The 53,917-nt window shown below is 42.3% G+C and overlaps 1 protein-coding gene across 1 annotated transcript; it reads left to right on the top strand.

Annotated features, from left to right (window-relative positions):
* Positions 1 to 2,241: 2,241 nt before the first annotated feature.
* Positions 2,242 to 48,739, top strand: niban2b (niban apoptosis regulator 2b). Its single transcript, XM_080739479.1, has 14 exons — positions 2,242 to 2,466; positions 15,266 to 15,396; positions 18,536 to 18,664; positions 20,282 to 20,387; positions 21,503 to 21,670; positions 31,836 to 31,951; positions 36,047 to 36,151; positions 36,747 to 36,909; positions 38,702 to 38,889; positions 39,354 to 39,509; positions 44,674 to 44,787; positions 45,516 to 45,623; positions 45,915 to 46,026; positions 46,172 to 48,739. The coding sequence occupies exons 1-14, from the start codon at positions 2,412 to 2,414 to the stop codon at positions 47,845 to 47,847; spliced, it is 3,327 nt and encodes a 1,108-aa protein (XP_080595605.1). The 5' UTR covers positions 2,242 to 2,411; the 3' UTR covers positions 47,848 to 48,739.
* Positions 48,740 to 53,917: the final 5,178 nt, after the last annotated feature.

The raw sequence follows: 53,917 nt of genomic DNA, 5'->3' as shown, positions 1-53,917 counted from the left end.
CAGATAAAGACTACAGTGGATGAAACCATTAAGACTGGTTGAAACAAATTAACTATACTAGGCTACAACTCAAGTAAGTTGGCTAGTAGTAGGCCTACACCTAGGTCTACTTTCAACAATTTCGATGTAGCCTACTTTAGAGTAAGCTATTTCTATTCTATGTTACTCTTCTTCAGCTTTAGATAGCTATACTTCCCAGATAAACATTTAACACAATGGATAATATAAACAACTTTTAATTTAAAGTAGGCCTACAACACAGAAGATCAATCAAGTGGTTTCAACCTTTGTGGCCTTATATCTTACAAAATGCTAGGCAGTTGTTCTTTGAGAAAAGAAACCAAGTGAGCACTTTGAGATTATTCAAATATTATGGGCAGTATAAATCTAAATAATAATTTAGCAAGACATTTAGGGGCGACCTCGCCCTAAATGTCTTGGCCGTCTGGCCAGTGATGTATATCGGACCAGTTATGGAGACCCCTGGTACCCATATATGGAGATCCATGGCCTACTGTATAGGCCTATGCTGTTAGACCCCAAACATGCTTACTCAGTTATTCGTTATGTGAAAATCCTATGAGTCTATCACATCTGACATCATAGGCCTAGATACAGTCCCTTTTATGCCCATACATGGAGATCCCTTTCTGAACCAACCACACATATATGGGCTGTCTTCCTCCATATGGGCATTCCCATATTATGAAGTCCTGTTATGGGCTTAATATTGATGACATCTCCATAAGGGATTCTGTTAGAGTGGTTCCCATGACATCACTGTGATGTCAACTGTGATGTCACAGTGATGTGTCAGGGGAACCACAGTGTCAGGCATTATAGACAGACAGACAGACAGACAGACAGACAGACAGACAGACAGACAGACAGACAGACAGACAGACAGACAGACAGACAGAGATACGGTCAAGATGTTCACAGACCGTTCACATACTAAACTGCGACCTATGGTCGCAATCATTGTTTTCAATAAATATTAAAATGATCCAGTAGTCTATATCAGATCCAGTATATCACCTACAATCCAAGATTAGAGAAAATATATTGTTTATCAGATTCTTTCCTCATGCCATTAAAGCTATATGACCTCACAACACAACCCTCCACATGTAGGCCTATCTGGTGATTATTTGAGGGGCCGTAGGACGTAATTCATTAGAAAGTGTGACTCGGGTTGCGGTTGGTTGTTTAAGTTGGACTCAAACCCCAACTTCTGTGTAGGGTCGTTCAGTGCGTGCACTCAGCACACCCGGTGCGCATGCACTGGATTTTCGAGCGACACCGCAATGCACCGAATAACGAACGACAAGATGGCACACCAGTGCGTTGAGTGCGCATTTCCGAACGCACCCAAAGGTGCCCAAAAAATATCACATCAGGGATCTCCATATATGGGGCTATATCCTATATCCTTTTGCATGAGCTGGGATGATATTGATGACATCAGGGATCTCCATATATGGGGCTATATCCTATATCCTTCTGCTGAGCTGGGTTGGTGATGTCAGAACAGCAACAACCGGTATATTGTGAAGAGTGACAGACAAAGAAGAGTGACAGAGAAGAGTGACAGATTAGATTTTGAGTGAGCTTTCATACTAAGTAGCGACTATACGGTCGCAATAATAGCCTAATAATAATAATAATAATAGGCTACACACGCACTCCAAAGCTTTAAAGTAAACAAAACAGCATTAATTTTATTGTAAATATTTAGCCTATAGCCTACATGGCTACATATGGTCTATATTTTCCTGCACTGTTTTCTTTTCTTTTTTTTCCTGACTATTACTGCATACTGTGTATATCCGTCTGTTATTCAATGTTATATGAGATGCTTAAGTGGTTTCCTGTGTAAATAAGCCAAGTGCTTTCTAGGATCTCCTTTTAGTTGACCTCATGAAACTGTACCTTTCAGTTGTTTTGAATGAAACCCATATACGCGCACGCGCGCGCGCGCACCCCCACACACACACACACACACACACACACACACACACACACACACCCATTGACAGTGGCCTAGGCTAGCAGTAGACTACTGTATATAAATGGGTCAGACTCTCAGCCCCATAGAAACCACACCTTCTTTATAGTGACTCACGCGAACGAGGGTGTGTATTTCCCTCCTCTACAGCTCTTGCCCAACTTTTCCTCTTCCCTCAAATCTCTCCACCTCCTGGACTTCTGACTCAGTCATCTGTCGAGTTATGTTGGAAGAAGAAGGGTCGTAGCGCTGGATGAGAGCGGCCACCCACCCACACAGTCCGTTTTAGTTTGGTTTTACACGAGAGAGAAAACGTACTTTCTTTTCACCTCCTTGCGAGTTTTGACACTTATTGGGACGATTGGAATACACCGGGGAATATAGGCTACAACTTTTTGTCGCCATGGGGGATGTGATATCGAGCCACCTGGACGAGGGCAAGAGGGAGATTATCACAGGTGAGGACTTTGATTTGGTTGTTTGTTTGGTGTTTGAGTGTGTGTGTGTGTGTGTGTGTGTGTGTGTGTGTGTGTGTGTGTGTGTGTGGTGCGCGCGCGCACATGTGCGTGTCGCTAACCTCAACTGTCAAGTTTCAAAACCACAGACAGACCGCCTGCAGTGGTGTAAAGTAACTAAATACATCTAGACATACTCAAGTACAATTTTCAGGTACTTTTACTTTACTGGAGTATTTCCAAATCTCAGTATTTTTACTTCTACTACTCCACAGTCTCCACTCTCCACTACATCTCAGAGGCAAATATTGTACTTTTACTCCAATATTATTTGAAAACTTGAGTTAGTAGTTACTTTGCAAAGTGTTAACCATTTCAGCCATGGCTATTTCAATGGAAACATGTGAAACAGGACATTGTGCACACTACTTTTACTTGTAACAGAGTATTTTGTATTGAAACGTACTTGAAGTAAGTAAAACATTTCAGTACTTTTTCCTCCACTGACCACCTGGTTCCATTTAAGTGACATATCACATTCACCATCTCAGTTTGTTGACAACATGAGTCAGTAGTTTATATGCCTACCAGGAATTTGCTTTAGGCATGCTGTGCGGAGTGACAGCCACGTTATTAACTCAAAATGTTATTGACAAAGTAGGCTTTAGTGCGAGTAACTACATGCAGGATCTGCAGTGCACTACACATTACAAGGGCAAAGAGACGACAGACAGATTCAGGGCCACAGACAGATTCAGGGCCAGGAGATATTATAGGGAAAGTTGACAGGTAGCTATAGTTTATGGACCATGGGCGTGTCTTTCCCACACACACACGTTCAAATAGTTCTAACGAGGTAGACTAAATAACATAAACTATTATGGTGATCTTTGGACATTGAACGTGTCATTATTATGACCATGATCAGGCTATACATATTTAGTAGCCTATTTACCTGTTTGATCTATCTGACCTTGTAGCCTACCATAAACTCTGACTGAGTCACAGGCTAAATTCCACCAGAAAGGTCTGGGGAAAGTGTGTGTGCAAGTGTGTGTGAGTGAGATGAGCTAGTGAATGCCCTCATTGCAATTCCAGTACCATTTTCCCAACCTACCATAACTAATTGAAAGAACATTCACAGCAACCACTGTTTGGCTTTGCTTCCCTGGTTGCCAAAAGTCAGGTTTTGCTAACAACACTAGACAGGCTGTCTTGACAGAGTGCACGGGGGTGGGAGTGTGAGAAGGCTTGTGAGACCAAGGACTTTGATTTGTAGCGTCATCCCTTTTCTTAATGTCTTGGCTGGTCAATTCAGAGTTGAGACACATCAGATGTGGAATTTGAGGAATGCGTGAAAAAAGCGTGCCTAGCCTGGCCTGTGTGTCTGGATGGAAACCTTCTCCAGGGCCTTGGACAACCCAGCCAGCGCCGCATAGTCTCCGCGTCTGTCTTCAAAGGAAGTGCCTGGATTTGTCATCAGACAGGACGGACACGCAAATGCACTCTCACACACATTCAATCATGTCCTATATCAGCGATATCATCAATGATGAGACAGCCATGTTATTGTTGGCTCAATGACCCAGTATCAGGGACATGCTGGGCCCCTGATTCAGCCCGGGAAAAAAAGTTGTAGAGGCCCTCATTGCGCGCTATAGAGAGATCTCTCTCTCTATAGCGCTGCTGCTACTCAAAGATTTGCCATTTCAGATCATGACAAGTGACAAGCCAGTGGGCCAATTACTGTACATGAGTTATATTTCGTCGTTGTCGGGTGGAAACCTTGTATGTCCAAAATAGTTTGTTTTGTATTTATCATTTTAAAAATGATTTAAACTAGTGAAAACAGCCGATCTACAAGCACACAACGCCTCGCACCGCGAGGCGTTGTGTGCTTGTAGATCTGCTGTTTTCACTACTTTTGTGCAACGGCCTTGTATGATGAAGCAGGGCTTTGCTTTGCGAAAAAAAAAAAAAAAAATTGAAACTTGGAGATACGAGGTTTCTGTCCGACAGTGACGATTTACTTTGTTGGCCGCCCAGACCCCAAAATGGAACGAAGGACGACGATGAATGAATGAATGAATCGGCCGTTCGGGAGTTGTCCCGCTTTTCACAATGGCCAGCACGTCCCAGCCCAGTATCACTGTGTTGCGTCACTGTCTTTGTGAGCTGGTGATGAATGGTCCTCCGACCTCCTGTCATCATACTTTCTTCGGCACTTTGTAATTGTAATCATCCACCCTGGTTTTGGTGGCAGATAACAACAACTGGATTGGATAGGGAATCCCTGAGGTTGGCCGGGTTCCAAGAAGCTGTATAACTCGTATTGTCTCCTGAGTCCTGACCGACCCCACCCTACCCCATGAGGTCATAGACTTGAGTATCTGTATTTGGGTGTGAATGTGTGTCATGTGCGATTGGGGTGGGTGGGGGCATAGATGGCCTTCCTGCCTGAAGACTTGCAAGGGTGCACGACACACGTGATTAAATGTATTATGCACATGTACACAAACCCAGTGGAACTCTCATGCATTGCAAACACATGAAGACACTTAAGTGTACACTTGCACACAGATGTATGTCTCCTATTTACACTAATGAACTAGTGCTTGACAGGTCAGTGGGTGTGTAGGTGTGGCGTGGTTGGGGGTGGCTCGACCAGTGCAGCGATACAGGAAATCTTAACGTGGATGTGTTTTTTTTTTTTTTTTTTGTATGCCTGGCTGTGGCAGAAGCAGGCTCTGTTTTAGGGGGAATTGGCTCTGGAGGGAGTGGTAGGTAGTCAACAGAGTTGGCTCTGTGTGGCCTGGCAAGGCGGGGCACTCTCACCCTACAAACACTCTGCCCTGCACAGAGATGCTCATTTCAAAAGGCACAGGCAGAGCAAACAACCATTGGTCTTTCTTGTGTGACCACACAATATGTGTATGTGCACTTGTGCAGATTGTGCACTCTTTCACTTCTTTCTCTCTCTCTCACACACACACACACACACACACACACACACACACACACACACACACAAAAACATACTGTACCTAGTACTGTGTTGTGTATGTACACATGCATTCACACCATTTTCATTTACTTGGTAAACATGTTTAGCCCTAACCAAATTTACTCTCATTTAGTCTAATAACCCCTCACTGCAGCGGCAAAGCTTACCTCTGCCTCTGCTTTTAATGGGAACATGGTCTAAATTTATGAGTCAGCCTGTGGGACCAGTCTCAGTGGAATGTTTTTGTTAAGGCGCTGTGGTGAAAAGGGGGGGGGAACAAATGTCATTCTTGTGTGGGCCTAATAAGCAGGATTCTGCTTTCCTGTCCTTGCCAAAGTTTCCCTATAACATTGTCTCATGGTCGAGCCGTGCTCAAATTGTTTAGCTTGCATGCAGTGGAGAGTGAAGTGGATTGCTGTGTGTACTCTCTGTAACGGCACTGCTGGGTGAACTAGATTTACAGTTGGGACGAAAGGCTAAGGCTGTAGCATCATTTAGGCTGAAAGCTTCCATCAGTGCTTAGTAGAGTGTGTGCGTTCCTGCCAGGGACATGCTGGGCCCCTGATTCAGCCCGGGAAAAAGAGTTGTAGAGGCCCTCATTGCGCGCTATAGAGAGAGATCTCTCTCTATAGCGCTGCTGCTACTCAAAGATTAGCCATTTCAGATCATGACAAGTAACAAGCCAGTGGGCCAATTACAGGAGTTATATTTCGTCATTGTCGGGTGGAAACCTTGTATGTCCAAAACCATTTTAAAAAGCACACAACGCCTCGCACCGCGAGGCGTTGTGTGCTTGTAGATCTGCTGTTTTCACTACTTTTGTGCAACGGCCTTGTATGATGAAGCAGTGCTTTGCTTTGCGAAAAAATGTATACATTTGAAACTTGGAGATACAAGGTTTCTGCCCAACAGTGACGATTTACTTGGTTGGCCGCCCAGCCACCAAAATGGAACGAAGGCCGACATTTTATTTTATTTTATTTCCTAATGGCCGGCCTGGACCGGCCGGGAATGAACCGGACGTTCGGGAGTTGTCTCGCTTTTCCCAATGGCCAGCACGTCCCTGGTTCCTGTGTGTGTGTGTGTGTGTGCATACACATCTGTTTGCCTGTGCCTGGCAGAGGTGGGAAGGTGCTGCCAGCGTGGGGGGAGAGTTGTATAGTAAACACACTGAGTCTGTTGTACTTGACAAATGTGAAAGAATGTGACCTGTACCCCCTCGTCTCCCCTGCTCCCTCTTTTAGCTGCAAAGCCTGCAAATGTACACAATGTAACTTGAGAGGATAGAAAGAAAAAAAAAACCTGCACACTTGTCTTTCAATGCAATTCAATTACAAAGTTTTAATGGGAATAATGTTTCGATCTGTTAGACCTTCATCAGGTTATCTTTTAGGACGGGTTATCTTTTTCTATCTCCTAATTAAAGATAACCTGGTGATGGTCTAACAGACTGAATGTCGTTAAAACATTTTTTTTCCTTCTTTATATTTTTTATCCCACGGTTTTTGCAACCCATTTTTCTCACCCGGTGACTACCTAACCTGTAGTCCTGGTTTCCGCTCTCCCCCTGCCGCACCAGGGGACATTGGGGAGCACCCGGCTGGCTAGGGGGAGGTAGTATAGAAACCAGGACTACTGCATGTTTTTGTGTGAGGGCCTGCCCAAGGAGACACGGGGAGAACATGCAAACTCACCACAGAAAGGCCCTATCGCCAACCCCACCTAGGGTGTGGGTGCTGATGACGGATGACGCGCGTTAAAACATTTTAATTGCATTTGAAGACGGGAGTTTTGTCTTTCAGCGTGGCCAAACAAGGGCCCTCGTTTGGTCTTCTCCTACACACGACACTTGTCACCTTTGTAGGTGTGCAAAATACTTGCTTTTTATTTAACTTTAGAGGAATATTGCTTTTCATTGAACAGATTTCATTGAACTAGTCCATTGAATACATTGAATAACTTTTCGTGTCCTTATTAGCTCTTAAAACTAATTGAGTTATCCATGGCTGTGCCTCACACCTTTCCACTTGAGTAACTCAATGTATCTGGGTTCAGAGAGAGTGCTGCTTTTTCAGTGTCGAGTACGTGAACACATCAATTCAGTTCAATTCAATGGAGCTTTATTGGCATGAGAAAACATATGTTTACATTGCCAAAGCAAGTGTCACAAATACAAAAAAACTGTTGAAAATGGAGAACATAATACAGTTGGAGGGGGTACAGCATTGTGTAAACAGATTTCGTGACTGATATGTCAATCCATGGTTTGTAGTCCTTAGGGTGGTTGTGTTCCAGTCTCTAGCCTTTTTTGTCTCAACAGTTCACAAATCTTGCTGTTGTGTTCGCACATTGTTGTATTTCTCCCAGTAGGTATGGGAGTTTTTCATCATCATGTTTTCAAACTCACTTGGGGTGTGTGTAATCTGTGGGAAGTATGTGTCTCTGATGTCTTGGTATAGTGGGCAGGTGGTTAGGAAGTGTAGCTCTGTTTCTACCACATTTTGTGTGCAGTGGGTGCAAGGGTCTTCCCTTGGGAGCGGGTCTGTCTGTGGCAGACCCTGTGGCCTTTCTCTATTGCAAGGCTGTATTCGCTGAGTCTGTACCTAGTCAAGTCTTTCCTAAGTTTTGGGTCATATCATATCATGTGCTACATTGTACCGTTATGTGTTAATGTGGGCACAGGCAGGCAGATGATAACAGGAAGGAGAATTTGCTGATGGGATTCCTGAGGAACTAATACCTTTCAACCCGAAAGATGAGTGAATTAAGATGACAGATATATAGAGTAACTGAAGCATCAACGGAGCCAAATATTTATGCTGGCCCTGGTACAGTTTATATTAAATCCTAAGAACAGTGTGTACTGTACTTTTATAACGGTGCGGATTCATTACAAGTAATCTCTTTTCTGTTGCTATACCAGATGGATTAAATTGCTATGCTGACTGTTTATGCTTGACTTTCCTGTGACGGCATCAATCAACCTGGAGTAGATGGTTTCTTTTCTTCGTCTTCTTTCTTTGTCTCACTTACTTTGCCCTCAAGCGGTGTCCCTTTGCTGGCGGATGAAGACTGAAAGTCTGCTGCCCGTGACATATCTAACCGGGTTACAGACAAAGAACAGCCTGGATAGGGACCGTTGTATCAACTATTGTTATGTGGATGTGGAGGCAACGTCATTGAGTGTATAGGCTAGATTTAGGGCAGGTGAGTACCATTGAAAAAATACAAATTCAGTCATTTCAGTTCAGGTTGTTGTCAGAAGTGTATAGGCTAGATTTAGGACAGGTGAGTATCATTGTAAAAATAAAATCAAACCTCGGTTCGAAGTGGAGCGGTGAATCTGAGCAGCTATACCCTGTGTGTGTTGCTAAATGCCTAAACTGTAAAATGTAAACTGTGCCTGTGAGTGAGTGGTGAGTGTGCCTGGCCTGCACAAAACAGCGCCCCTCCTTTAACTAGTGTGTTGTGTGTGGCCACTCAAGGTATTGCCAGGCTACGGACACGGCCAGCCAGCCAGCCAGCCAGCCACCCAGCCACCCAGCCACCCAGCCACGGACATACCCACGGACATACCTGTCTATTGGGAGCGCTTTCACCGCTCCAAAAATTCAGTCAAATTCAGTCATTTCAGTTCAGGTTGTTGTTGTCAGTAGTTCAGTCAGGGTTGTGTAATTGGGTGTCATGACGTTACGATAACACAGTTTGCTATTGAAATGATAATTTTCTAAGATAAAAGGGCAATGCTCCAGAATCTTTAGAGGGGTTGGCAGTGCACGCTGCAAGATGAATACCTCATGTGGGGAATAAACACAATAGACACAATAATGAAGTGCTACCCCAGCTGATTCACATAGTGTTGTGCTGCGTATGACCATGACTGTAACTGAAATGGCTTTTGTCTTCATGGATGCCAATGGCATCAGATGGTAACATGCAGAACTGTAGAACATTGGTACATAGTGCCTGAAGACCAGATAGGGCTGCCATATTTGGTTTAATTCATCCTGCAGTATAAGGAAATAAAGGAATGACAGGCATTGACAGGCATTGAATTAATGGTGGTGATGAACCAATGTTCGTTTTAACATTTTGAGCAATACTCTCTCAACACGGGCAACGAATGGCTTCGGTCCTCAGACCATGTGTTGATGATGGTCTGAGGACCGGAACATCTACTCTGTGTGTCATTTTCACCATGTCACTTTTTGCACATTTTGCATCCAAAGAGCCTGGGTTTTTCATCCTTCAGTTCAGTGTGCAAGCCCCTTCTTTTGAGCGGTGGTCACACCGTCTCCATAGCGTGGCCGTGTGTGTATCCGTCTATGTATGTGGGTCCGTATGTAGCCTAAGTACCCCTGGTGACCAGAGAGGTGCTGTTGAGTCTAGTCTGCCCTGAGCATCAACTGCAATACCAGTGGTGGCCTGAGTGACATGGATGGATGGATGGCTCTCTCTCTCACACGCAAGCAAGCACCCCCCCCCCCCCCCCCCCCCCCATATATATATATATTTTATTATTATTTATTTTTTTAATATTTTTTATTATAATTATAATTATTATTATATATTTGTTTTGCTGTTGCGCAGCCTCCACGACCACCGCTCAGTTCACACTGGTGTGATTTTTGTTTATGACCAAATGGCGTTAAAATGCATTTTATATCCATTTACCCAAATACCCATACTGTTGAGTCTTAACAAGGAGATGGAACTCTGGCTCTGTTGGTCACTTTTGCTTTGGGATGACACAGTTGACTGAGTGTTATTTAGTGTTCGTCACTTAGATGACCAACAGACCGCAGAGCTGACTGACAGTGAGGCAAAACAAAGGTCTCATTCATTACAAAACAAAATACGGCAGACAGCAGGAGATGCGTTTGCAGATGCGTAATCCTGTCCTCCTTTCATCGCAGCCTTCGTTCCATTATAGTGCACTCAAGTGAACTCAGGAACTCCACTGACCCCTCAGCTGCAGAGTTCCCTGACTAGGCAGGTTGAACAGCCAACAGACACTGAAGCGTTCACGCCAATGGCTGACTCATTATGGCGTTTCCCCAATTTATGATGTTGAATCTGATATGGAAAGTTTACGACTTGATGGTGTGAAAAGTGTTTGAAGCAATCGGGGGGGGGGGGGGGGGGGGAGGAGAGAGAAAGTCCTCTCTCATATTGTGAAGATTTGTGTTCAACCATTCAAAAGCTTGTCGTTATTGACCCTGCAGGTCTAAGTAACAAGGTACAGTACAAAGCTAGCTGCCAAACAAAGGGGATTGGCTCTTTCAACTTGCTTTTCCATAAAAATAGTACATGATGATTTGATATTTAATACAAATCTAGAACATATTGCCACATAGTGCCACTTTGTGTGTTATATATTTGTTTTTTTAACATTGACCAACATCATCAAAGCCAGCCAATTAATGTCTGGAAAATGTCTAAATGGAAAAAGCATAGTTCCACCGACATCTCCAGTCATCCTCCTCTCTCCTTTCACAGAATGGTCCAAATCCACTGAGAATTCAGCCTGATTTATACTTGTTTACGCGCCAGTGCCGAGCACCGGAAATAGCCGATCTACAAGCACACGATGCGCCCACGCGGCAACACGTTGTGTGCTTGTAGATCGGCTGTTTTCAGCACGTGACACTGGCATACAACTCAGGCTTTCCTCTGCAAGAAGCCAGCTGGCTAGCTACAGCAAGTCCTCTCTGCTGCTCTGTCTGCTATGCTATCACCAGATGTCAGTCTGTCTAGCCTGAAATATGGCGTAGCCTTAAAGTGTGTCAATGAGCTTAGCTTTTGTCAGGAAATGGTATCTTAAGCAAGACAATCTGGATCTCTCATTAATTAACCTGTCCAGACACTGGCCATCGTCTACTTTGCCAATAAATGAAGGGGGTGGCGTGACATTTACTTTGGATTATTTGGAGGTAGGGGTGGGCGATATGGAAAAATACAATATCGTGATATTTTGTGGTATCACGATACACAATCTTATCACAATTATTTTTCATGTTGGTTTTTATGGTTATTTTTCAATTTACTTAACCGGCACAACCACGTATAAGGTCATTAAAACTAAAAGAAAAAGGAGTAACGGACCATTTAGACCAGTTATCCTTTTTTTGGGAGGTCTAAATTGACCCTTAAAAGTATGTAACTCTGACAGTATACAAATGAAACCAAATGGACCCTTACGGGTCCATTTGGTTTCATTTGTATACTGTCAGAGTTAAGGGGAGACTTTGACATTTTAAAGTTTGAGAACTACTGATTTAGACCAAAATGCAGGTTTAAATTAATTCTGCCACGAATCTCTGTATTACAATTCAACAGGCTCATTCATTCATAAGGCTCCTTCATTGTATCACGATATATACAATCTCTCTGAAAAGGCATATCATGGAGACATTGTATCGTCTAAACGATATTTAATATCACCATATCGCCCACCCCTATTAGGAGGTAGGTTACGTCAGTGACCTCAGTGAAACAAAAGCAGCTCTGTGGAAGTCGCCATTGCTCTGCATTGACCTGTTGACCTCATTGACCGGTGGAGTCTTTAGGTTAGTAGCCTATGTGAGAGATGGTTTGGTGAGAGAGCTTGCTGTGGTGAGTGACTGACGCCTGACTCAGTCAGGGCAGGGGTTGAGAGTCAGGGAAAGGAGCAACATAACAGTACAGATTTGTTCCGTTGCCATGCATGTCGGGATGTTTGTTCAAGATACTTTGTGTTAGTCATTCATTGCTGTAGTGCAAACAAATGACATCAACACCATTCACACCCTTTTCTACTAAAGGGTTTGTCTGTGTGTCCATATCACATTGTAACGATACAAATTCAGTTCAGTTTGTTGTGTAGACCTACAGTGACTGTGTGTCAGTAGTTTTACCAGGTTTGTGTGATATAATCCAGAATCCTTTGATGGGTTGGCACTGCATGATGATTAAACACATGGACACAATAATGAAATGATCTGTGTGTTTGAGTCATGGCAGAACTGCATATGACCATGACCGTAACTGAAAAGGCCTTTTATCTTCACCTGACCTTCACCTGTACATTTCATCTGTATCAGTCACGTCCAGCTTGTATCTAAGCCTGATTGTGGCTACTTTTCTGAAAATGAGTTAACTCCTCACTGGGTGCAGCTAACTAAAGGGCATAAAGTTGCATTTCTTTCCGTTTGCTGCATGATTAAAACACATAGATTTGGTGTGCAAGGCTGTGCGGAATCCTCACTGCGGATCCGAAGAGGAGTCATAAAAGGAGTCGATGAGTTTTTACAGCATGCGACAAGACGCACAAATCGAACTGGGTTCGATCGGAAAAAAATTGGATGGCAAATTTGGAGCCGGTGTGGGTTCGATCGGAAAAAATTTGGATGGCAAATTTGGAGCCGGTGTGCATGAGGTCATAGAGAATCATTGTTTTCTTTAAAAAAATTGAATCATCCGTTTTTTTCTGTGCGAGAAAAAACGCGTCGTGCAAAAGGCTTAACACTCGCGTTGCTACAGTACCAGTCACTCATCACCAGGCCTGTTGTTGACATCTTTGGTTATTTTCAATTTATTTGACATCTAAGTAGAGAAAAACGATAGTGCCATAGTGTATTTAATTTCCCTCATACCATTCTCCCTTCCCCCAGGTCACGGCCAGTCTGCCTGTGCTTTTGATGGCCTAATTATATAGCCTGCCTTATGAAGAAACCCTGATCCATTTCTTTCCTCTCCCTGAATGCAAAAGCAACATTTCATAACCACAATACAAAGCAGATGGGATCAAATGGGTCATCTCTCCCCCCTCATTTTTCCCATAGAGCCCCAGATGGTGAAAGGCATATTTCATCCCTTTTACTAATTACTATAAGTATGAGCGTTATGGCCCCCAAAAACCAGTTGTTAAAATGATAAGTCACACCAGATGCTGTGTCTCTTGCGCAGTTAAAGCAGCCAAAACGTCGAAATATTTTAGCGTTTACAAATGGGAAGGCCTCGAATGTTGATCTCTGGAGTCGGGCCCCGGAAAGGGGTACTGTGGGATTTTTGAGGTGGTTGTAGTGGATTGGTCCGCAGAGCACATGTTGGGAGGATCCTGGTACAAGCAGAAGCCAAGTAGTGTTTTGGCACCAGCTGTAGATTTTTTTTTTTTTTCTCCTCCACTGGTCTGGTCCAGCTCCAGATCTCACTCTCAGATCCCGGCTCCCATAAGAGCCAGCAGATCCCATTCCCAGGGTTTTGTACCCTGGACTAGAATGTCTGGAGTCCTGTCCTCTGGGCAATGCATTTCACATAATGTGGCAGGAGGCATTGGTGTTCAGTTTATGCAAAAGTAATGATCCCACTGTTACCCCATCTAAACCATGCAGAAAATCGATTTGGTGGTTTAGAGGGAAAAAATCTAATAATTCAGCAAATACAAGATGCCTTTGATTGTAAATCAAAAACTTTAGCTGTACCGTCCATTGGACATGTAAGACAAGATGTATGAAGTCCTCCTCAGACATCTTTCTAAGATATTATGAACTCTTAAGATATTATATGAGCGTCTGATCTGGGTTTGTTTCATCCTTCAGATAGGTTCCTTTTCTCTTAAAGGGCCATTTCACCTCTGGGACAACCCACTCTTATTTTATTGTTGTTTGGAACACAATCGACACAATCCTGAGTTATTGTTATGTTTTTTGAGATATTTTAGTATTTCAGCATGTACTAGTGATGCGCTTTGCATCATATGATGCAAAACGCATCACTGATGATGCAAAATGCATCACTAGACATGCTGAAATACTAAAATATCTAAAAACACAGATTGAACACAAAAAATAACTCAGGATTGTGTCGATCATGTCCCAAACAACAATAAAATAAGATCGGGTTGTCCCAGAGGTGAAATGGCCCTTTAAGCTTTAAGCATAATTCCCACTCCATTTTCAATGTATTGTACAGTAGCAGTGATTTGCAGGTTGTGAAGGCTAACTCGGGTGATGCTAGTGATGTGGACTTGCTGATAAAAGGACCAATGTGTGTTGAACATTCTATCAAGGTTGTGTTTGACTTTCAGCGTGGAAACATTCTCGAAACAGATAAGACAGTTGTGTTGTGAGGTCACATAATGGAAGGTGAACTTCAACTTCACAGCTAAATGCTACGTATGTGACATTAAAACCATATTAACACTGGCTTGTTGATCTTGCCTCTTTTCGCTATTTATTGTTCAAGTTACAGAATAGGGCTTTAGTGGTTAACTAGGAAACAAGCCTGCTAAACAACTGCACAGTTGAGTTGGATGTACAGAATGGATTTGTTTTTGGGCTTTTTATGCCTTTATTGAATGGGACAGTAGACTGACAGGAAATGGGGGGAGAGATGGGGAGTGACATGCGGCAAAGGTCGTCCGGATCGGGAATCGAACCGGCGGCGCCGCCAGGCACCCATGCCTATGTGGCAATGCCTAAATGGTATGCCAGTGGGCGCCCGGTTTAATTACGAAATTATGAAAGTGTTCTTTGTTTTTTTTGTTTAGTGTGAAACACGCCCCTATCATTCTTTGTATTCCTGTTGGATAATTGATTCCATTAATTAAATTGACTATTGAGCATTGTTCTATCAGGGTGTAAGAAAAGCTCAATCATTTCCTCACTGGCAAACCTTTTATGCAAGTGTACACTACACACTGAATTAAAAAATAAAAATAAAATCCTACCACATTACATTTTCATCTATGAACCATAGAGCTACTGTTCTGTTGTTGCTCCTGTATTTTCCTCAAGAGTTGTTTGTTCTGCTTTGCAGCACGGACAGGGGAGGTGATGGGGGACTTTGGCCGCCAGTATGAACTCCAGTATGCCGTGGCTCTCTTCAACAAGGTGCGCTTTGACATCGAGGGAGGAGGGGGGCCGCAGCCCCAGCTGCTGCACCGCAAGGTAAAACATCCTCTTCCTTCTTGGTTGTATTATTTCGTCGCTGTCGGGCAGAAACCTTAGTTGCAACTCCATATTTCAATGTCTGTTGAGTTGACCCATTTAGGCCTAGAATTATTTAATGCTTTAGCTATTGAAAAATAGCAGATATACAAGCTCACAGCGCGGCTGCGAGCTTGTAGTTCTGCTATTTTTGAAAAAGTTGTGAAAATGTGTGCAAATCTTTGAACATATGTATTTTTAAAGCGAACATTTGTAACTCAATTTTTGCTTCTGGGTGGTCCTTGGAACTAAATATTTTGAGATGGGGGTCCGTGGCCAAATACATATCATTTTGGGGGTCCTTCAGATGAAAAGGTTTGAGAACCACTGACATAGTAGTCTCTCAAGAACAGACTAACTGAGCTCCAGTTAAGTGAAAAGGACCTTTTCTTTGACGATGGCTAGCCAGATTGCTGACATAGAAACATAGGTTTAAAAAAAAAAAAAACCTTTGAAGGATTCAAAAGACACATCAGGTCAAAATTCTAATTTTCATGATTTTTCAAAAATAGCAGATCTACAAGCTCGCAGCGCGGCACTCGGTGCTTGTATATCTGGTATTTTTCAATAGTTAAAGCATAAAATAATAATGCACTATAATATGTACCCGTTCTAAATGGGTTTAATTTAAATTCTTTATTAGGAATAACCCCTTGAGATTAGAGCCCGACCGATACCATTTTTTCCGACCGATACCGATATCCGATGTTGGAGAGTGCTAGAGCACCGATACCGATACGATACCGATGTTTTGTAAAAAAAAGAAAATTATTCATTTAAGATCATTTAATTGACAGCTCGCCCCTCGGATAAATGGTCAGATTATTGCTTTTTTTGTGCTTTTCATGTCAAACTTTAAGTTTGGTCGCAGTTATCAATTTCTATTGCTTGTTGGATAATAATACTCTTTTAATTTGGGGGTTCTGCTGTGTTTTGTCTCGTTTATGAATTAATATGTGTCTGTTATCCAAACGTAAATGCATTGCCAAGCAATTAAACAACACAAGTTCTATAGTCTATAGTCAGACATCTATATTTCTCTGTGGATTTTCACATAGGCCTACACACCTTCCTCCACCGCAACATGAAAAATCAGAGTTAGACAGTGCATGTGGTGAGTGAACGACACACGAGAGGCAGCAGCTCCAGTAGTGTTGGCTTGCATCTTGGACTATTATACTGCACTCTGCTGGATAATTCTGGTATTGCCCACACATAGGCCTATATAACTCAGGGTTTCATGCTCTATCCGCAGACACGTTACAGACAATTAACTCAGTTACTGCCAATTAAATATGCCTTCTTTGGGTTCTCCCTGCCATAAATCTCCATAGACTTCCATGTAATTTATAGTGCACAGATCATGCACGCCCATGCACAGAGCATGCACCATGTTTGTGCAGGCTGTTCACAGCTTTCAAACAAAAAAATCAGATTGGAAATCCGTTCAGGCATTCTTGAGAAAATAGCCATTATGTTTTACGTTTCATGTTATGTAAGCAAAGATGGCTGCCCTGTATGAAAGATGGGGTTGTATGGGGGGTGGAACATGCAAAATCGCGATTGAAATCATGTTTACTAGATTTAATGGGGTCAAAAAAAAAAAAAAAAAAATATCGGTATCGGTGGAATAATTCACCGATACCGATACCGATACCTCCAAAACGACCGATATATCGAATTGACCGATATATCGGTCGGGCTCTACTTGAGATGAGCCATCTCATTTCAATGGGCTCTGCAAATGAATACACGATCGTCACATAATAGTAGCGTAATTAGTCGATCTACAAGCTCACAATGTGTCCTGATGTGAGATCATGCGGAGCGTTGTGTACTTGTAGTTTGGCTATTTTCGCTAAGATAAACAAGAGCTTGTGACCAAATAACTATTTTTCCTGAAAAATAACTGTTTTTGACATAAAGTTTCCACCCGACTTTGAAGATTTGCTCTACTGCACATGCACTTTCCTTAGAATGCCTTGTGCATTATTCACCAAGACAGGATGATTGAGCATTTGAGTCAGGTTCTTTTGAAGTGAAGTATCTGAGGCAAATGCTATTTGTTCTTTCAAAATGATCAGGACATTTTTATGAACTTGCTTTTATTGGAAATATGGTTGGCGATGCTGGTTCACCAGTCCACCACTTTTATCCCAAACAAGATGTCTCAAATCCTCCAGATTTCCAGCTAGATTTCTGCTGGCTAGCCTAGTAGTGCCACCCTTCAGCCAAAATGTCCATTTGGGTGCATGGTGGATGGTCTCTTTTAGAATTCTAGACTAGAGCTTTTTTGTGGGCAATAAAAACAGTTGATTTATTAAATGGCTTACATTTATATATTTCCTTCAGGGAAGTGAAATATCGTGCCGCTGTCGTCCTTCCCCAGACGTGTAACTTACTACACTAATGTACAGTAAAAGACCCTCAAGTAATAAAACAAACTTTTTTTTTTCTTCTTCCATCTAACTTTACAACTGAAACTATTTATTTGACGTTAGGGCTTTATTTCAGTGGTAAACATCTTTTAGGTTGGGTTTCACTTTTAAACAGTCAGCCAGCCTTTAGACTATATTGACTTACTCTCTCAAACACACATGCGCGCCCGCACACACACACGCACGCACGCACGCACGCACGCACGCACGCACGCACACACACACACACACACACACACACACACACACACACACACGCACACGCACACACTAATGATCCTAATGATCCTGCACAGAGCTGTGGTAGAGACTGGAGTCTGGTCTGGCTTAATACAGGCTGTTGAGGAATGTTTCTGCTTTGCTGAAGACAACAATACTAACTGGGTGGGCGTGGGATTACAGTAAACAACCGTTTTGTGCATTTGGGCAAGATGAGAATTTCTACACTTTCAATAAAAGGGTCGACTCGTAACTACTTATTTTGTTGCTTGAAGATCAGCTACTTTTAAAGGTTTAAAAGAAAATGTATACTATCATCACACTTATGACATTTTCACCACAATATCAATATTGAGGTGTTTGGTCAAGCTTTGTCCATATCGTTTGTTTTGTCCGTACGTTTTGAAGTATCTTGATGGTTGGCATGCCTGGTTTCTTTGCAGGCCGCTCCGGAAAACAAGTCCATTTTCTCTGGAGCTCTGTTCCAGTACCTTGAGGAGAACAAGAAATGGAGGAATCGCTTCTTCTTCGTCCCAGACTCCTATAACATCAACTACTATGATAACAAATCGGTGAGAGAAGGGAAAACAAAACAAAACAAAACTGGGTTTCTGCAAAGGGATGGAAAATGGCTACATTTGCACTGTTGGAAAACTATCGATCAGTCTCTCTATAATATGTTAAGAACATGGCACGTTTTATTTATAAGCCCACTGTCATTTCTGTCATTGTGAGATTTGACATGAATTTAGTTTGCAATCAGTAACTATTGGCTGTTGAGATCATACTGAAAACGGAGAAAAAAATCGAATTAATTCCAGTAAGGTTTGGAAATATTATGGAATTTTGAACTGGAAATGATGTGTTGGAAGGCACCCTGAAAACGTGTATCCCAAAACACCCAAAGCCCTTTAAAGATTTTCCGTAGGTCCGTAGGTCCCATAACTCCACCAGTTTAGTGCATGTTGAATGTTTTATTGTCCCAATGAAGAAAACACAATGGAAGTTAAAACAACACAAGCATATTTCTTAACACAAAGACAACCTCAGTATTTATTTATTGTCTTTGTGAGGGGGAAGTCATTGCTAATCGAAGCGATGAGGTCTCTGCAGGTGAGCGCTCCACCTCCTCCGGTGAGGACAATGTTATTGTCTGCCGTGACGAGAGTGCCCATGTAAACTCTTAAACCCTATACATAAGTGATACTTAATGGGATGCCCCAGGGATCTGTCCTTGGCCCTGTTACGTTCTCCCTCTACACCAAATGTCTTCGCCCCAAAATAGCTGATCTATAAGTTCACAATGTGTTGCGATGCGTTGTAGATCGGGGCACGTCCCGTTTTGCCGACGTAGCGATAAGGCGAAATACAAGTGTACTAACAGGGTTTCTGGTAGTACCGATTATGCTGTCCAGAGCGACGCAGCCTACTTGGAAAATACACGTGTGCCTTTCCAAACATCATGTTATTATGATGTTTGCAACAAAGCACTGTAAATATATTTTATTTCGTTTAGTTAGCCTGCTAACATTACAACAGCACTGGTGTCGGGTTGGTCATTTCTGCTAATGTGTTGCACGCGGTCTATCGGAATGCAGTCATAACTATGAATGCATGAATGGGATGAAACGCGATGCAGGTGAGCAATCCATGACAATGGACACACTTTTCACACATAAGCCTGGAAATTTGCTTTTCGCCTTATCGGCACGGCAGAAAAGCCTGAATGGAAATTTGCATGTCGCCCTATCAGTACGGTAGGAGACCCCTGTTAGTACACTTCGCCTTATCGCTACGTCGGAAAAACGGGATTTCCCCTGTAGATTGTCTATTTTCGCTGAATGTTTTCCTGTTATGGCATGTCCATTATAGGGACACTAGGATTCAAGTGGTCAATCACTTTCAACCTGGCGTCCCTAGTTTTGGCATGTCCGTATAGGTGACAATCGTCCAAACTATCGAAAACAGCAGATCATCTATGAAGCTTGTAAGATGAAGTTTGAAGGGGATAAGTGGTTAATACTATTCTGCAGAGTGACCCATGCACTTTTTCTTTCATTAACCCGCCCCCTCATTTGAGCATAAGTACAACTTCCAGCACAGTCTGTTTTAGATTATGTTTGTGTGTGATTCATTGTCGTCTCCTTTTGTCTGCTCTGCTGTTTTGCTCCTGGTCTTTTGGCTACCAGTCCCACGACAGAGGGCTACACCCCAAAGGAACCATTAACTGTGCTGGCTACAAAGTCCTGACGTCCATGGAGCAGTACATGGACCTGATCAGCAACAGTCTGCCTGGTGAGGAAGCCAACAATGCAATTGATTGATTGATTGAAGAATTTATTAGAAGATTGCAATAGAAACAAGTACAGTTTCGTGACGGTACAAATCACTGGTACAAGGTCAACTAAAAGGAGATCCTAGAAAGCTGAGGCTTATTTCCACAGGAACCACACTTTAAGTATCTCATATAACATTGAAAGACAGACGGATAGAACATAGTACTTTACCTAGGATAATATCAAATTCAAAAGCAAAAAAAGCATAACATCAAATATAAAGGTAGAAAAAAAGGGGTGGGGGGGAGCATGGGGGCTTAGTCTATTTACAAGTCACGGGTAGCAGCTGCCTGAAGGTGACTTTTCATACCGTATACCGCAATGTATCGTAAAATAAATTGTATTTTCTGTGAGCGACACCATCATTAGATGAGATGATGATGAGAGATACTTTATTAATCCCTGAAGGGAAATTGAGGCTTTACAGCAGCATAATGTGATCAAATGAATACACAGATACACGACACAGATGGGCATAATCACACAAGACCAGGGCCAACACAGGACCATATCGTCGTTGTCGGGTGGAAACCTTGTATGTCCAAAACCGTTCGTTTTTATCAGAAAATAAAATGAACTAAACTAGTGAAAACAGCCGATCTACAAGCACACACGAGGCGTTGTGTGCTTGTAGATCTGCTGTTTTCACTACTTTTGTGCGACGGCCTTGTCTGATGAAGCAGTGCTTTACTTCGCGAAAAAACGTACAAATTTGAAACTTGGAGATACGAGGTTTCTGCCCGACAGTGACGATATGCATTGAGGGAGAGTTCTTATGCAATGCATATGGCCCTGTGTCGGCCCTGGTGTTTTGTGATTATGGGGGAGGGGGGCAGGCAAAGGGCAGATCTACAAGATCACAACGTGTGGCATGAGCTTGTAAGTGTAGATCAGATGTGTTCTACGATAAAGTATACAGGGCTTAATTAATTATGAATTGATAAATTATCCTGCATACAAAATGTATCCGTTAGTCCGTTTCATGGATTTATACCACTTAACTTCTGAGAGAGCTTAGAATGTGGGACGTGACACGACGATTGAATGTTCATTGTATGTATGTGTGATCTCCAGGTGTGAAAGCTAAGGTGGGGAGCTCACCCTTCCTGAAGTGCGCCACCCAGTTCCCTCTGATCTTGTGGCACCCTTACGCTCGTCACTACTTCTTCTGCGTGGTATCTGAGAAGGAACAGCAGAAGTGGCAGGCCGTCTTGCAAGACTGTGTCAGACATGCCAATGATGGTGAGTTCACCCGATGGGAACGCACGCAACTTAACATGAATGGATTATTATGGAGATAGACTTGCGCATAACAGACTATGACATAAGCACAGTAAAAGTCGTAAAAATATACAATTATAATATAAGGATAAAGATCTAATTTGAAGGGAAATTTTTATTGCAGTTTCAAGTTGTAAAACTTTTACTAGACGACTCACCATTACTGAACAGAAGAAGAATAATGTCCGGATCTCCACAGATTCTTAAAAAGCCTTAAATGGACTTATTCAGATTTACTTTTAAATGGTATGAAATCATACAAATTATTTTTTGAAAGGTAAATATTGTTTGAGGTTGTGTATCAGGTGATAGAGTTTTGCCCAGCAATAAACTGAAAGAAAACCAAATTATAAATATGAATTTTCTATCCTATCAAATAAAGTGCTTCATGGGTTAATGCAAGTTTAATGCTAATACGCAATGTGTTTATAAACACATGCCCGGTCATGTCTCCGAAGCCAGGTACAGTATGTATTTAATTTTGTTGCAAGTTTGGTCTTGAATTTCATTCTAGGTGGCATTAGAATGAATGTAACGTCCTGCTACCCTGTATGTGGGATAAATGAGAGCTTCATTCTGTTTGATTTGTACTTGCCTGAACTGATAGCTTGTAGGGCGTGGCTCAGATTCTCTCCACAAAGCATTACTACTAGTACTAAGCCTCTATAACTGAATCGCTCTGATTTGAAACCCATTGGGACATTCGGTGCAGCCAACGCTCCGTTGCAAGGGTGCAGAACAAAATGTTTGTTGAAAACGCTACAGTTGAGCAGCGTGGCTGAGAAGGCAAGCACACACTTGTCCTGAATGACTGCCTTCAGGGTTACACTAACATTTGCCGTGACAAAAATGTTGATCTTTGTTGATAAGGACCGCAGGGCCTGTCAGTGGAACCACACGTTGGATAAAAGTGCAGAAGCTTCTCCCTGAGGACACCTCTGTTTACCTTTCAGGCATTTAAATGGCATACCTAAACAGTGTGATTTACAATAACAACAGCAGGAGAATAAACTGTGATACCTCGATCTCCTGCATCACAAGTGGCTAATAGTCAGGAACCAATAGGAGTTCCTGCACCCTGTGAATGATAATTTGAACCACTTCAAGCTCTATTTTATACTTCATCGTATGACTGTGTTGCGCAGCAAAAAAAGGACGCACAGCGACGCGTTGTAGATCTATTATTTTTATTTTCACCTATAATAGGGACACCAAATTGAGGGGTTAACCACTTGAACCCCTGCATCCATATTGGCCAAAAAGTGGCTGTTCTTTGGTGAAGATGGGGGAAAGTGCCAACTCGAAGTCTACTCTAGAGAGTTTAAGTGGTTAATTAAAAGGTGTTGGTCAAATGAAAAAAGAGAGGGGGGGGGGGGGGGGGAGAAAATTAGATAACAAAGGAGGGTGACAGGATTTTCTGACAGACGAGTAGCGTATGAAAAGGAGAGTGGGCAGTAGTGACAGAACATGGATCACGCTGTTAAAGGAAGTTAAAGGGATGGATCGTGGCCAGTGCACTGGTATGATCTGTCCAATGAATCACTTTTATCTGAATAGAACCTGGGGCCAAGCACAGAGTGGTTTGCTGTAAACAATGATACTGTAGATTAGAAGGAGTTAAGTAAAACCTCAGCTTGTTCTCCACGTTGTTTCTTTTTAGTTTATTTGTCCCTTCTTTCTCTTTTCTTTAATCCCTGCACTGATACATTTCCTTTCTCCCTCTTTTTTGCCTGTTTTTGTTTTACACTTGTCGGCTTAGTATTTGTTGTGGTAGTCATGCAGCACATCAAAGAAGTTGGTTTGGATGTGTGTGTGTGTGTGTGTGTGTGTGTGCGCTCACTCACCTCATCTCCTGCCAGCAGTAGATGAGTTTGGATTGATTTGCCCATAGATGGTTAGAAGACTACAGCACCCTGACTAATTTCCGACTATCCCTGGACGACTGCCGAATGGCCATGTGCAGTGCAGAGCCCAGCTGACTGAGTTCGCTCAGCAGTAACAGCTGCTTTCCAATAAGGCCATAAGTCACCGGGCGGCCGTGCAGGGAAACATATTTTAATCTTTATTCATCCAGGGAAGGGTGAGAAATATGTGCTCTGTTCTCTTTTTCAGAATCATGCTAATTGGTTACTGCTGTTCTACTGTTCTGCCTTGCTCTGACACCCCGACAATAATGGACAACAAAAGTAAAAGACTTAAAGCTTAATCTAGGGATGCATTAGTTAAGTTTCTTTGGATAAGGGTACTTCAAAAAGCCTTGAATGTAAAAGAAGTTGAATTCTAGATTTGTGGCATTATGAGCTAAGTGGCATGCTCTACATGAGTCTGGCCACCTGAACTGTACCTGTTCTGAACAGGCAAAAGCATACACAATTTCTGTAGCGCTGTATTTATGGCATGATTTCATCTACGTATTGAGTTTACCACTGTATTGTATGCTTAACCGCTGGTGAATTTGAAACAATAATAAAATAATGTATGCAGAAGTATCCAGCATGAGATGACTCAAGCAAGAATGACACATGAATGTCACAAGACTGGAATGTGGACTCCACTCAAAACATCTCGTCATGATGTATTTACCTGGTTGTTATGACAATGGCTCTGATAAATAGTATGCACGAAGAGTAAGATGCTACTTGGAATAGTCTGTTTTGTCTATCAGTGCTGTTTAGGTAAACAGAGGGTTTATTAAGTTCCCCAGGTATCCTAGAGTATATCTCAGGCCTGTACTTATGTTGTCAGACACACAGGTTCATATAGTTATTGTAAGTGGTAAGAACGTAGATTGCCGGAGGAATCTGTCTGGGCTTCTGTGTTACTATGTGTTTTGTCAACTCCTACAATAAAAGGAGTTCGCTGACAGTTACAGTATAGCTTACTAAGAGCACAGCTTACAGCAAAAAAGCTTGCAAGCCTTTAGTTGTTGTAGTAAACATGGATGAACACAATTACCGGTAGTTCATGACTATTGCCATCAGATCCCGAGTGGGCCTGTTAACTATATCTGTATTTGTGTCTTTTTCCCCACACTAGGGATGGGACGATATGAAAATGTCATATCACGATTATTGTGACAAAAGAAACAATTTACAATATTATCGCGATAATCAAAATCCATTATTTTGGGGCGGACACATTCGCCAAAAAAATAGCAGATCTACAAGCTCACAACGCGTTGCGATGTGAGCTTGTAGATCAGCTATGTTTTGGCAAAGACATTTGATAAAGAGTGAAAAAAATACTGTATGAAGTACGTATATTACAAGTACCTTTTACCAATTATAGAGGGTTTAAGTGGTACCGGATATGCAGCTCGGCAAATAAAAGGTGAATTGATCCCAGTGCATGATTTAGGACGATTTCACGATAAATGTAATCTCCACGATACGATTATCATGAGTGTCCCATCCCTATCCCACACATGGAACTTTTATACATTCATTTTCATCAGTCACTGCTGATATAGCCTCGGAAACCCAGACTTTTATTTTGGCGATAGGAACTGCTGATTAAAGACCATCACTCCTAGCATAGGCTAGTTCTCCTCCATGGGGGCAGCATGATGAACACAAGTTTTGCAAATGTACTAATTGGCATAATGAGTTATCTCGCTCATGTGCACCTGCATGCTGTAAATGCTGTACTATATTATATTACAATTACACATTTTGTTGTACGCTGTGCTGCCAAATGTTCCATTGGGGACAATAATGTTTGAACTTTGAATTAAGTTTGTCTCTAAAACACACTCCTTAATGTGTGATTTGTTAAATTGGAGTCAATAGAGGTCAGGTAATTTAATAAAACCGGCTTGTCGAGGAAGAGTAGGCCCGACTAACACGCCGCTAATATGTCCTGGCATCTGTAATGGCGATGTGTTGTGTGAAATAACAAGAAAGCGTCTGCTGTGAATTTAGACCTTAACTGGAAGCATGAGCTGGCCACATGCCCTCTGGTCTCCTTTCAGGCACAAGAGCCCAGGGGCGTCACAAGGGGGGGGGAAAGTGGGACTGAGTTACTAGGGCCCAAGGTGGAGGGGCCTTAATTATTTTATACTTTAGCTATTGAAAATTAGCAGATATACAAGCTCACAGCGCGGCACCGAGTTGAAACTGAAAATTTGTGCAAATCTTTGAATATGTATTTTTTAAGCGAACATTTGTAACTCAAATTTTGCTTCTGGGGGGTCCCTGGAACTAAAATATTTTGAGATGGGGGTCCGTGGCCAAATACATATCATTTTGGGGGTCCTTCACATGAAAAGGTTTGAGCACCACTGACATAAAAACCTTAGAAGGATTTGAAATATTCAAAGACTTGCACAAAAATAGCAGATCTACAAGCTCGCAGCGTGGCACTCGGTGCCGCGCTGTGAGCTTGTATATGTAAGCCATTTACCATGAGAGGGAGTGGGTTGTTGGCGGATTTACCACTGTTTCAGGGTTGTGGCACGAGGCGAAACCCACAACCCTCGAATGGTAATTTGCTTTTCTACCACTTCTACCTTATACCGGTAAATGAAAGAAAACACAGTTGTAACTTGCAAGGTTATTTAGTTATACAACTGCAACACAACAGTGGGCGGGGTCCATGAGCCAACTCAAGGTTGTTGACTGATTTACCACTGTTTTAAGCCAATCGGAATCCAGTATCTGAACATGTGACCACAAAAAGTGGTAGAACTGCTATTTTTCAATAGTTAAAGCACAACATGTGAATGAGTCCTTGTACCCAGGGCCCAGAATTTGGTGCGACACCCCTGCAAGAGCCTCAAGGCGTGGCTGTGTTGCTTGGACAAGAAACCCAATGTAATGAATGACTAACTCAATAGAGTCCTGGAACAGGAGGCTCTTGGGCAGAAGGCATTCCTCAAATACTTGTAGAGCAGTGGTTCTCAAATGCTTTAATTTCAAGGACCCCCATAACCCTTGAGAGTGTACAAATGGAACCAAACGGATCCATGACGGCCCGTTTGGCTCCATTTGTACACTCTCAGTGTTGCAGAGTTCCCTGGACACCGCTTTTTAGAGCCACTGATGTAGAGCACACATGACATGTATCAGCACTTTAGCAGTGCTGTGCCAGCTTAGCCGTAGGCTAATAGAAAACCGTAGATATTGTACGTTTTGGAATACCTTTTTGATGCCTTAACCATGCACGTTAAGCTGGTGTCCCTATTTTGATCAAAAAACATTTTTTCAAGATTTTATTGAAATAGTAATTATACATTTATAATAGAAGATCCACACGCTCTTAAACTTCTAAATGAACTATTGTTATTGCTAAGTGGCTTAAAATTAATACTGGTCTAAATAATACAGTATAGTACCTACCAGGTATTGTTTTCGAACACCTGGTGTTCAAAGGTCTAAGGCAGGGGTCTTCAATGTTTTCAGCCCAAGGACCCCTTAGTTAACACTTATGTTGCAATGATTTTTTCTCTTCAATGTCTCGCGTTGCCATGGTTACCATAGACTTCCATGTAATTGTGCAATTGTGTAAAAAGTGCACGCCCATGCCTAGATGATGCACCACGTGTGTAGATGCTGTTCACAGCTTTCAAACAAAAAAATCCGCTTGGAAATCCGTTCAGGCATTCATGATTTATGGGCCATTATGTTTTCTTCAGATGTAAACAAACATGGCTGCCATGTTTGAAAGAATGGGTTGGTATGGGGGTTAAACATGCAATTTCGCGATCGCGATCATGCCTAATACATTTCTAGAGATCCAAAAAAAAATAATATGAAAAAAAGAAAATTTGAAAAAAAAAAAAAAAAAATGTTTTTTCAAAAACGGCCCAAACTCGGGAAACTCGGGGTTGGCACAGCGTTGGTATCAATACAAACTCGGGAAACTCGGGGTTGGCACCAGATGTGTTAAGAGAGAGATGAAGCAGGGACCCCCACAACCTTTTCATAGATTCCATATAGGTTCATTGTTTGACCGCACAATCATCAGTGAATTTTGGATTCATGTCAGTTTGTGTTTTCAGATATTTAACCACTTGAACCAATACTCAATACTTAATAAACTTGACCTTTCACTCTGTACAGTCTGCTCTTTTCCCCTCTACACCAAAGCTCTTTGCCAAAAATAGCTGATCTACAAGCTCACAATGCCTTGAAGCGCGAGGTGTTGTGAGCTTGTAGATCTGCTATTTTTGGCTAAAGTTCTCAGAATATGGACGCTAGGGTTCAAGTGGTTAGGGTTAAAAACGGAGAAAAAAAAACTCTCCATCACTCAAAGATTTGGAGGACTCCCTGTAGTAACTCTGAGGACTTCCTAGGGGTCCCGGACCCCCTGTTGAAGTAAATCTCTATGGGAAAAAAATATTGTCTGTTGTTGTAGTTATGAGAGGATTTTAACTTGAACATATTTTGTACTGTATGTGGTCACTGCAGTGTAGGGCTACAGTGACACCATGTTTAGACTGGAGCCTCAATAATGTCTGGTATGTGATGGTAATTCATTTCTCTTCTACACTCTTTGCTCTCTCTCACACTCTTTGCCTCTCTTGATATCCATTTCTCATTCTCTCTGTATCTCTCTCTCTGTATCTCTCTCTCTGTATCTCTCTCTCTCTCTCTCTCTCTCTGGGACTTGTGCCAACACGTGTCTCTTTAATAGCAAGTACACACAGGTAACTGTGTAACCTTAAACACATTAGCTTATCTTGCCTTGTGAAGAACGCTTTTTTGCTCAAACTAAACTTGGCTAAATAAGGGTTTCAGAAATTGAAAACGATGTGTTCTGCAAGTGTAGTCCACTTGTACTCAGTGATAAAGCGCCAAAGTCTTCATTATGTTTTTCTTTTAACGTGATGCAATATGACAAAACTAACGCTTTCTTTTAGTGACTGCTTAGAAACACTTAAAGGACAACTTTGTCTTTTTACAACATGGGTTCATATTTTAGATTGTAATTAGGAAAAGAAAAGATGAGTGTTAAAATGTTTTCATTTAATTATTTCTATTGTTTTAGCAATTTTAACGATTTTGATTTCAGTGGTTGGGGGCATGTGTACAAGTGGCTAAATATGTCTTTTTAGACACAATAAGCCCATTCCCAAGATGCACCTCAATCTTTCATGGGCACATGTGACTTATGGGGGCTAGTAGTGTTACTAGTAAATAGTAATGAAGACATGACCCGCTTATTGTGTCTAAAAATACATATTTAGCCAGTTGCACGCATGCCCCCAACCACTGAAATCAAAATTGCTAAAATGGCTAAACCGATAGAAAGCAATAAATTAAAACATTAACACTACCTTGTCTTTTCTCTAAATAGAATCTAATAATATGAACCCTTTGTTGTAAAAAACAACAACAACAACGTTGTCCTTTAAACCCCATCATTCTTATTGTGGGGAAAAGGCGTTTACTGAGATTGAGAATGGCATATTCAAGGTCACAACGCGTCGTGTTGTGAGCTTGTCGATCGGCGAAAGCTTTCCCCACAAAAACAGTAAATACACTATTAGCATTCCGACCGCCAAAATGAAACCCTGGGTTTCCGAGGCTAGTATCATATAGACTAAAGCCTTAGGGACTCTGCTCAACCATATGTGGTTTAATTAAGTGGTTAAATGGGCTCATAAATAAAATTAAACTTAAAATTTGGGTACAATAATATTGTACCCGACTGTTTATAACAATGTAGGTCTGTTGATTCCAAACCTGTATACGAGTGGTGAATATAGGTAGGGGCTGGGAGGAACCTTGGGAGAGGAAATGGCCCTAATAGCTAGCATGCCTCAGCTGTGACACAGGCTCGCTGTATTAATGTGAGTGGGTGAACACCTCCACATGTTGACTTTGTGTGTCTTTTTAAAACTGCCCTCTTTAAAAAACAAGGTGTCCCTCAACTAATACGCAGTCAACAAGCCATTTATTAGCATGTTGTTGTTTTTTTCACAGTCCGTTCAGTATATTATGGTGTGAGGGTGGAGAGTATTGGTGTGTTTTAGGGAGACTGTCCGGTAACCTCAAGGTCAGGGATTTGGCCCTGCAATAAGCAAAGGGCCCATTAACACCCTACTATACCTTTAACGGGATGTATGGCTGAGTGATGTTTTCTGGTTAAAACGAGAGTTACGAATATAACTAAGGTTCCATGAATTCTGGATGACCGCCAGTGAGTGGGTGGTGTTTTCAACACCTGGATGAAATAAAACAAAACAAAAAACCTTTTCTTTTCCCTTTAAAAGTTAAAGCTATATATCGTCGTTGTCGGGTGGAAACCTCGTATCTCCAAGTTTCAAATGTGTACGTTCTTTCGCGAAGCCCTGCTTCATCATACAAGGCTGTCGCACAAAAGTAGTGAAAACAGCAGATCTACAAGCACACAACGCCTCGCGGTGCGAGGCGTTGTGTGCTTGTAGATCGGCTGTTTGCACTAGTTTAAATCATTTTTAAAATGATAAATGCAAAACGAACTGTTTTGGACATACAAGGTTTTCACCCGACAACGACTATATATTCTGATAGTAATCATGGCAGTGTTTTGTTCAGTAACAGGGGTCTTCCTCCTGTCTCTCCAACTCATAAGCAGAAAAGACCTTTTCAGCCGGTTGCCAATCAGGAGAGAGTTCCCATTTATCAGCTTCAATTTGATGGTGTACAAGTTCCACTTTGGTCTGCTCATGCCTGTGTTGTGTCATCACTTTCAGCTTCACGTGTTTATCCTGCCTGTATGCGCTCTCTCTCCCGACTGAATAAATCTGGAATCTTGACCTGAAAATCCCCATTACGGAAAACAAATGGAACCAATTTGGTTCCATTGGCACAATCTCTGAGTAAAATTAACAAGGCGAACACATTCAACACACTAATATTCTCCGAGATTTGATGAGAGAAAATCTTATCTTTTCAAACGGGGGTCCTATAGACTAATGCATATTAAACTGGGTGTCATTGATAAATTAAAACAGCTGAGAATCACTGCTATAGAGTATACTTGGTCTTTTTGGCCTCACAGAAATCCCCTTCATTCCAACAAAGGTTGAGCCAAAATAAATGGTCCGTATACCACTGCCCCCCCCCCCCCCCCCCCTTTACTCTCACACACACATGGTGTTCACATACAGCTTTGAGAGGGGCTGGAGGGGGGGGGGGGACTTCCTGCCCATGTTTCAGTTAGGAACGTGGGTTCTCACTGCCCTCCCCCAACCAGACGCGCACACACTCATTCACTCACACGACCCCACACACTTCCTGGCTTTGTTGGAGTTCACTCACATGAGTGCACGCACGCGCAGCCAGGCACACACACACACACACACACACACACACACACACACACACACACACACACACACACACACACACACACACACTGGAGAGAAATGTGCACACAGTCTGATAAGACATAATGGCATGTCTGAATCCCCCCGTTTTTATCACCCAGAATGCAGCTTTGATTATCTGTGATTGACGAACCCAAGCTTGGGGAATGCATAAACGCCGTTGTCGGGTGAAAACCTTGTATGTCCAAGACCGTTGGTTTTGCATTTAGCATTTTTAAAATGATTTAAACTAGTGACAACAGCCGATCTACAAGCACACAACGCCTCGCACCGCGAGGCGTTATGTGCTTGTAGATCTGCTGTTTTCACTACTTTTGTGCGACGGCCTTGTATGATGGAGAAGGGCTTTACTTTGCGAAAGAACGTACACATTTGAAACTTGGAGATACAAGGTTTCCACCCAGCAATGACGATAACCGATGCTCTTTGGACAGAATCAACTCTTGGAGCGCTGCTCTTTCTCATGAACTACAGATGCCTGTAGTGTTGTTAGCTGTCAGTCAAGCTACATCAGCACGCCCCATGCATCGTGTTATGCTATTTATACATTAGGAACGCATTACACTGCTGAAACTTCGGAGATTACGTGAAGATTTTAGGGAAGAAGAGAAGTCTCACTTCCTTTAAAATGTTTGGTTTCCCGCACCGTTGCCATGACATTGCCACCATAAACAGTCATGACACAACGCCGTGATTCAAGTTACCAAAATGTGGGTGATAACTTAGTCATGTGGTCTGTGGTAAAAGCTTCAATATTTGCTTATGGATAAAATGTCTACAAGTAATCCCTATTTCCTGTGCCCCGTCATTCAGGTTTATCAGAGGAGAGCAAGGTACAGACTCCAGCCTTCACTGATGCTGTGCGACTCTATCGGCAGGCACGTGGCCTGTATGGCACCTGGGACATGATGTGTGGCACAACCTCGCAGGTAAACCTGTCAATGCTTAGTTACTACCCTGTTTTCACTTCTTTCTTTCTTTCTTTCTTTATTGACCATATTCACATGCTTGCAATTTTGCTCTTTCTTCATATTTAGAGAGAGGGGGCCTCACAGTATTTAATTGGGAAAGCTCAGCATTGAGTATTATGTTAGAGCAAAACTGCTGCCATGTAAATATGGTCCATTGCTTTCTTTGAGATGACATACAGTAACCCCCAGTTCCCTGTTATAAAGATATTATAGGACGTCATCCACTTATACGTCGTTTCATAATTTCCGAAATGTACACAGCGTTCATATCTTTGGGTAATCATAGATTGATAAAGAAATCAAGAAAATCAAGAAATAAAGACTAAAGGCAGACTTTGGTATTACTATCACTGAAAACTGGAAGAGACTATTATGTAAAGCACTGCAACACACTTTTTATGATTAAAACACTGGAATTGGTCACATGGATATTTTGTAAATTGTTTAGTCTCACAGAGCCTGTTGATCAGACATCTCCACCATACATAATACAGTACATAAATGGAAATCAAAAATCTAAATATGAGCTGGACTAGAGAACGGCCACTAACACATCTATACCTACTGCTTTGAAAACAAATCATAACACACTGTCCCAATATGAAGGACCGCCCCAAAGTCTTTGCTTTGGTTCTGCAATGCAGTTATTCTTTTGAGTGGTGCTAAGCGCTCCTACTGTACATCTGGCTTTGTCTGTTTGTATATACGCCTGTATGTCCCACACCTGGCCCATTGGCCAAGCTTCTTGTGACGCTCAATAAAGAAATTAACTCATAAAAGCACTGCTCACTTCACACTGGGTGTGATTCCATTTCTGATTTGTTTCCACAAAGTTTTATCCGCTACATTGAAAGAATGTAGATGTCACCAGGCTACGTCTATGCAAGACTATGTACTGTAATGAGCTGTCAAAACCGAGGTCTATGGAGATGAAGTATTCATCTGCTAATCTGCGTGCCCTTAAGGGCAGGTATACAAAGGGTGTAAATACGGCATTCTAATATCCAGGTGTGGTTTGGCCTAGCTTTCTATGCCCGTCCCATAAGAACAGGTTTTTCTGGACCCACAAATCCCATCAGGATACAGCCATGATTGATTCCTGCTCTACTTTTGATGTCAAAAGCGTGAATCAAAACAGCAACCCTGTTTCGACAATGGAACAAGGGGGGAGCGCTTGTTTTCGGTGGAGATGACGGAGGCACGCCGGCGTTATATTATAAACACAATCTGATCTAGCAATCATGACATAGGCTATTTATTATAATCACTAATTCACTATGAAGTGTCTTTAATTATAATTAAAGTAAACATAGTCAAATAACAAACAAAGGACAAATTGTTCTGCCCACAACCTCATCAAACGAAAATGCCTAAACTACTGTAAATGTAGGCCTATTATAACTATGATAATGGTTCTTAATTAGTCCCAATTATTATGTATAATACTTGACCTTATAAATATAGAATGTTTATGATTATATATGTTATGAAACATCGCATAGTCGAGCGTTGTGAGTCTGCGACGGTCGCATGAGCCGACTCAGCGCAGTTACCGGCTTATGTGCCGTCTGCCGTTATGGACAGAATAGTAAATCTTCATCCCCCCGAATTTCGTCACCTCCGCGCGGTCCAGGCGAACACAACGGAGCGCTCCCTACCTCCGGTTCAGCCAATCACAAGCTTCCACTGGCGATACCGGGTTGCTGTTTTGATACACGCGAATCAAAAGTCCAGAGACAGTCTGACTGACTCCCTGAAGCTAACTGAAACACCAACTGCTACAGTAACAGTGTTGAGCACTGTTGGCTAATAATGCTCCCAGTAAAATTGTCTGGACGGTGCTTTAATGAGCGGTGACTAATGTAGTTATTTCTGCTCTTCTGGTTATGTAAACTGGCTGTGTGAACAAGTATTTCATTGTTTTTCAGTGGCACTGCTTGTTGAGAGTGTATAATCGAGGTTGCATAGATACAGGCCATCAATGGATATGTATTGTTTCTCCTAGATGGATGAGATCTTTTTATAGAATGCAATAGAACCAACAAACGGTGTCTAGTTACTTAAAGTAGCTGGAAGTGAAGATAACATTACCAATGATAGCCAGAGATGCAACATTTGAGATGTTGCAGCATTTGCCTTTAGTCACCGCTTTTACTTTCACCAAAAACTGTCTTCTCACAGTGCATCAGCATGAGACGATTTGACTCTCGAAGGTGCTTTTCTGTTGAAAAGCATTTCAACTGTACAGTATAAAGAAATGGTGTTGGCTTCTTTTCTGGCCTAAACACGTCCCGTCCTGGTTTCAGAGTCCTGGCGTGATGAGTGGTGCTTTGTGTGGTTTGTCTCAGAGCCTGCAATTTATTGAAAAAGACACTTTCTTAACTAATAATTTAACCCCTATTGTGCTGTGCTTCAGAAACTGGCAATATCAAGGCCACCAGATACTGATGGATGTGTTTGTGTGTGAGGATGATAGCTTGGGGTTCCTGTCTGCATTAGGTGATTCCTGCACCCACATACTGCCTTCCTGCTTAGTGTTAATTTATTCAGGAAATGGGCGAAAAAGAACACGGGCAGATGTAGCGCACTCTTCACCTGCATGCTGGTGTAACACGTACAGCACATTTCCTCATCACATCACTCCCATCAGTTGTGTGGAAAGATCAAGCGTTGTTCTCTGTATGGCCAGTGGAAATGACAATCACTCCATCAGCTGTGTGGAAAGATCAAGCTTTGTTCTCTCTATGGCCAGTGGAAATGACAAGGACTGATCTGATACATCCATCCATCCATCTTCAACCGCGTATCCGGAATCGGGTCGCGGGGGTAACAGTTCCAACTTCCAACTGAGACCTCCAGATTTCCTTATCCTGAGCAACTTACTCCACTCCCTCAGGGAGTATACCGAGGCGTTCCCAAGCCAGTTTGGAGATATAATCCCTCCATCTGGTCTTTGGTCTGCCACGGGGTCTCCTCCCAGTCGGACGCGAATCGAGGACCTTCCTAGGAAGGCGCTCGGGGGGCATCCGTACTAGATGCCCGAACCACCTAAGCCGACTCCTTTCCAAGTGTAGGAGCAGCGGTTCTACTCCAAGTCTCTCTCGGGTGACTGAACTTCTCACCCTATCTCTAAGGGAGATACCAGCCAGGCAGCCACCCGTCTGAGGAAACCCATTTCGGCCGCTTGCACCCGCGACCTTATACTTTCGGTCATGACCCACACTTCATGACCATAGGTGAGAGTAGGAACGAAGATTGCTCGGTAGAGCAAAACCGCTCCTGCTGCTCCGATTCTCCGGCTGATCTCCTTCTCCGTCTTCCCCTTTCTCTCATTCGTGAACAAGACCCAGAGATACTTAAACTCCTTCACCTGGAGTAAAGCCTCATTCCCTACTTGGACTGCACAATCCATTGTAGGAGAAATGCACAAAGAGGGTCTTCTACAATGACCACCTTTGCAAATCCTGTGAAACTAGCAGTATCTTACACTGCCATTGTGTTACTATATCTAACAGCACTACAGCATAGCACAGGAATGTTACAACTCAATAGTTCTGTAAATCACCTTACCTCATCACATAGAGCTCATATCTCGGTGTGCCTCTGTACTTCATTGTAGCATATTGTTGGAATGCCATAACTCAACCTATTTGGCACTAAAGCAATCATAAATTATGTGCCGGTATTGTTACAGCCTTTCAGCACTACTGTATAACATGGCTTAGGAATGTCATAAATCAAGAGATGCGATTTCATAAATTATCTCCCACCATAGTTAAACAGTTTGTGGCGCGGGATGAATGAATGGTCCATGAACGGAAAGACTTAATTATTCATAATTATTGGTTGACTGTTGTCATGTAACTCAAACCCTCATCAGTCTCAGCTGCCTGAGAGCCACGTACCTGCACTTCCCATTCTAAAGCGTTCATATCAGCGTGTTTTTGGTCAATATGTCCCTGCCCCAATGTCACAAAGGCAGTGTTTGTTGTACTCTTGACTGCACGGCCAATAAAGTGATTAATGTTCTGATGGTATTTATTCTCTGTGTAGATTCTGTCTAACCTGGTGATGGAGAACCTCCTGTCTGAGCTGAGGGATCTGATCTCCCCCCGACTTAAAGGAAAGATGAACGAGAGGCAAAGGAACTGGATGCTGGTGAGAATCGGAGATAGATCCCTATTTTGGGCATGTCGTTCTAGGCAGGGGGAATTTTATACATTGTTTCCAATATAATATATAATATATATCATTTTCAAAAGTAGCAGATCTACAAGTCCACTTTTTGAATATGGGGCTAAGTTGTTAAGACAATTACCTACCTGGGTTACTGAGAGGGTAACCGGTTACCAAATGTCTCTGTAATGTCAGCATTGAAAAGTAATTCCTTCTTATAAGTATACATCAAATATGTACAGCCAAATATGTGAATGTGGGCTAGTCGGCTAGATGATAATGACCCAGGCAAACACCAACACAAATTGAACGTATATAAGAACACGTATATAAGAACACGTGTATCTTACGTGTACTGTAAGATTGATTGGTATTACGATATTTCATCTTGGCCCTCTTTACCATTGTTGGTTGTAATAATTGTAGTAATGATACATTTTATTTGTGTAGCACTTTTCCTGCTGATGATCTATGATTCATCCGGCTAAATGTCGAGAATGCAAAGCTTCCATATAAGGTTCTGTCTCCTCTATTAAACGTGTGCTTCCACTTTTTGCGTGGGATTTGTGTTCGTCAGATCAGCGACGCGGTTTACACGCTGGTGCAGCGGCAATGTCAGACCCAGTACGAAGCAGTGGTGCAGTCATGCGAAGCGGGGCGCACCCGGTTGGAGACATCCATACGAACAGACATGGACCAGATCATCACCTCCAAGGAGCATGTCACCAACAAGATCAGAGGTAGGGCTGTCACAATTATTACATAATCGTCTAATCGCAAATATGGGACATAATCGCAATTATTTTGTGATAATCGTCATAATCGTTTACTTGTTTATATATGTTTTATATAAACATTTAAAAAATGGTGGAAATGGCAGATCTACATGCTCACAACAGTGACAACACGACGCGACGTGGTGTGAGCATGTAGATCGGCTATTTCCACTATCAATGTTCTTTTTGAAGTGTAAAGTTGTCAAATATGTCCTTCATTTCTTTGTATATTTAAGTTATGTGTCTTATCTACCATGTCCAACTTCAAAGCCTACAAGCCAAACAGAAATGTAATTGTCAACGACAAAAAACAAAATTAAATCGTTAATCGCAATTATTTGAGTGACAATTAATCGTCATGTAAAATGGCACAATCGCGACAGCCCTAATCAGAGGTTTTGTCAGACGTTAAACTAACAATCACTGCTTTTTAACCCACTGACTCTTAACGGTAAATACCAGGAGATGTACGCATCCCATGATGTCCCATAGTCATCATTTCTGACCCCATAGTCAGTCCAGATTCTTCTAACTAATTCCCCCTTGCTTACTGGCTGTCTGGCATGCGTTTGTCGACTCAGACGGCCAGGGGCGTCACAAGGGGTAGGAAAGTGGGACTGAGTTACTGGGGCCCAAGGTGGTGGAGGGGCCCTAATAACTTTATCTATTGAAAAATAGCAGATATACAAGCTCACAGCGCGGCACCGAGTGCCGCGCTGCGAGCTTGTAGATCTGCTATTTTTGAAAAGTTGTGAAAATGTGCGCAAATCTTTGAATAAATGTATTTTTTTAAGTGAACATTTGTAACTCAAATTTTGCTTCTGGGGGGGTCCCTGCAACTAAATATTTTGAGATGGGGGGGTCCTTCACATGAAAAGGTTTGAGCATCACTCACATGGAAACATAGGTTTCTTGGCACACATTTTCACGATTTTTCAAAAATAGCAGATCTACAAGCTCGCTGTATATCTGCTATTTTTCAATAGCTAACATTCATGGGAGGCCCCGCAGTGAATCCTTGTACCCGGGGCCCAGAATTTGGTGTGACGGCCCTGCAGACGGCCTTGCCTTTTAGAGCAGAACTCACGCAAGCAGGCAGCATTCCAATGACTGTTTACTGTATGAAGGAGGATTTGAGCGGTTGTTCAGTCATAATGACTGTCTGGCAGAAACGTCCAATTCGAGTGGGAGTGAATAATGAACCCCCCTGTTCCCGTGTTGACTTAGCCTTATGACTGAGGCATCAACTATCCTTTTTGTGGAAATTTGTCGTGTCGTTAACGCCTCTTCGTGTTGTGTAATGCTAGATGACTTTGCTGTCTATATGTCCCATGATCAGGAGTGCTATTGTAATCAGGAAATAATATCATGCATTTATCACAAGTAAATGGGAGTGGTATGTCCTCAAAATATGAAATCCCGTAAGCAACGCTGCAACGACTACTAATCCTGAAGTAACGCCATAACAGTTTTGTAATATAATGGCGTTGACTTTCAAACTAAGCAATATTCAGCTAATACGATGCAATGCGATAGTGCGGTCTAGCTAACACCAACTTGGGACTCCTGAATGCCTCCAGTCCACACCCTCCTGTCTGTCATCATGTTCTTGAGCTCTACAGTGTTGATTCAGCTAATATTAATGAATGAATGAATGATGGATTTGAATCTCCAGTTCCTCCTCTGACAAGGGTGTGTAACTCTTATGTGTAAATCTAAACATTCTCTCCTCTCCATCACTCTTCCCTGTCTCCAGCGGCGGTCCTGCCCAAGGCAGAGAAGCTGTTGAAAGTCAGCATCGAGCCTTACATCAACTCCATCCTGGACGCCCTGATGGAGCCCACCAGCCGAGGCTTCGCCGAGGTCCGCGACGTTTTCTTCAGGGAGCTGGTTGACATGAGCAAGAACACGCTCAACGACGGCACCAAGGAGACTGTGGCGGAGGTAAGGTCCAGCTAATGGAGGTGGAGTGTTGATGCAGATTGGATTTTATTGTAGGTTAGTGACGGGGCTAGGTATATATTATACATTTTAATAATATCCTGGCCCCCAAGTTGTGGAATGAACTGTCGCACTTAGAACAACGGACTCACTCGCTAGCTTTCGCCGTGGACTGAAGACTCACCTTTTCAGACTCCACCTAAACCCTTAGTACTACAGAAAAAAATCAATGACCATACATGAAGCTAGTTAGCATTTGTTTTGTTTTTTAGGTTTTTAGAACTTTGAGTATATTGTGTTTTTTCTAGATAGATATTCATTTGCATTTGTTATATTGTTGATGATGTACTGACATATTATCTTGTTTATTATTGTGATGTTATCTGCTTATTGTAAGTCGCTTTGGATTAAAAGCGTCTGCTAAATGCCTAAACTGTAAATGTATGTCTCTGTCTCTCCCTCTCCAGCACATGGAGAAGATCTCCATGTTGGCGTTCCACCCAGTGAAGATGCAGAGCTGCTATGAGAAGGTAGAACCGCTTAGCCTGGAGGGCCTGCAGCAGAGATTTGACGTCTCCAGCCCCTCTGTATTCGTTCAGAGGGCTCAGATCCTCATGAGAGAGGTGAGCGCTTCCCTGACCGCAGAACTGTTGAACTGTTGTGGAGCTGTAGTAGTAGAGCTATAGAATGGATTGAATGGACCAAGCTTGATTTAATAGAATGGATAGATAGATAGATACAGGGTTCCCACGGTCATGAAATTCCTGGAAATATTTTTCCAGTACTGGAAAAGTTTTGGAATTTATCAAGGGTCCTGGAAGGTCCTGGAAAAACTAGCTATGCATTGTCTTTGGTTATTGATTTTGTTAACACATCTGGTGCCAACCCCGAGTTTCCCGAGTTTGTATTGGTACCAACGCGGTGCCAACCCAGAGTTTCCCGAGTTTGGGACGTTTTTGAAAAAAAAAAAAAAAATTTTTTTTTTCAAAAATGTTTTTTGGACCTCCAGAAATGTGTTAGGCATCGCGAAATTGCATGTTTAACCCCCATACCAACCCATTCTTTCAAACATGGCAGCCATGTTTGTTTACATCTGAAGAAAACATAATGGCTGATAAATCATGAATGCCTGAACGGATTTCCAAGCAGATTTTTTGGTTTGAAAGCTGTGAACAGTGGGCACACACGTGGTGCATCATCTAGGCATGGGCGTGCACCTTTTACACAATTGCGCAATTACATGGAAGTCTATGGTAACCATGGCAACGTGGGTCATTGAAGAGAAAAAATCATAGCAACATAAGTGTTAATACCTCTGAAATGACAAATTAAACATGGGCCAAATTGTCAAATATTAGAGGCAGAAATTGTGAAAATAGCCGATCTACATGCTCACAACGCCTCGCAACGCGAGGCGTTGTGAGCATGTAGATCGGCTATTTTCACAATAGAACCGTGTTTTACAAAATTCCTCAACTCTTAGTGCTCGTCAGGGTGCCGGGTCCCCAGTTAAAACATGATTATTTTGGGGGTCACAGCCTGAAAAGGTTGAGAACCACTGGCATACAGTACACTACCTGGGTTTGGGCATTGCGCATAGGAATAAGCGACCTGTTATTGAGCTGAATTATTGTTATATAGTCCTGGAAATTGGGTTAAATATTCTGGAAAAGTTTGGGAAATTATTTGGTAAGAATGTGTGGGAACCCTGTAGATAGATACCTTTATTATCTCAAGGGGGAAATCAGTCGCCCAGAGGCAGCAAAGCAGTTTAAGGTTACAAAGTATGAAAAGGGAAAAAAGTACTGTTGTGTACAGTGGGGGGAAAAGCACAAAAGAATGGAATAGTGCAGTGTGTGAGAACCAGTGGTGGAAAAAGTAATTTTACTTGAGTAAAAGTATCAATACTACAATGTAGAAGTACTCTGTTAAAAGTAAAGTCTGGGATTCAAAATGTACTTGAGTAAAAGTACACAACTTTATGTTAAAGTAAAAGTACAGAATGTCCCATTTCAAGTTTTTAAATGTATAAAAGTATTTTGAAAATTGCAGATCTACAAGCTTGCCCGAAAGGTATATAGGGTTGAAATGGTTAATGCATATGTTTTGTAATAATAATCTACAAAGTAACTAGTAACTAAAGTTTGTTCAAATAAATGTAGTGAAGTAAAAGTACCATATTTGCATAAGTACAAGTATTGGAAATTGGTACTTTACTCAATAAAGTAAAGTACAAATACAGTATTTCAGGTTTCCCACGCAGGTCTGGGAAATCTGGGTAATTGTGGAAGATGAATTGGGTAATTTCCAGGTCTTGAAAAGTCTTGTAATTACACAGTAATTCTGGAAAAGTATAGTATGCTCGATCCTGCCACACATACTGTAAGCATATGTGCATATTTATGCAGTTGTAGACGCACTGTCCTAGGTTGTGAAGTAATGTAGATAGATACCTTTATTATCCCAAGGGGGGAAATCAGTCGCCTGGAGGCAACACAGTATGAAAAGAAAAAGTTTGTACAGTGTACCCAGTAAAAGAGCAAGGTACACCAAAAAAAGAGAAAGAAGAATATCAAACATATAATTTTCGGAATGTCTGAGTGAGTGTCTGTCTGTCTGAGTGTCTGAGTGTCTGTCTGTCACAGCGTTTCTCCTCAGTGGCTGGAGCAATTGATCTGAAATCGCATCACCATAAGCATATGAACACACCTGACATAACTGTGAAGCCCGTTTGTCACTTTCACAAATCGTATGCTGTATATTAGCATTTTTATGGTGTATCTACTATCTATTCTGCATCTAGCATGAGGCATATCTATTCTGCATCTAGCATGGGGCAACATGTTTAACCAGCTCTGTGTGTGTGTGTGCGTGCGTGCACGTGTGTGTGTGTGTGTGTGTGTGTGTGTGTGTGTGTGGGTGGGGGGTGGGGGGGGGTGTTGGCTGGCCCTCACACTGCACATCATTTCGGAGCTCATATCTTTGAACGGGTAAGGACTAGTATACATTAATTGTCAAAACAGTCAACGCTCAATGTGGCCTTTTGGTGGTCAAATTGCCCTGGCTTCAATTACCATATAGAATATTAAATACGGACCAGAATCTCAGAATCTCTTTTCCAGCTTGTCATTTTCTTTATACTTAATGCTACAAAGATTATATTATTACCCTGCCCTTATGACTTAAGTTCTTTCAAGTTTTGAAATATGTGTTGGAAGCGACCTCAGTTCTAATTCTGTGCCGTGCACGCTGACGAGATGCCCTCAGGCCATTGTTGTGGTCTGTGGCTCCACTGTTCTGACAGAGGCCTTTAAAGCTTGGGGGAGTTTCTCACTGCTGTGGTCGGGTGCACGCAGGCAGTCATGGGTTAGTGCTGTAAGTGGTGAAGCCACACTGTGTTATTATTATTGGCTGGTTTGTCTTTGTCAACAGGTTCTACACCTCAGTGGGTTCTTGCGCTATAATAATGCTGAATGTGGGTGGGGGAATATGTTTTTCATTGATAGCTGTAGCGATGATTCCGATGAACAAAGATTCAAAAGTGTAATTGAAGGTGTCACTCTCCAGGTCCTGCTTTCCTTGTGGGATAGACTTAACTATACAAAAATAAAGAATAGAAAGGAAAACACAATCTTTTTGAACTTTAGAATGATGTCCTACACACAGATAAAGATCATGTTTTGCTTCCTATTCTTTCTTTATTTTATCTTGGTCGCAAATACCTTGGTGTATTACTTTATAACTGAAGATTATTCTTCACGATGACACAATATTGTTTCACAATATGTGAGATGACATTCTGACCAAACAATGACCTTCAGTAATGTTTTCCAGCATAGCATTTAACCTATAGGTTTTAACATGTGTGGGGATGATGTCTAGCTGGCTAGGCTAGATTCCTGGGACTCCAGGGATTCCTTTAGGGGGGTCTAAGTTGACCCATGCAAGTCTGTAACTCTGACAGTTTACAAATGGAACCAAATGAACCCTAAGGTTCATTTGGTTCCATTTGTACACTGTCAGAGTTAAGGGGAGACCTTGAAATGTGAAAGTTTGAGAGACACTGACCTAATACACCTTAATGCACGGGGAAGAGGACGTCAAGAGTTAAACACTCAGGCCATTAATTTAGCACCTCCTGTGGACAACAACTGAGCCTGCTCTCTTCAGCAGAGCCTGGCACCCGCAGGGGGCGGCCGGGGATTCTTGTACCGAGGCCAAGGTCATTCACAGTTCAAACACAAACATGAATCGGAGACTGTTTATAAATTATGTACACAAAAGCTCCACAACCTTCCCCTCAGTACTACACCGTAAAGAAAAGAAAGAAAGTAAGACGTTTTGTCCTTGTATTGGGTGTTCCAAAGGTATTTTTCCTTTAAGTATGTGGAAGAAATGCAATGCCAATGAAGAGAAATGATTTCACCCACATTTACAGCACTGGTTTCACATATTTTTAAGTACATTCAAGTGCCAAAGTACTGTATACGAAGTGATTCAACTAGTTCATGAAGTGATTCAACTAGTTCATGAAGTGATTCAACGAGTTCATGGAATTAATAACAATTAATAATGGAATTTGGCTCTCGCAAACTGTTGGGGATGCTCACTTGTTTTAAGATAAGATTGGAATCCAACTTTCCAAGGATAAGCACTGCATGCACAGTAAAGAGATTTCAACATTACAGATCTGGTTTGGAGTTAGGTAGTGCAAGTGATGTTTGGGTTAAAATAAGTATTAAATAGCTTTATATTCTCTAATCATCACTATAGAGCAGGGGTCTTCAACGGGGGGTCCTCAGAGTTACTACAGGGGGTCCTTCAAATCTTTGAGTGATAGAAGAAAATCTTTCTCCTTTTTTATATGAACCACTTGAACCCTAGCGTCCATATTCTGAGAACTTTAGGCAAAAATAGCAGATCTACAAGCTCACAACGCCTCGCGCTGCGAGGCGTTGTGAGCTTGTAGATCGGCTATTTTTGGCAAAGAGCTTTGGTGTGGAGGGGAAAAAGAGCAGACTAAGTACAGAGTGAAAGGTCAAGTTTATTAGGTATTGACAGTTCAAGTGGTTAAATATCTGAAAACACAAATTGATAAGAATCCAAAATACACTGATGATTGTGCTGTCAAACAATGAAACTATATGGAATCTATGAACAGGTTGTGGGGGTCCCTGCTTCATCTCTCTCTCTCAACTAAGGGGTCCTTGGCCTGAAAACGTCGAAGAGCCCTGCTAACGGGGGTCTCCCTGTCTGTCCAGCTCTTTAGTCAACACAAAATGCTTTTTCAGGTCGGGATACCAATTTCATCCAATCAGGAGAGAGAATTCATATGGGATACAGGATTAACAAGTGAATTTGGAAATGAGGAGGCAAACTGGAACTGGAATACAAAAAAGAAAAAAAGGTCTTTTTTTGTCTGACATTTGCAACCCACCCGAAAATGTATTTTTGTTTATTAAAGAACTGGAGTCTGGAGCAGACCCCTGTTACTGAACTGACACTATAGCAATGACTACTATCAGACTATAGATCTTTAACCTTTTAACACAATGTTTTGTTAAAATACCTACCTTTTTGGGAGAATAAAAGTTCAAAAACTTCATTGTAGAGATGAGGGGGCCCTCTGGTGGTGAAAGGAATTTAGTCACCAAGTGCTGTTATCTTGATGACATTGATGCAGGGAGATTTCAGCAACTAATAGCAGTATTAACAAAATTATTATTCGAAATCAAACGTACTTTTTTTAACCTCTTCTTGACGATTTTGTATTTGTGTGTTTTGCAGCAAATGGATGATGCCGTGTACACCTTTGAACAGATCCTCCACCAGAGTTTAGAAGTCCAGGGAACAGAGGCCCTGTGTAAGGTCATCCAGCGCTGCCAGGATCGAGTCATCAAGGTGCGGTAACACAACAGATGAAGGCAGGGGTGCTCCTCCGCGGTCCCCTAATAATAGTTAAACTGACACATTGATACTGTTATTAGGGGTGCACTGATACCATTTTAATGGGATATTCCACTTTCAACAGCTTACAGTGGTAGGGCTTCTCTCCACACACCCATTGTAACTTCAAACTCCATTTTAACCATGATAGACTCATTAAAAACACCCATTATTTCTAATACGTGAGCAGGCCGTGTTTTTTCAATAACTTTTTTCATTTATTTTTAATAATTATTTGGGGAAATAGAAAAAATGAAATACAAAAAATAATTATTAAAAATAAATGAAAAAAGTTATGGAAAAAACACAGAATCTATCATGGTTAAAATGAACTTTGAAGTTACAATGGGTGTCTGTGGGGAGAGGCCCTGGGCCTGGAGGGCCTGGTAACATTTACATCAAATATCTAAATATTGAATCAAGAAAATTAACTGTTCAGGGTGTTCATAAAAGCCTGATTAGACGATCAAATTGCCAAAAGTTTTTTTGAAAGTGAAATATCCCTTTAAGTTTCTTTTCTTTTGTGAAAAAGAAAATATATATATATCCATGTAGAAACAATATTGTTGTCTTAGCGCAGCTAGTAACTGAAATATCTCCTTCTCATTGATTTTTTATAAGGTGTCATTCTTTCCCTTTCCAAAGTCACGTTCCATTCTGATATCATATTCTTTTGTCCTTAGAAATTTGACTATGACAGCAGTACAGTAAGGAAGCGTTTCTTCAGAGAGGCTCTCCTTCAGATCTTCATCCCTTACATGCTGAAACAGTTGACCCCGTCCTGTGCTTCTGTAAGTACCAACGTACACTGCAAAATATTTTGCTGTGCAGAATTAAATTGTGTCTTAGTTCATGTTCACGCTCAGTTGAAGTCATAATCTGATCTTTAGACCAACATTATCATAAATTTGATTTGTCATTGTGTTTCATTGGATAGTATATTCAGGATTGAAACGGAACAAAGGGAGAGAGGGGGAATCAACGTTTGACGTGGTTTCCAAATCCCAAATCCATAGCTTGCACCCTGGATATCCATATACTGTTCTCCTTTGTAACTCCCATGTTGTCTGTGTGAATTCAAGGAGCTTCCACGCTTCCAGGAGCTCATCTTTGAGGATTTCTCACGCTTCATACTGGTTGAGAACATATTCGAGGAGGTGGTGCTCCATTCAGTCATGAAGGACATCAGTCAGGGTGAGTTCCTCATTCTCAAACATCCTGGCTATTTTTACATTCTGACTATTTTAATAATCATGGAGTAAATGGAAGCGCCACATTAAATCGCTATGTATGCGTTTAGTTTACTAAAATGTGTCTCTGTCACTCTCTCTTTCTCCAGCCGTGAAGGAGGCCGCAGTCCAGAGGAAACACAACCTGTTCAGAGACAGCATTGTCCTCAACAACAGTGACCCTAACTTGCACCTCCTTGGGGAGAAACCCTCCGTTGACTGGACTGGGGAGTATGGGGCCAAGGAGGAGGCCGAGGGAGCTGGGCAGGACGAGGAGGAGAGCACAGATGAGGACAGCGCAGCCCAGAAGAGGAGAAGGTTGAAGCAGGTGGTGTCGATGATTCAGGAGGAAGGGTCACCGGTCCTCCCTAATGCGTCATGTATGGAGGTACCTGGGGTGGAAGGTATCCCTGAGGAGGAGGCGGAGGAGGACACGTGTAGTAAGTCTACCCCTGATAGCCAAGAGGCTAAGCCCCTAGACAGCCAGAATGGAATTGCCCAAAGTCCCAAAGCAACCCCGGAGCAACCCACTGCTCTGACAAATGGTCCAGGCCCCAAGGAAGGTGATGCCAGTCCAGAGACTTTGATTGAAGAACCCTCGTCATTGGCTACTGGGAGCTTACCACAGGAGCCAGTGAGTCCCACGGCAGTCCAGAGTGCCATACAAGAAATAGACAACGCCGTGCAGGGTGAGGACAGCCAGCCAGCAACAGCAGAGGAAGGGGCTGCAAAGGAACAAATCTCAACCCTGAGCAACGAAGCAGCAACGACGTCAGAGTCGGCCCCGAATACTGAAGTTGCAGCAACTTCAGAAGTAGCGCCAACTTCAGATGCATCCAAAAGCAATGAAGTGGCAGCAACTTCAGATGTCTCACCCAGCAACGAAGTGGCAGCAAGTTCAGAGGTATCCCCGAGCAACAAAGTAGCAGCAACTACAGATGTACCCCTGAGCAAGGAAGTAGCAGCAACTTCAGAGGTAGACCCGAACATTGAAGTAGCAGCAACTTCAGACGTATCCTCGAACAGTGAAGTAGCAGCAACTTCAGAGGTTGCCCCGGCCAGTGAGGAAGCTGCAACTTCAGAGGTAGCCCCGGCCAGTGAGGAAGCTGCAACTTCAGAGGTAGCCCCGGCCAGTGAGGAAGCTGCAACTTCAGAGGTTGCCCCGGCCAGTGAGGAAGCTGCAACTTCAGACGTATCCTCGAACAACGAAGTGGCAGCAACTTCAGAGGTTGCCCCGGCCAGTGAGGAAGCGGCAACTTCAGACATATCCTCGAACGACGAAGTAGCAGCAACTTCAGAGGTTGCCCCGGCCAGTGAGGAAGCTGCAGCTTCAGACGTATCCTCGAACAACGAAGTTGCAGCAACTGCAGAGGTTGCCCCGGCCAGTGAGGAAGCCGCATCTTCAGAGGTAAATTGCTCTGCAGAAGGCAGTGGAGAGTCTGAGTCAACCTCCTCCATAACTACCACTACAGACACGGAACAGGACCCTGCGTCGCCGCCGGAGAGTGCCCCTGAAGCTGCTCCAGAGGTGGAGGCTACCACAGCAGACTTCCCACCACCACCGCCACCACAACATGATGACAGTGGCTTCCAGTCACCCACCAGTGAGGAGGAGGGCGATGTTGTCCCACCACCCCCCAGCACAGAGGCTCCACATCCAGAGAAGGTGCAGCCTGAGGAGGGAACAATGGTTGCCAAGGCAGAATCAGAAGTGGCAGCAAAACCCAGTGACTCAGAGACGGGAGAAGAAGACTTGAGCAAGGCAGTAACTGCAAGTGAGAACTGAGCTGCTGTTTGGTGATCCGAACTGTGCTAGCCTATACAGAGAAAGACTTGTCATGTTCATTTCCAGTTAAAGACCAGTTCATATTTCATCCACTTGATTCTTCATTGGATTCCACGGCGGTTTTGGGGATAACAGTTATTCTGCATATTTTCCATAATATGTCTCCTTAAGTCCATGACCCCATATTTACACTGAGCGGGGCTCAGATGCTTTTGTCTTTACGTTTTAGTTTTCTACTGTAATAGTTTGACCGATCTGGAAACGTCTGCTTCCTATCTTACTGTTACCGTATGTAACCATGTGCTTTAGTCTAATAGACGAGCTTGCACACATTTAGGCATTCCATGCTTGCTTTTCTATTTGCGCTGTGAGAAATGTAGACATGAAAGATCTTTTGTCCTTATGGTATATTGTGCAATGTGCATACATGGTGTATGTTAATGCCCCAGATAAGGTTCCATAGCCTACTGAATAATCTGGATGGGATGTATCATAACCCCGTTCTGTTGGAGCTCAGTCTTTAATTGTCTGTCGTGACCTCAGTAAAAATGCTCAGTTGTTCAAAAGTGGAACTTGTCTTCAAGTTGGAAATGTTTTTTCCCCCATTGTTTTGTATTTCAGATTTAAATGACAATCTGTCAAAAATGTTGATGCAAAAAAACTGAAATGTTTCAATATTTGACAATTTCTTGTATACAGTGGGGTTAACACTATTTTTCCATTATTTTATCCCGTAACAATGAAAGCATATGTATATTGTGTATAAATGCTATTATGGGGCCTCTAAACTTGTGGTCGCTTTCACTATCAGTCATTTTTACAGTGTCTTTTAGTCTGTTGGTTTTCCCTTGTTTTTATTTATTGTTTTTCACGCTCTGCATTGTGTTCCTGTCTCCCTGTCCCTTTTTTGTGTGTACTTTTACATTTATTTTACTCTTGTGTGATACAAATGACTGTTATTGATAATAATAAATCACTATTGATTAAATGTTTTCTTATGGTTTTACTGTCTTTGGCTACAATGTATCTACTGTAGGCCAGTGGTTTTCAAATTGGGGTGCAGAGACCCCTAGGGGTCATTGGGGGGGATCCAGGTGTTCCCCAGTCAAATGAGTATGGGTAGTTCAATTCAACTATAATTAAATTAATTAACTTTACAAATTGCAAATGTTTAAAGGACAACTTTAGTTTTTTACAACAAGGGTTCATATTTTAGATTGTATTTAAAGAATATAAAAGATGAGTGTTAAAATTATTTCATTTACTTCTTTCTATTGTTTTAGAGATTCTTTTTTCAGTGGTTGGGGCATGCATACAAGTGGCTAAATATGTCATTTTACACAGAATAAGCCCATTCCCAAGATACAACGCAACCTTTCGTGGTTGGATGTGACTTATGGGGGCTAGAAGTGTTACTGTAAATAACAATAAAGAAACTGCGGGCTTATTGTGTCTAAAAAGACATATTTAGCCACTTGTACGCATGCCCCCATACGTACGCATGCCCCACATTTTAGCACAGTAAACGCAATAAAACAATAGAACAAAGCAAATGAAAACATTTTAACACTCACCTTTTCTTTTCCCTAATTACAATCTAAAATATAAACCCTTGTTGTAAAAAAACAAAGTTGTCCTTTAAGATTAATTTAGAATTTAGACAATTTCACACAAAGTATCAAGCAAATCAATCCTACAATTCTAATCCAGAGGCCCCCTTTTAAATGGTGGCCTGCCGGGATGCCTGTGATCTAGTTGATTTGGTGAGGGACTGGGGGTCCTTGTCTTAAAACGATTGTTCCCTAGGGGCAAACTAAAGTTATCCTCTCTGACTCAAATGAGGCTTTGGAAGAAGAATACAAATATTTGAATATCTGAATACGATTTTTAAATGTGATTTCATAATTATGACATGTCTTTGTGTCAGTTTGTGAAATGAAAGCTGAAAAGCTCATCAAGTTGTGTCAATTGGGCTTTTGCATGTTAGGTTGTATTCTCAGGTTCATTGCTTGTAATGTTTTTATTTACACACACTATCTTATAGGCCTATCTATCTTTTTTAACCCGACCGGTAGGGGCCCCTGAGGGAATTCCTGGGGGTCCCCACTGATGATAGTTGGGAACCAAATGGGTATGTAACTCAGTCAGAGAGTGTACAAATGGAACCAATTTTGTTCCATAAATTAACATTGATTTTACAATATAAATTGGTGTCTCTCAGAGATATAAATAGACCTACCATTAAATGGGGGTCTGTGGCCTAATGCATGTCAAGTTTGAGAACCACTGCTCCAGGCCAATGGTTCTCAACCTGTGGGTCGGGGGGTCCCCAGATGATTAATTTAATGTGTAACATTGTTTTCTACTCCGTAAACAAACCAACATGAAGTTTAAGTGTATAGACTAGGGTACTGCACATTGCTAAAGTGACAAATCTGACAATTATGGACTTTTTAATACCTCTAAAATGACAAATTAAACTTTGCCCATCTGTCAAAGGCAAACATTGTGAAAATAGCAGATCATCTACAGTACATGCTCACAACACGTAGATTTCACAATATTATTATACAAAATGTAATGCCTCAACTCTTCAGGGTGGGGGGGTCCCCAGATAAAATATGATTATTTGGGGGGTCACTCACAGCTTGAAAAAGGTTGAGATTGAGAACCACTGCTCTAGGCTACGTGGGTGATTAAACCAGCGTCATGACGACACACGGCCCTACGTCCCTCTCTAGTCTCATCTCCTTGGACAGCTCAGTCAGCAGCAACAACCAACCTCCTTCAGTTCACCCACCGCCACCGAGCCATATGGTGGCATCCTGCACCAAACACAGTGGAGCTGCAACAATGGCCGTCCGTTATCATCTTTACACCCACTGACGGCATCGTTTCACCGACATATCATCTGTGCGTTTTTGACAGCTCGACACCAATCGCGTCTCTTGTTTCGGAGCCTAATAATATCCCCCCTCCTCTGTCTGTACAAGGGGACAGAGGGGAATGGTCATCCGCGACCCCCCTGCACCTTCTCCTCCTCCGTCTCTCCATCTGTCGTAGGGAGCACCGCTCCTCCAGCGGTCTCCAGCAGCATGTCGTCCCCGGGAAGAGGAGTCGGGAAGCGGCTGCTCGCCCAGGCTGCGGTCCTGGCGACCCTCGTCGTAGCGAGCACCTGCTTGACATCAGGTAAGGACGAAGACTCTTTGATTTCGGTTGCCTAGAGAACAGTGTAAAGTAGGCTACTATTTTTTTTCTTAATTATTATTATTTTTATTTTACATTTAAATGTATTTTATTTTTAAGTATCAAATACTGCAATATAGAAATACTGTTTCAAGTAAAAGTCCGGAATTCAACATTTGCTTGAGTAAAAGTACAATCAAAATGTACTTAGGCTAAACTACCAAAAGTAGAAAGTACTCATTATGCAGTGTCCTATTTCAAGTTTTCGAATGGATAGAAATCTTTTGAAAATAGCAGATCTACAAGCTCACACAAGCTCTACAAGCTGAACTTGTAGATCGGCTATTTTCAGTTGGGCTGAGAGAAGATGAGGCCGAAAATGTGGTCTATATTTCTGGGGACATCCACGCTGATCTTTCGTACACATAGTGAGCTAACAAAAACACTGTTATTACTTGGCATTTTTTCTGTATTTGAAATGCAAGCTATATGTGTAGGCCTATCTACTGTCTTTAGCCCATGTTTTGTGTGTTTTAAGCTTATCCAATGCACCTGCCTCCCTGTCGCTGACTGACAGGATGCCTTTAGGCTTCATTGAAGCCCCCTCTCAGTTGTTGTCAAGAGAGATAATCAAATAGATGATGGATTGAGCATCTTTGTATGGAAGTTACTTTACAAATAAAATCAAACATACATTTTGTTTTCACTGATGTCTATGCTATAGTGTTCCACCCATATTAATATAATCCCCACACAGGGGGATTATTTTAATAAATGTATTGTGTGACTAATATGTTTACTGCACAGACTCCACTTGATGGTGTCACTGTTCGTACTACTGTTGTCGTCAGTACCTTTAGGTGACACGTTTGCCAGCGTGGCTCAAACAAACCAGGCTGTGTTCTGTTGGCTGCTGGACTGATGCTGTTGGTGTGGTGCCTGGCTGGGGGTGACCCGATGATAAATTGTGACGTATATGGATCTTAATTAAGCTTTGTCTGGAGTCTGGACAGTCACACCAGAGCAAGCGCATAGGAAACCATAGGGCTGTGTGAGGACGAGACATTGTGCTGCGGGGGAATGGACGCAATGAACTCTGAAGTGGATGTTTCTAGTCTAGTGAATGGGATTATCCTAACAGTTACTATCTTATCATCAAAACAGACAGGCACGTGCACACATAGACATCAAAGGGGGCTTGAGCCCCTGCCCTTTTATCTGTCAGTAAAAACTGCCCTTTCCAGACCATAAATGCAATTTTTACTAAGGTGAAAGAAATGCAAATGCCCTCTTTCCATGCCATACCTGAGGGCAGCATTTAATAGAATTGCCTTGTCCAAACTCTCCTGAAGTTGAATGCAGCATCTTATGTTGAAAGAATTGCCCTCTCTGTGTAGAAATCCATGCCATTACGTCACATCTCCAGTATTGACTTGGTTATGCTTAGTTCCTGTCTGGTTTCACACACCGAAGATAGCCGACGTCCAAGCTCACAAGGCGTCGCGCTGCGACGCGTTGTGAGCTTGGAGGTCTGCTATTTTCGGTGCTTCCACCAAAAGGCCCTTTTGGAAATTCCAGCCCCTGTCCCTCTAACATTCTCTGCACGTCCCTGAAAACAGAGGTATTATGGACGGAGTGGAAACTGGTTACCATCAGCAACACGTACATAGGCACATTCCCCTTCCGTCAGTTCTGAAGAGGCTGCCCTGTCATCCAATAGCACGCTGGTAGTTACGCGTCACAAAGCTATTCTGGGGACCCGACAAACTGCAATAACAATTCACGTTATCAAGAAAGACAATTTAAAAACTGCTCGGAGAAAACCCATTGCAATTAGGTACAAATTATGAAACCTCTCCAGGAAAACCAAAGCATGTGTGCCTTCATGTCATCTGCTAACGCCTGAATGTTAATTTGTACGCACTCAATTAACACTCTGTATTATTCAGTGTAAGCCATTATGAGCAGTGTGAAAGACACATCTGCTTGCTGTTAAATTCCTCACATGTCACCAGGCAGGTTATAATGCAGTTTTCATATCAGTCAACCCCAGAAGGGAACATCCATATCAGTCTCATTTCCAGACTGACTATAATGTCTATAACCTATAAAGCAGCAGCGTTTGTTTGTTGTCTGCATCTCCACGATCTCCACACCTTTGTACTGAGAATATTCTTATCTCATCTCTGTTGCCCTTTGCTGCCATTCAGAAACCTTGATTAGTCTCCATCTCCTATATGCTCTGTGTGTGCATCTCCTATACGGGGTGTGTGTGTGTGCGTGCGTGCGTGCGCATGAGGCACTGCACATTGCCACGGCATATAGTGATAGTGCCCATGTTAAAGGACATGTGGGATTTACTGATGTAGGAATTCAGCGGGAACATTTCAAGGGTCAGAGCCACACGACCTGACTGAAACACATTCCTGGCTGTGTCCCTTGAAATGAACATGTACTCTCAAACAGCTTGATAAAGAGATGAGAGTTGAGTAGGATGACGGAAGGAGTAATAACATCAGTAGAAGAGCCACAAAGTTTAAAGCCCAACTTAAAGTATTTTTTCCCTTTTTTCAATGAACACAGTGGATAGGACCTATGTAAATGGCAATGAATTTACAACATATCTATGATGAGTCTACCTGTAAAACTGCATGAATTGGGGGGGGGGGGTCTAGGCGCACACCACATAGGATCTGATGCCTTACAGCGTGTCGCTGGTTTGATTCCCGATCCGGACGACCCTTGCTGCATGTCACTCCCCATCTCTTGCCCTATTTCCTGTCAGTCTGCTGTCCTATAAGTCAAGGGAGAGCTTAAATGCTTAGAACGGAATTTCAAAAGGATATGAAGGGATATAAATTTTCCTGAATAAAAAGCTTTATCT

The sequence above is a fragment of the Nannobrachium achirus genome (assembly GCF_963921795.1).
Source record: "Nannobrachium achirus genome assembly, chromosome: 12".
NCBI lineage: Eukaryota > Metazoa > Chordata > Actinopteri > Myctophiformes > Myctophidae > Nannobrachium > Nannobrachium achirus.
This window is presented reverse-complemented; position numbering and strand designations above follow the sequence as displayed.

Bases quoted from the DNA above. Each gene is read 5' to 3' on its own strand.
- niban2b (XM_080739479.1), top strand. From the start codon at position 2,412: ATGGGGGATGTGATATCGAGCCACCTGGACGAGGGCAAGAGGGAGATT. The intron at 2,467-15,265 runs GTGAGGACTTTG...TCTGCTTTGCAG, and splicing joins CAAGAGGGAGATTATCACAG to CACGGACAGGGGAGGTGATG. The intron at 31,952-36,046 runs GTAAACCTGTCA...TTCTCTGTGTAG, and splicing joins TGTGTGGCACAACCTCGCAG to ATTCTGTCTAACCTGGTGAT.